Genomic DNA, 72089 nt, shown 5'->3' with positions numbered 1-72089 from the left:
GAAGCATATTAGTGCCTAGGCTTGGTAATACATGGCTTTCCTTGGTTGAATACTTGGTCATTTTAATACAACCACTAGAAGCCTTCGTCGTGGGGGAAGACAACGACATGGCTACAGCGGAACGCCGATTAACCCCGAGACGCGCGTTGGGTGAGCGCCTGGATTGCCACGGAAGCCGCGTCTGCCTGCCCGGTGGAGCGAGCGTTTCACCTACACCGAGTGTGAACGCGCGTTCGAAATGCGCGGGAATGCGCGGGTGTGACGGCTAGGGGTCCCACGGCGACGGCGCGAGGTGGAGGCCGGCTCTCTCATCCGATGTCACGTGGTGTTACGTCACGGTGTCACGTGGCGTGACGGCTAGGGGTCCCACGGTGACGGCGCGAGGTGGAGGCCGGCTCTCTCATCCGATGTCACGTGGTGTGACGTCACGGTGTCACGTGGTGTGACGTCACGGTGTCACGTGGGGGTCCCACGGCGACGGCGTGAGTGGTAGCTCTAGCAATATGCTTCGCATAAAAGTTTCTCCTGGCCGAAGTTGAAGCGCTCTTACTTACTATCACTGAATGGTGCCATTACGTTTGCATCAAAACCATGCATCCAAGCGTCAAAGACACGACACTGCAACACTGCAAGCTGAAGTTGTAGTTGCGCTTATTACAGCGTTTGGAACGAAATGAGGCTAGGTGCGCAAGCTTACTGCATTCTCGTACTGAAATTGCCTACTGGCCTGGGTAGGCAAAGTGTCCAGCTTAACGAGCGCATCTGAAAAGCCGCTGAGCCGCATGTTAGCTCAAAAGAAGTTTAACGTCTTTACACGCTGAGAAAAAGGAACATTAAAGTGCATGTGGCTTAAAAGCAGAAAACAGGAAACTAGTCATAGTTAAAAACCAGTTGTAATAAAGAAGTGGTCACAGCTTTATCAGAAACTTATAATTAAAGAAAGATTCCTCCTGGTCCGGGGTTCTAAACCCGCACTACCGCTTTACCGGAGCAGCCACGCTACCAACTGAGCTAAGCGGGACGGCAAGCTTCTTAGAGGGCGAGAGCGAATTGATCAATAACTTAAAGTGGGAACTAAGTTTTCTTTTTCTTTAACTATCTTTATTGCAATTAAAGAATACCGATAGACTGTAAAATAAAGCGAAAAGTCAAATTGAAGAGAATTTGAAAACGAGTATGCGATGACCGGGGACGCAGTGACAGTTCATTCACTATGACGAAGCTGTTCTCGAAGGCGGTGGTTCGTCCAGAACAGCAAGCAGATTGTCAAGCGAGTTGTGGTGTCATCAAGGGCTTGGAGTCTCGGGAAGTGCTCTGCGGCGGTTTTACCCCCGAGCAGCGGACTGAAGCTGGTAACGAACGGGCTTGTTTTTATAGGCTTTGCGGCGGACGACGGATATATTCGTAGACACTGCACTTTGTTCCCAGTACCATAGCCATCAGTTCTCGCGCATGTTCACTCACCACTTTGTCACTGCTTGCCTTCCTGTTAGAGTGTGATGAAAGTCACTCTGGTTGGGGACCCTGGTTGGGGTCACCACGGCGCAGAAAAAGGTACATCACAAACGAAAAAAAAAATGTAACCAAACACGTACTCGCTTGCTTCTGCAGTGCTAGGGGTCACGTTGAAAACCAGAAAAGAAAACTACAAGCAGAAAAAACTTCGCGTACACCCTCCCCTGTCTTCGCTGATTGACCAGAGTAACCATGTAGCGTTAACACCTCGTGTTCGCACGCGTACACGACGAATAGAACGATATACCCACAAAAGTAGAATATTTTTAACCGCATGGGCCGCCTACATATGTTTAATTAAGCAAGACATTGAAAGGCTTAAGTACTGCCACTTTCGTGACATTCACACAGGAGAACCCGCGATCAGCGTCAGCATCAGAAACTGGTAAAAGTGTGTAAAAGTGCATTCGCCGAAAGGATCTTTGCGTAATCCCGCTGCGTGCCATAAACTCAGCCGTGATGTGTTCAAGTTCACGATATTTTTTTGCGGTTTCCGTATTTCTAACTTCAGGTCCATGGACGCACATCCAAAAATATGCAGTGGCAGCGTAAGTAAGATTTCACCGCTCTTCGCACTTTGTGTGCCATCAGGATTGATGGCGGGCAGCCTCCGAAGTGCAGACGCGCCATTTGGAAGCAGCTATAGGAACTGCATCGGCACTCGCCTCAAAACCAGAAGCAGCGCTCTCTCATGGCCCCTTGGTCTAGCGAAATCTTATCTTTGAAGATGTCGCCTTCTTTGGAGTCGCGCCGCGCTCAAAAAGGCTCCCTAGCTACTCAAGCCGCGCGTAAGAGTGCCTCTCGGTGCGCAGCATCCCCACCGGCGGGTATTATGCGATTAGGAGAAATGACTAATGCGCAAACCTAAAGTTCAAAGTAGCCAGAAAGCAGCCGGGTAGCCAACCTGAATTTTTAATATCCATGTGGGGTCGTGGAGTGACAAATTTCGCACAAAGTATCCACCAGCGGCAATCCTGCTCCGGAGGACATCTCCCCATTGACACGGTCTCTCATGCAGGCGGTGTGCCGTGACACTGTTCGTCCGCCAACCGGGCAGCTGTTGCACCACCGGTCTGACTCATCCTCTCAGAGCGCGGCTCTTCACCGCTTACCCTTCCCCCACAGAGCGGTTGAGGTCTCGACCGAGTACTGAGACAGCTACTGCGTTGATTCCTCAAGTTCAATTTCCGTTGTTTTTTCTTCGCCGCTGGCGGACGAGAAAAATGAATTAGCCAGATCACAGCGCGCGCTGCTGCACGGCCAGGAGTCCGTCCTCCTTTCCGTCCTCGGGATGACTCGCCTTAGACGCCCTTGTGACACATCACGCTGTTTTCTGGGCCGACGAGCTTCTTACGATTCGCATAAAAAGAATCACTAGAATCACTAGAGCGCTTTCCCACGCCTACCAGCCTTTTGTATATAGCAAAGAAGATAAAGCAAATTTCGCAAAGTGCGTACAGATGACTGTTTCAGAGTGGGCTGCTTTACATTCACGTGTTGTTTCCAGGCCTACGCAGCACGTCCAACAGGTAAATAACACACTTAACAGACGGTCATAATACTCAAAAAAAGAAAACGATGGAAAAAATGTGGACAAATTGACGGAATATGAGCCGAAAGAAAAGGTGTCTGTTATGTTTGTTATGTTATGTTAGGAACGATGCGCTAATGGCGAGCTTGATTTGCTCCATTCAAGCTACATGCTATGTATCATGCTCTTCTCCAGAATAGTGTACCTATGCTTCAGCTGAGGAAACTAAGAGGTGTAATGGAGAAACGGGTTAAAAGAACGCGGCACTTGGGATACCTCTTTATTCGCGATAGTCAACAAATCTGAAGAAAAAAAAATGTTTTATTGTGTGGACTGTGGCAAGCGTGTGTGTAGAGTGGTCTTTTGCACGTTCTGATGAACCAGAAAGGGAAAACCCTTTCCTTCATCGACTCACAAGCACTTGGACAACTTTTGGACTAGCTTAAACTGCAGGCGCCTACGGTGTGGAAATGTAGCTGCACGAAATGACAAGGCAAGCATAAGCGACATAGACTGAAACTGAGGTGTAGAGGGTACACTGAGGAGGAAAGATGCCCGGAGTAAGGAGCTGGTCATCTGAGAGTGAGAGAAAAGAGAGAGGAATGTTGCCGGTTAGTACTTTGCCGCGCGTTGACACAGCACCGACGCAGGATTATTCGCACGCATTGAAGTACATTTCATTGCTATATCCAGTGCTTAACGCAGTCAAAACGGATAGGCTTAAACTTTTTCGATGTTTACAGGCCAAATTGCGCACGTGTATGACGTGCTTAGCGCGATAATTGAAACACAAACGCCAAGATCTGCAGTTTCAGCAACTTCGCGTACGCCGCTGAAGTGTAGACGGGTGTACTAGGCCGCCAGTATGCAAATAAGGGCTTTGTGCACGCACTTAAGCACCTGAAAAAACACGGCCGCCAGCACGCGGGCGAGTTCTTTATGAGACACTCGGGACAGCACTGTGATGGTAAGGAGCACATGTAAGTGTTTTCTTTTCTTCAAATTTAAACAGCGCTAATTTTTCAGACGAATACACAGAAAGACATGACAGGAGAGGACAGGCCCGTCCTGTCATGTCTATCTGTGTATTCGTCTGAAAAGTTAGAGCTGTTTAAATTTGAAGAAAAGAAAATGCATCACGAACTAGCCCCGCAACGTCTAAGTAAGTAAGTGTAAGCGAACATCTAAGTGTTTTCGCAGAGAAGAGAGTAAGGATGCACTACAGCAGCGACCTTAGGAGTGCGTGAAAAAGTAATTGTGACGTTAAAGTTTTTCATTACTGCCCGCTTTTTAACTCAGTCATGTAGGTCAAGATGAACCCTTGCTGTTGGGCGAGTCGGTCATTCATTGTTAAGCAAGAATACACGCGCAAAAAGACGCAGACGAGAAGACGACAAAAAAGGCGACTCGTCCTTGCTTAACTACGTCAAGGAAGATGTCCTAACAAGTTTCTAATAGAGCCCAATGACAGAAGTCAAGAGAATGTAGGTGGCCGCATACATGAAACGACCCAGTTGTACAGAAGAAGCATGCTATCACAGTTACGTTCTTTCATGATCAGAGTGCGTTAGGAGTATTAAAGATTTCTGCGCTGATAGATATCCGCATTTGGCAGGGCTAAATACAGCGCATTAGCTATGAGACTGCCATTCATCACATGCTGCTAGGAACAGCGGCAGCAAGTCTCACCTGGGAGCAGGCAGCCCACCTTTTTCTCGAGGGTGCAAGCACCTGGTTAAGTGCGGCCGCTATGTGTGCAGTGTTTCTCTAGGGTGGCGACGTCTTCCTCTCCCAGCGCGGTCTCTGCTTCGTCCTTGTCTTTCAGCGAGGCTCAGCTTAAGTAAACTTTTGCTTGGGCTAGTTGGTTCCTCTCGTGTGGGTCCCTCGTTCGTCGCATCGTCTTCATTACATCTTCGAGGCTCAACTTGTTGCAAAGTTTGATAGGCTAGCATAAGTGTTCACAAAAGGAGCGAATTCCGCCGTCCGATGCCCCGAAATTAGCTGATTGGTCGAAGCTGGTGACGTCACCTTCTGACGTCATTTCAACCTGCCCGGCCTCACTGACTGGCCGAGACAGGCAACGTTACGCCGTGAAATATACAAATTAGCGGTGGTTGGTGGCATGAAGGAATGGAGCCCAAAGCGACTCCCCTTAAACAGTCCCTTCAGGTTCTGTGTTTAACGACCCCCCCCCCCCCCTCCTTCTCGTATGCAAAATTTAGAGGGATGTTTCTTGTACAGAAAAGCGGGGAGTTACCACTGTCTATATCCCCTTCCATCGTCACTTTAATTCTCGAGTGACATACTGCGGCTGCGTCCACCCCTCTGGCTTTACAGTTTCAAGCGATCTACGATGCTCTTGCCTTTATCCACCATGCCCCCACATTTTGTACAGTCCTCCTATACCCAAACAACATCGCCTTCCTTAAACAGCTTGAGGCTGTTCGTCACACATTTCAGTTAACGCAATGAATCCCTTCATAAGCTTTGCTCACGATATCTCTGTCCTCTATGCATGCATTGGATTCGCGGACATGCCCATTATCCGCATAACATGCACTTGGATACTGGGACAGATCCAGCGGGTGGAATTTCGACATCGGGCATGTATGAAGATACAGAATAATAGTCAGAAAAACGAAATGTAGATGAATGCAGCTGTTGAGTTCAATAAAAGGTAAAAAAAAAAAATCGAAATGAGCAAAAACAAAGTGTGATAATATGCAAATATTGGCACTGTCACCCCATGGCGGACACCTGCTACTGCAGCAAGGAGTCCGAATATGGCGGCTCTTGGAGCGGCAGTTGCAAATAAACTGGCACAAACACACAGAAAAGTTTGAACACAAGCCGAGAGAAATATGAAATATAAAGCTATCGCATTTCACTCGTAAGGCGACCGAAGCATCTCCTAGCTTTTTTTTGACCACCTAAAATTGTTAGGTCTCAAAAATCTCGTTGCGAACGGTAAAGGCTCAGAGTTTGCTTTCAATTGCATTCAAAGCATTGACAATTAATTGCGCGAAAGCACTCTCTTTGCATCTCAACTGGTGGCAGGTGGCAGGCTAAATTAATGATTGGCAGCAAGAAGTTGTTCGAAGAGAGCAATACGAGTCTCACGCGCCCCACCGGGGGCAGCAACTGCCATCGCACGGCAGTGGCGCATCGCTTAATCGCTGCACCACTGCACCAAGGGTGCTATGAGGACTCCCATGGATCTGTTAATGTTAATTGCGTCAAGAATGGCCAGTTATGCGTTTATGGGCATTAACCCATTAAACCTATCGCGTTACACCCTTAAGGAAGAGGTTAAGTATCCGATCCATTTTATCCTTCTTCTGCAAAAGCATCTGGTCTCGAGCTTTTAATAACGCAGATGTTAATGTTTGGTATCCCGTTTTGCTTACAAACCGTTTGACTTGGGAGTGGTGAAGCGCGTTTATGTTCTACGCGGTTTTGAATCGGACTGGTTGGCAGACACGGCATCGGCCGTGAACGCCTAGACGTCAAAAAAAAAAAAAAGAAAACGAATAAAGAAGAAAGGAAAGAGCCAGAAGCAATCGCGTGTCGAAAGTGTTATGGAAGAGAAAAAAAACACCGTGGAACGTTTTTCTTGCAAAAGAACTCAGTCGCCACGTGCGCGAAAGCAAACATTGCTGGTTGGTACACACGCGCGAGCCCCTGCAATCAGGACAGAAAGAATATAACGCAAACAAGAAGCGCGCATAGAGCGTGGAGAATGCATGTTCATTCGTAAGAAAAGGTAGAATGAATGCAGCACGCGTGTCGATGAACGCAAGAGAGCGTTGGAGAAGATGTTTTCAGCGACATGCAGAAACGCTGGCTCCATTACGGGGCAGTGGCCAGCGAGATAAGCGTCCGCAGCACAGCCACTGACTGTACGTTCGCGCGAGGAAGCTGCTTCGCAGCGAATGCGAAAAGCAAGACAAGGCGGTGGATGAACCCAGGCCAGGCACTGAGTTGTGCAGCAGAAGTGCATCTGCTTTCCACGTCTCTCGAAACATAGAACAGCATATGAAAATTGGAAGTTATGAAATGCTGCCTCCTCGAAAATTCGATTAAAACATTTTTCTGCCTTCTGCCGCCAGATTTGAAACATTATAACTGCAAAACAATGGAATTAGGCATTTCAGCGATTTTGCATGCGTTCTCTGCACAAGGTTTTTTATTATGGTCTGTTTCAACCGCAGGATTTTCGCTTATCCTCGAGTCCGCGACACATTCGTAAATGTTAAGACAACTGAACTGTGAGAATGAACGCACAATCTTTTGAGCTGGAGGGAGCAGACTAAGGAAACAAGCAGCAAGTAGCCTGTGTCTTTGAGCTAGAGGAAACCGGTCTCGAATGAGATTAATAAACGGAGGCGAAATTAATCGAACTCGCCCAACGCTGGAGACAGTGAGACGGCATAAAGCAAAGAGAGCGTTGCAAACCTCTTGAGCAGTTAAACTAACGTCTGGGAATAAGAGCTTAATGAAAATTTATTCATAGTCGAACGCCCCAGCCGATCACACCTTCTTCTTAACTGCAACACACTGCAGCGCTTTGCATTGCACGTCGTCGTCTTCTTTAACTAATACTACTATGGAACTAATATCGTCGCGACAAGCACAGACGACCTTGGAAGTCAAAACAATGAGCCTACAAAGTCTGAGACACCGACAGAGCTGCGCCCGAATCTCGCAAAGGAGAATCATAATGTTTCTTAGAATTATTTTCTATGCGGCGCAAAATTTTCAATTTTTTTAATCTTTTGCTATTTATGTTAGCACCGCTTGTCATCAGACCCTTCCGTGTTTGCTGGCTTTTGTGTTACTAGGAAGGTCTTGCTTTTCAAACAATGGCATTTGTAGCCAAGCCCCGTCTGTTTTCCTGTCGCGTGTGGTTGCGTTTTACTGCCACAATTTTACAAGTTCGATTACGTAGCCAACCCCGCAACGCGTTCAATCTTCTTCATTTGGTTGCGCCAGCTGCACACTGTGTTTCGGAGCTGGCAGTTTGTGAGACAGAGTAGAAGCTGTTGGGTACTTCGAGTTACAAGCTAGACGGCTAGCTCGGGTTTCTCGCGTTCATCAACTGGACAACGAGGACCGTAATGGTCTACGGAGTAAACAATTTAGAACGTACACTTTGCATGGTTACGTGCCTTCTGCGGGTCCTGACGCGGGCGGTGTTATGCTTCTGCCGACGTATGGTGCGGTTGGTTGGTTGGTTTATGGGGTTTAACGTCCCAAAGCGACTAAGGCTAATAGAGACGCCGTAGTGGAGGGCTCCGGAAATTTCGACCACCTGGAGTTCTTTAACGTGCACTGACATCGCACAGTACATGGGCCTCTAGAATCTCTCCTCCAAAGAAATTCAACCGCCGTGGCCGGGATCGAACCCACGTCTTTCGGGTCAGCAGCCGAGCACCATAACCACTGAGCCACCGCGGCGGCGTATGGTGCGACTGCTGCTGTCTGTGTGCTGTTTCAGCAAGGAGGTAAGCACTCTTTTTTTTTTCAGGAGAGGCGGGGGGATGAAACTGATTCTTAATCTTATTTTAGACCTTTCGAATCTCTTCTATGAGCCTTACTTGCGTCGATTCACTTGGACGTGCAAAAGTAGTTTTCACACATACATAACCATGCATGTACAGCCAACGACGAAAATTTGGCGTGACCTTTCTTGAAGTGGAGTCACGACAATTGAAAGAAATTTACAGTTAGAATAGCACTAGATACGACGACCATGATTACTGGCGGAGACATGGAACCACTATATATGCTGATAGAGGACCTGGATCTCGGAGGATAATAAAACTCTTCGTAAGTTGAAGGGCTGTAGTCAACTGACGGGAGCAATTTGGAAGAAGCACATACATACGTAAGGGCGGCACTCTGAGACGGAAAAAAAAATCACATTTCAGGGAGGTACTCACACGTCCTTTTTCCCCTGATAATATCGTTTGATTAAAATTCGGTTATTGTCAGTGCTTCCTGTTCTTTCAGAGAAAGTGTACTCTTATTTCAGACTGGGTGATACAGAATTCCGCATTCACATATACATCTGGAAAGCTGCGAAAGTTAATAAAAATTTCAGAAGAGGGCAAATACGGGCTGAGTGGTACATTTTTGAAGAACTCGATGAGACAGCTCTGGTGTTTGTCCTTTTCTTCTCTCGTTTTCCTTTGTAACGCTGGTGTTTGTCCTTCTCTTGTCTCCTCTTCCGTTGCGCTGTTTTATCCAGTTTTTCAATAAAAATTTAGAGCTCAATTTTTCCGGATCTAGATTTGGCGGAAAAGGGAACGATTCTATAGGGTCGGTACCAGAAAGCAGGAATGAATGCTGCCGGCCTCTGGCTTTGGACTCATTCATTTGCGAACGTCACAAGGCGTGGCATAGGTGCTGTGGTCGTGGAACTGAGTGATGATATTAGTGGGCTTGAATCAGGATTCTCGCAATATATAAAGCCTATAAAGCCTATTCCGTCGTGGCTTATGCATGTCTTCTAGTTGTCTCGTCTAAGTAGGTATCGCTATTCTTGTGGTTGTGCTTCTTGTGTCGAATGTGGGATTCACATGAACGCTCTTGGTTTCGCCGTCAAAAGCAGAAGTCCTGTAGATGCCTACGAAATGGTGGAGTGTTGTCATATAATGAACAAACGTTATAATGGGAGACACATGATTTCGCGGATACTTCCATTATTTGCGTATTAAAGGACAGCAATGAAAAGGTGGTGGCAGATCTAAAATAGCAGGAATCTGAAATTCTTACGTATTAAAGATTCTCGATTGCGACATAGAAGGCGCACAGTTCCCATTATTTTTTTTCATTCAACTCAGATTTATAGAGACATGAAAGAAGCCACGTTCAGGTAATTGATTTCGTCCAATGACCTATCATAATCAAAACCATGAGGCCTTTCGGGAGGTAGATCTGGTGCCGTCAAAAGCATAGTGCAATTGCCAAAGCTTCTTGCGCGTGAATACGGTCCGCTTCCTTTAAAGGTGTGTATTTTAAAGAAGTCATGTGTATGGCTTCTCTATTTTACTAAGGTGGCCAAGGGTACATCCTCCAAGCAGCTGTCTACCTGCAAAGCCTTCGTTCCTCTGTCTAGCCGGGGGTCTAGCATTTACTGTCTGCCGGCTGCTCTGTCTTGAACAATGGGGCACTAAGCTGGGCTAGTCGGTTCGTAATTTCATAAAAATGTCATAGTAAGAACGGGGGCCGTATTCTACGCCGTATTGTACCCGGGGATAGAATGAAAAACATGGCACGGTTTTGGTCTGGCGAATTACAAAGCAGCGCTACAGTAGTGTTCTCTGAGGAAAGGAGTTAAAAAGTGGGCGTGGAAACCAATTACTGGCTGACTTTGAGATATTTGCTCAGAGCACTTCACAACTTCTGGTCCACACAAAAGTAACCCAAGTTCGTAAATAAAGCATCTCAGGAATAGAAAGAAAATAAATAAGGCAGGGCATGAAACGCCACTTGTGTTCAAGATGCAGAGCGGAGCGGCCCAAGAGTTTAGTCTTGTTTATATTTGGGGCGACTAAAGCGACACGAGATTTCATTTCAAAGGTGCATCGCATGGTGAGCCCTAACATGAATGTGTCTTGCAACGAAGATGCTTTGTTTTTAAAACCCGGTTTCTAGGATGTACCAAGCGTGGCTGCTTGGGTTGTGAACCAGGCCGGCAAGCATGGGACGAATGACTACGAATGCATGAGCCACGAATTCTTTCACGAAAGCCGAATCTTCCCCGGGTCGTCGCCTGTCGCCCGCTTGCGGCCGTAAATTTATGGCTGTTGAGCGCACAGTATTCAGCGCGTCCCCTCCGGGGACTGAATCGGGGATGATTAAAATTGACGACCGAATGAAGCCGGCGCTGGTTGGACATGTTTACAGGCCAGGAACTCAGCTGACAACATGCATAAATTACGACCCCAGTACATCAATTACGGACTCTCTAAGGCGGACCGTGGTTTATACAAGCTTTATTCAGAACGACCGAATAGTGTCAAGCGGGTATGAAGCATCTCTACTCGTGGGCTGGTGGGCTCTCTTTCCAGCCTGCCGCCTAATGGTGTATTTCGAGTGGAGATGTATTGAAGTAATGTGAAGCCGTTCTCAAGAGCTTTCTAAGCACTGGTTTTGCCGAGGACACAAACTTAGCTGGAAATGTTGTAGTACATTTTTCTACATCATAATGCAAAGTGGAAATTCTCTTCAACATGACCAGTCCGATAAACATAAGCTTTATCGGCTCAGTTTTGAGCTTCCGAATAGCCATTGTAGCATAAGATGAAACAAATGTTTGATTTCAGAGGACATCTTTGTGGTTTTTTAAGGTTCATAGAATGGCACTGTGCTTTTAAGCGCATACTAGAGATTTGCGATTCATACAATACACATAATTAGCTGGTGTGCAGCATAAGTTATTTGTGCTGTAATATAACTACAGTTCATAAGCCCTTCCAGATCATCTTTTTCCCGGGCTGTATGTTTTTATATATGTATGCCTAAATCTGACATATACTGACATAATATAAACTCACTACCCGGACACATTTGAAATTTTGATGAAACTGATATATATGGGCACTGAATTTTGAGAGGTTCCTGAGGAGAAATTCAAAATTACTCAAAAAAGCAGGATTGGATAGTACGGATGCGCGACAGCAGGATGAACTGATGCAGGATCCTCAGTCCTATTTCTTCGCAATTCATCTAAACTGCTTCGCTCGGTCTTCGGATATGTTGGAGTGGCGATGCGAAAAGAACTTCAATACAGCAATGTTGTTTCTGTTTTTTTCTCATCACTTCTTTTCGAGTGTTTCCTTTCGCACGGAGTGCGTACTTTATTTATTTTTTTTTTTCTATTAAAGGTCGTGAGGCGGCGACACTCGGCTGTAGAGCACAAGTTCGCGGATTCAGTGCGGGCCACGGCGTCAGCATTTTTGTGAAAGCGAAACGCAGAAACGCTGGTGACTAAGATTTTGATAATTTTAATATCATTCAGGAGTTCAGACTAATCTAGAGCTGCCCACGGTGGGCTTCTTATCTCACAATATTGCACGGATATTTAAAATTAACCATCAAGTCAACACAAGCTTGTGAACAAGGCTTTTTAACGCAGCGCACAAAATCCGCACAGGAAAATGCACACAGGCTAATGTGTATTTGTCTGAAGAACAGGGTTCAACTATATACAGTAGTAACGTTGGGTTTGTCTTTTGTTCGTTTGTATGGCTTTTGTGCCTCTGAAATCCGTACATTGTGTAGCGCGTTTTGGAACGATTATCTATCAGCTGCATTTGTCCGCTCTCTCGCCCGTGGTCAATACTGCATTTGATACCAAGCCTGATGGCCAACATTGCTTTCTTTAGGTTTCAATCCTTCAGTCTAAGGCGCTAGAAGAGAGAGGTTTTTGGACCAGAGAATGAACTGGAAATAAGGTCACAAGAAAATAAGGCTCGTGTTGTTATTTTTCAAGGGTGCCAAAAGGAGCGTCGTCTTGTGTGTATTTGAGAGTTTTTCCCACTCTGTCAACGGCCTTAAATGTGTACCCTGGGCTATGTGCCTCTCAATGCAAAGCGTTCCTAACTTTTTTCTTTCTTGTCGCCACGACAGTAGATTTTGCACTTGCATCCGAGCGGATATGCATCAGTGATGTATTTTTTAAGAATGTGTATTAGTACTGTACACATTTGTGTAATTGTTGGAGCCTGTAGTTTGATAATCCGTAGAAATATAGAAGTTAGTAGCAAGAATAGGTTATTTTTGAAGCCTTAAAACAAACGAAAATGTTCCAAAATATTCTGGTAGCATTGCGCACAGGTGCGCAGAGAAGAAAGATAAGGTGCATGCAGGGACCAGACTAATCTTACCAGCAGCGCTTTAGGTGTCCTTTCCGAATATTTTTTTACTGCAAGTGGGGTAGTGGCGATTGCACCCCGACATTTCGGGATTTTTGTTGAAACAGAAAAAAAAGCGTAAGAATCACGGCGACCTATGCAAGTCAACGTGTGAAGTGTTCGCCTTGCTTTCGCTTTCCAAAGCGAGTGCACCTCCTGCTTAACAAGTCTTGAATGTGTGCGTGGACACAGCACGTTCCGGCAGTTTATTTATTCTACAAGTGAGCGTTATTTAATTTTCTACGCGGCGGAGATTTGACATTCGCGGAGACCTTTCGTCGACCACTGCTTGGGCCAAAGGGCTGTCGTATGACTAAGAACGGGACCTGTTGCTGTTTACTTACCGAATTATCATAGAAATCATACTTCTTAAAGAATGCCCGAGAGAAATGCAGTTTTGGTTTGAACGGCGCTGTCCGTCTCGTTCGGCAAGGCGTGTACAAAGAAAAATTTTAATCTTGACAAATCTGATATTCCTGAACAAAGAAAAAATTACCATATCTTTGTTTCTTTGTGCTCAAAAGAAAAAAGAAAAGATGCCCCCCCCTCCCCCTCCCTTCCCCCCCCCCCCCCTATTCCTCACACAACTCCCATTTTAACTCCGAGCTTTTGTCAATGCTTCAAGTTTTGAATCCAAGGTTTGTAGGCATGGCTGACTCTAGTATGGACTTCCGTTATTATTGTGCTTGTGCTAACAACCCACGTCTTCATTTTAAAAGCGTTTCCTGCAAGATAGGAAATGCAAATAGGAAGCGTTATAACTGCGTCACTGCTCGAATGAATTTCGCTTGTTGCTTTTTCCTCTTCAGGGAATGTTTTACTACTGCTTCTTCAAACTGCTCTCATAACCTCTCGTATTCCTGAAATCATATCTCAATGTCAGCATGGCTTTAGCAACAAGTCTACATAACCAGGAGTAATGGCATTGTCACAATTATTCATGCCTGAATAATTATGAAATAGCTGTAGCTTTCTTTCTGGATTTGAAGAAAGCATTTCACGCTGTTAATCAACCTTAACATAAAAACTGGCTCACTGTGATTTTAGGAATGCCAATCTTGATTTCTTTGCAGGCTACTTTACTAACACACAGGAATTTGTCCACCTGTAAAACTACCAGTTATCCCAACAAACTGTTTGTTCCGTGGTGCCCCAAAGATCTGTTTTCAGCTCTATACTAATTTCCTTTTACGTTAACGATAACCCTCTTTGTTTGATGAATTCCAAAACGGTTAATGTACGCTGGCGACACTGCAATAGTTTTTGCCGGCAACACTCTGAGATTCAGGCTAAGATAAGCGTATTAGCCCACATCTCCACCGGGTTCAGAGTTAATAAATTGACAATAAATACTGCTAAACCCTACTACATGGTACCTAGGTGAATTCCCAAACGTAGCATAGATACGCAGCTACATATCTGTCTCGAGAACGTTTTGATTGAGGAAGTTGGCACTAATAATTACCTTGGTGTAACATTGAACATCAACTTTAAGTGGCAAGAACATATTGACACTTGTCACTAAACTTGGCTAAGCTTGTTACATCCTACTTAGATCACGAGGGCTGGTGGACATGTCTGCGCTGTGAATTATTCATTTTTTCTCTTTTTCTTTGTCATAGGACCTACTGACGTGACCGGGAGGCTAGCACTTACACGTCCTACATTGATCCAATTATTTATTTGCAGAAAAGAGTGCGTATAATAAAATAATTGAGAAAGTCTCAGTCCAGCGCCGCTTTGTTCAATACGTTACACAATTTGCCATTCCTCTTTCTACACGAAATGGGAATCGCAGTAATGATAATAACAGCGTCATGCAGAAAACTTACTCGCGTTCGATTAATGTTCTGTATTGCCTAACAGGAATACTGAAAATGCAAACAATACTGACTTTAATTGAGTTGTGATCTGAAACACGTCTGGACAGCCTTAATTCAATATTACGAGGCGTAAGAAAAACACAGTGCCACCTGAACTCAGAACTGCTAGCAATGTTTTGTTAGCTATTAAGCGTTTTTACTTTCTCACAATTTACGGTTATGGTAGTTGTTCTTTTAAATGTCGGCTGCTGAGTGTTGACCATCATTGTTTTATTGATTGATCATGAATAACCAAGCTTATGTGTATTCTTTTGTCGGAATAATGATTATATACAATGGGCGTATACTAGCTCCAGCTATCGACCGAGCAGATTTTGCAAATGTTCTCGTATTCAGCTTGGAAAAAAAAAGAAACAAAAAAAAACGAAACATTATTCAATGGTTATGGCTCAGTGGTTAAGGTACTCGTCTACCGAGCTGGAATACCGGCGTCGGAACCCAACCGCGGCGGCCGCGTTTCGATGGAGGCGAAACGCAAAAGGCGCCCGTGTTCTGTGCGATGTCAGAGCACGTTAAAAATGCCCAGGAGGTCGAAATTATTCCGGAGCCCTCCCCTACGGCACCGCTTTCTCTCAGTCTTCTTTCACTCCCAACTTCCTTCCTTCCCTTACGGCGTGGTTCAGGTGTACACCGACATGTGAGACAGGTACTGCGCCATTTCCTTGCCTAAAAAAAGACAATTAAAAAAAAACAATTAAGAATGGCTCTGGCAGGTGGTCCCGAGAGAGCAACCTAGGATGCAGGTGGTCCACCTAGGTCATGTGACCTTGGGGCATCATCACAACCTAGCCATTGCATTGCGAGAAAACTGCCCACCATGGCAGATGGCAGTATTGGTCGCTCGGGGAGAGGAACCTGGGCCGCAAATGGCCCACTGCTGGAGGCACCTGCCATCGCATGGTAGTGGCGCATCGCTTAACTGCTGCACCATTTCGCAAGATGTGGTATGAGGACTACCAGGGACATACGAATATAAAGCTGAGAATGACTATTTCCGCATATATGGACATTAACTTTTTAACGCTATCGCTTCACATTCTTAAGGCGGAGTTTAACTTCCCCCTCAAGTTTTTCCTGTCCGATCTCAATACTAACGTGCAATGTGTGTAATAGCTGCCTGCATCACTATGCATTACCTGCTAGCAGAAAAATGAAGCACCTTCACTGTTAAGACAGAGTCTATATCGATGAATGCGGCATGTACTACACTTTTTACGCGCCTATGAGTGATACCCCTAGGTTTAAGAACGTGCTAATCCTTAGACTGTTTCCAGAAGACACGTCACACTGCAGTAGAAAAATCAACAACTCTTACTAGTTGTGCTTTGCTGGTTTAGTTGCGTATATAAATCTACGCCAAGCCCAAGGTATACGTTTCGTGCTAGTGATTCTGTGTTATACTACGCTACTCTCCTTAATGCTATGTAAATAAATAAAATCTTTTGATGCTTGTTATGATTTATTGAAACAATGAATCAATAGCAAATCAATAACGAAAACAAGGGAAGTTATATATAAATTTTAGAAAGCATAGTCAGGCATTGTAAACAAAAAAAGTGCTTCTTTTGTAAGTTTTATTTATACCGGTCAGGATATACAGAACGCCGGAGCGCACGCAGGCTAAAGAAGCCAAGTGTTGGGTTGCATTAGATACATACGCTCCTGCGGGTTCTACTGTCGGGACGCCAAGAAAGACTCTATCGATATCTTCCCCTTTTCGCCACTGTATGAAGGGCTTTACGAAATTTCATATTCACGAACCTCTATACTTGAAAGGACGCGAGGATGGAGTGAAAGGGCTGAGGAAAATTGTAGGGGAGACATAAGCTCCGCCTTAAGGATATGACGCGATGATGTTAATGAGCTGATGCCTATACCTGTTGAATTGGTCATTTTAAACTTTACATTTATAGGTTTTTGGGAGTCATCACACCACACCTTCCGTAATGATGACGGGGTTAAGAGATGCTCCACTGCCCTGCGATACGAGGCGCTGCGACCGATGGAGCTTGTGCGAGCCAAGGAGGAAAAACTTTAAAAGAAAGGTTTTGGTATGCATCAGAAGATTACCCCATCCTCACAAATATGTTCACAACAGTATCTTACAATATTCCACAGTTGTCTCAAAACGAAAAGTAATTCCCCAAAACACTGGACTTGAATAAACGTGTATGAATGCAGGTCCCTTTCTGCGCTTCGCTCTGACACTACGAAGGCATATGCATTGGACAACACTAGCCCCAGAAGCACGCAAAGCGCGCATCTGGTCTCCCCTGAAGATCCAGTTGATTAGTCTCCATATGCTTCTTTTGACCTCCATATTCTCTAATTTCCATTGCACTTTCATATCGCTCAGAGTTCGATTTTTTTTTGTTTGTAGCCTGTAATCATGTGGGTGCTCTTTGCATAGTTTTGCTTTCTTTAATAATATACAGCCCTCAGAAACTTAGTTTTTGTTCTCTTTGTCAGAAATATTGCTACTTTTTTTTTCCAATAGTGGAAGAGTGGTGGAGGGGTGAAGGGTATTTTTGAAAAAGGTTACAGAAGTCGATCTCATTGCAAAGGAGCTGCGCCATACCGTTTTCTGCGACCAGCATTCCTTGCGTTAAAGACGGCACTGGCAAAATAGCCTAATCTTGAGGCATCCAAAATAAGCACGAAAGCAGTGGAGCAAATTCAATTTCGGGCTATCGCGCTAACTCCTGTTACTAGAATTTAAACCGAGGAAACAGAAGCAAATAGGCAATAGTAATACCTAAGCACCAGACAAGCTGAAAGGGTTGGCTTGAAAGTTATCCTTGCTCTTTTCGAAATATATTGGGGGAGAAGAAAATTTGTTTCAATTAAAGTTGCTTAGCACGTAAAAATCAGCATGAATCGCGTTTTTAAACAGCCGGTTCTTTTTCATTCCCTAAGGCATAAACCATATTCTTATCACGGCTTACCCTTTCTTGACGGGTTACAACCTGCACCTACAATTGTGTAGCTGCATGGCTTATATTTTATTTATTTGTTTGTTTCAAATACTGCAGAGCCTCCGAAGAGGCTGCAAATGATTTTAAGTAAGGATTTAAGAGAGTTCTTGGAAGAGAAATTATATTTTTATTGAGCTCAGTAGCGACAGCTATGTCAAAAGAAAAGTGAAACGGCAATTGATAATCTGGAAACGTAAATTGGTAGTGCTGCCACATTAGGAACCAGTGTACTTTTAAAGTACAGTTACATCTTGAAAGATTTCTGAAACAGCATTCAAAGTCTTTTTAAAGTGTTTCATGCTTTCGTCACCAGGGCGTTGGCTGACGCCCCTAAACTAAAATCCGCGTTTTCTGTACTCAGTACGTCACCTTTCGAAGGAGAAAGTTCAGCATGGTTTTCTCCGTCCAACTGCACCAGTAGGCGCTTGTTGATAATATTCTTGAAGTGGCGTTTTATAACATATTATGCTAGTTTCAAATATACAGAAACAGCTGATCCTTACCGCATAGTTTACTTTTCTGGCGCTGTGATGAAGTATTTGGTGATGTACTTTTTATAGTATGCTGGGTCTTCCTGTGTGCACTATGGCGCCTATGTATTCCTGGTCACCGGTCTTATCGCCTTGCACTTTCTCGGAAAGAAGGCACGTGCAACTTAAAGAAAGATTCCTATAAAGTGCCTCGTCCACCTTGCGCTGATTTTCCCCTGTCCTCCTCATTGCTGTTGCAGAGTCCTTGGTAAAGAGCTTATGCCCAAACATACCGGTTCACGCGACAGATAACCGCCAGCGGCTGAAGTGTAAAGTTGTTCCCCGTATACACAAGGTCTCGCATGGTCTGAGGACGGTGGGCGACAAATCCGGTTTGGACATTTTCTTTTCGGCGTCCTCCTATAGTTGTCCCGCATTTGCTTACTAATAAAAGTACTCGAAAGGAAGGTGACAGTGACATCAAACAAAACCAGGTATGTACCCTGCAAAACGGCAGTGGTTTGTGAAATACCGCTTAGCGACGGCTTGGTTTATGAAGGACACACGGGAAGATGTAGAGTTTACAATAGCACAGCAACTCTCTGTGCTCGCACTCCGGGCAGCATTCGCCTAAGCACTGCCAATACTGCGAAAAAAATTGTTCGCTGCTTTTCAAGAAAACTTGCAGAATCGACGGCGCCGAAGGGAAGAAGACCTTGAAATTTGAAAAACCTTTTGCATGCAGAGATATGGCCCCGATAAGAAAAACAAATTTACCTTCGTTGGCTTGACAAAGTGATTATGTTTCGAGTGCATGGTTGAGTGCTTGGGGCGCATACGTATTGTTGTTGAGCAAAGTATGGGCCGTTGCTTCAATAAACTAGTTGAAGTCTGTGCTCTTCCCGTCTTTGTGTCCTGATTCCTGTCCTTGGTGCAGTTTTATGCATCATTACGAAACGAGATGCATACAAAACTCTACCATACAATTGAGTTGCCAAACTTGTCGGAGTGTTGATCATTCAAAAGCAAATTGATTTTAAACTTCAAGTAAAGCCTTCAGTATGGTAGTTCTCTATTTGCTATCGAAAGGCAACTGGCAGCGAGCGATAATTTGTTATTCTAAGATGCAAAATGAAAATCGAAAATGTTTGTTTCCACTATTAAGCGTGCAGTCAGGCTATTATTTAATCTTATGGCAGTCTCTTGGAGTTTGACCATACGCTTTGTCTTCGGAGACCGGTCACAAGGGGCTAAAATTATTTTTATTTGAAAAGTCTAGTTGTTGTCGTGAAAACGGGCGAATTGCTTTAGGGTAGTTTAAAAGCATCGCTCTAATTTCTTTGTTGTCTCTTCTCTGGACTGATGATGAACAAAATCTGTCGAATAAAGTAGAAAAAATTCGGAACATTTCGTAACCGCTTACAATTCCAGACTTCCAGGCTGCTTTCAAAACTAGGCGAACTTTTAAAACTGAAGAAAAATTGTGCCGAAGCTGTGCGGCACTTTTCTCTTTTCAAACAGGTCAGATCCCTTCCGCTAGCTCTCAGTATTTCACTCCAGTAGGCCCGGAACTATTTCAGGCCTGAGCTGGAAGGGTTCCGAGTCAACCGACGTGCAGCGATGGCGTCATACGGCAGCATGCAGTGATGAATCATGTGGAACAATTGGTTGCGACACTGTCATTACTTGCGCAACATCAGCGTCTTGAAATAGGAACAACTGCCACCATTACTTTGCTGCTGTCTCTTTCGTAGATGCAGCAGCGCCCATTTGTTGCCTTTGCAAAGCATACTTTTCTTTGAGATTTGATTTCGTTTTTCTGCCGTGATTATTCCTTTCATCCAGTTTGAAGACCTGAGACGCAGAATTTCTATCCAAAGTGACAAGTTAATTGTGATCTGCAGGTATTTTGGTAAGGCTAGAAAATATCAATGTTCTGGGCGGCTTTGTTTCTTGAAATTTTAGAGTTTGCACCTAAAAAAAAAAAAGAAACGTCTTCACGAACTTAAAGCAGCAGCCATACCCAACCATCAAAAATTGTTGGTGATTGAGGAACTTCCTTCCACAATGTTTTATCACTTTGTCAACGGCCTTTTTCTGCACAAAGCTGATTTTCAACAGTTTGTTCCGGCGTAATCAGCGTTTAATTTTAGTACAGTTGATAGCGGGGTCCTCACTATTTGCTTAATCACGTATGTTGTGTTCATGCCGTCTAGATTTCTGTACGTTTTGACCTTGTTTAAAATTTGAAAGCAAACACTGAGCACAATTTACTCCTCAAATTTCCGCATGGAGCACTTTTTTTCAAACAGCTCGGGAGCTGCTCAGTCCCATGCAAGTGAACCGAGAGTCTAAGCAGAGATATACTAAGGTCATAATTACGCCACGCAGCCAGAATCTGCCGCTGCGTATTTGTGAAAATGCTTCCCAACCTGACCAGTTTATTAGATCTGTGTTTCAAAGGAAAGATAGCAGGAGAAATTTTTTCGAATTATGTTTACTTTGACTGGATTTCAAATACTCTGTAGGCAGGCTCAATATTTCCCAAGATATTTAGAAAAGAAAAGCAGGAGCAACTCACCGTAGTTGTGGATTGAGCCCTTGATCAAAATTGCTAAATTGGTTTTTGAGGAAAGGAAATGGCGAAGCATCTGTCTCGCATATCTCGGCGGACACCTGAACCATGCCGTAAGGGAAGACAGGAAGGTGGGAGTGAAAGAAGAAAGAGAGAAAAAGGTGCCGTAGTCCGCTCGAGAATTGGTCTCCAAAGAAACTACGACCGGATAAGCATCTGAGTACGTTTTTAGAAAATTGTGAATGCGTTTTAGAGGATAGTGGTTTTCTTCCTCTGCTTAAATGTTAGCAAGAAATATTATGCTTTTTACTCCGTTTATTGCTTGTTCCAAAAAAGGTAAAAAGAAGCAATCGTGTACAAGGCATGCTTCAGAACACGTTCCTTTGAACAACAAGGCTTATCGATTTGCTTTTTTTTGTGATAGCATCACAAGAAAAAGATGACTGTACTGTAATTCTGGCATTTCATGATTGATCCAAGTATCCGTCCAAGCGCGTAGGAACGCAAGCGCACCCGCACACACACACGCACAGGCACCCACACGTACGCACGTGCTCACTCACGGATGCAAACGTATACAGACACATACACAGACGCAGATGTGGGCACACGACCACACGGGCACACGCGCATGCACACACAGGTACGCATGTACAGGCACACGCACGCAAATGCTCACACAGACGAGTGCGCATGCACACATAGACACAAACGCACGCAAACGCGCACACACGTGCAGAAAGTCATGAATGCAAAACACAGCTCATACACTCACAAACGAAGGCGCACGCTAGCGCGTGCGAACGCACAGACCAACACAGAAACAGCGACCGGCAGACAGGCACCAGACACACACATAGACAGCGACAGACAGACGCACAGATGCAGAAAGACACGCCGACAGAGAGACAGAGACAGGCAGCAGACAGACAACGGACGAGAGGCACACAAAAATGCATGCAGCAAAGGGCCGCGCCATAATAGTGGAAAACCATGGTCATGCAGGCCTTCCGACAGAAATCAGGTGGCGTGAGTATTTGTGGTGCGTGACACGGAAATGTTGACTAATGTGTGCTGCAAGCTCGAAGGATGGCGGCTCAGGATCAATTCGCGTGAGGGTGCTTCAGCAGTTGTTCTTGGTGCAAAGAAATTAATGTCAGCTAGGTGTCCTGAACCACGTTCTGTACTTAGTTGAATATAACTTACTATGAGGAGGAGGAGGAAGAAGAAAAGTTTTGTTGAAGAAAAGGAGTTCAGCTTGAGCTTGTGACTGGAGTTCTTATTTCAGGGCTGCACTGGCTTGAGCTGCCCTGCAGACCTGCTGGACGATGGCCCGTTGGTCATCTAGATTATCGCTGGTCAGTAACGCGTCCCACTTCTCAAGAGGAGTGTTTGTTCAGTTCAGTTCAGTGTTCAGTGCATTTATTTCAGTCATGTACAATGGCTGAGGAGAAAGGAAAAAAAGCCGCGCACGCGGCTTGACAAAGCTCCCATCTCCCGTAGCGGCTTGGCACGGCGATGACAGGCAGCAGTAAAACAATAACAAGAGAATGCATGAAATAACAAATATGTACAATATCTTCATAACAGATCACCAGAATAGTCTCGGTACTGTTACACACACGCAAATGATAGTTTAATCACAACACATGGATACTTAGTTTATTTTACAGTTGGATATGATTCATTGTTTTGTAAGAACATATTTCTGACAGCGTTATATGAAACGGAAAGAATGGATTGATTAGTGAAAGCATTTCTATTAAGGAAAGATGGCAACACATACCTGAGAGTTTGAAAACCGTAATTTGTGCGTGGACAAGGTACATACCAATATTCGTAGTGTCTTGTGTTGTGAACAGCGGTATTTTCCCGTAGATTCGCAAGGTCAGCAAAAAATGTGGTGTCACTATGTACCTGAGATTTGTACTGCTGAATTACACGGTACTGATGAATAACCCTTGCATCCATAATGCGGTATTTTGCAAATAGAGCACTCGTATGTGCTAAGTATGTGGCACCCGCAATTGCTCTGACTGCATTTTTTTGTAATGTCAAAACCTTGTGAATATTAGTTTGCGTCGTTGTACCCCAAACCAAATGACAATATTTAACATGAGAGTCAAAGAGGGCATGGTAAATAACAAGTTTTGTCCTAGTAGGTATCATGCACTTTAACCTTCTGAGTATGCCGACAACGCGAGCTAGCTTACTCTCCATTTGCTCGATGTGGTAGTCCCATAACATAAATTCATTGAAGTGAACGCCAAGTGTTTTTACAACATTAGTTATTTCGATTATATTACCACCCAATACTAAATCTGTATCTACAGCCCATTTGACATTTTTAGCTCTAAAAAATATCGCCTTTGTTTTCCGTGTGTTTATTAGTAGGGAATTTTTTTCAGACCATGAGTAAAGTTTGCCCAACACGCTATTAGCCTTTTCTACTATATCATTCGCGTTGGTGCCGGACAGAAATAAAGTACTGTCGTCAGCGTAAATTACGTATTCTGTTTCGGAGTCAATGTGTACTAAATCATTAATATATACATTAAATAATAAGGGACCAAGGATACTACCTTGAGGTACACCATGCTTTATTTTATTGTAAGTAGAGCGATGATTATCTATAGAAACGTACTGATATCGGTCAGTTAAATAGCTGGTGATAAGAGATAGTGCTCTGTTCCGGACACCGTATGCAGAAAGTTTAAGAAGAAGAGTTTCGTGATGAATCCTATCGAAGGCTTTCGAGAAGTCTATGTATATTCCAAGGGTTATTTGTTTACATTCAATATTATTTAAGATTATTTGTTTTTGCTTCAGGAGAGCCATTTCAGTAGAGGACGTAGGTCTAAATCCAAACTGTCTTGGAGTTATCACGTTGTATTTTTCAAGAAAATTGGAAAGTCGTAAATGTATTGTTTTTTCCAAGCCCTTAGAAAAAATAGGCAATATAGACACTGGTCTATAATTACCAAGATCGTTTTTCGAACCACCTTTATAAAGAACAACTACTTTTGCTATTTCCATGTCCGAAGGGAAAATGCCGGTACTCAAAGACAAGTTATAAATATAAGTTAAAATTGGGCAGATAATGTCCAAGACGTACATAACAGGCTTCATTTTCAGTCCACAAGCATCTTCACTGTTTGTATTGTTCATGCCTTTATATATATTAAGCACCTCATTTTCGTCATAACATGTTATAAAAATACTGTTACTTGTACGATTCGTAATGTAATCCAATGCCATATTGTTGTGTTCACTATCAACAAGTCCACTGAAATAGCTATTAAACTTATTTGCGAGTGCGAGTCCACTATAACTAATGCCTTCCATTGTAATACTGTCAATTGTATTTGTAGAGTTAGGGTTCAAGACTCGATTCAACCTATTCCAAACTTTCTTTTGATCGGTCAAACCAGCGAACATGTTAAGGTGATATGCATTCCTCGCTTTTCTTAAAGTTAAGTTCAGTTTGTTTCGGTACCTCTTGAACGTTGCCCACGATTCTGGACTGCGACTTTGTAAGAATTTCTGATAGAGGGAATTTTTCCTAGCAATCATTCGAAGAATATGCGATGTAATCCAGGGTTTACGAGCTCGTTTTGGTTTCTTTACATCTTTGTACGGAAAACTGTTACGATATATACAAGCGAATATCTTCAGAAAACAACTAAACGCTATGTCAGCAGTCAATGCAACAAAAACTGGTTCCCAGCTGACGTTCATTATTTTGCGTCGAAATGTTTCTAACGTGGTTGGGGTGATCTGCTGTATTTTTATATTTGTTTGTTTACAGTTTGTTTTTAATACAGGCACACTATTACATACGATGTAAACAGGCAGGTGGTCACTAATAGCATAATTAATAACCCCGGTTGAGAGCACATTTGTTGCGTTATTTGTAATCAGCAAATCAAGAATGTTCGTAGAATGTTTTGTTTTGTCCCGCGTCCTCATGAAATGTGGAATAGTGTGGGCTGCTCCTCGCGCCAGAGTCATGTGTCGACGTATAATGTTGGGTCTATGAGAATTAGACTGTGGAGGTTTGGAAAAGTGTACCTCTGTATCTACCACCAAGTGACGGTTTCTAGGTTATCTTACTCCCCATGAGGTTGGAGAAGGGGGAGTGTTTGAACTGTAGACGCTGAAACTCGAGACGTTTGTTATACGTAGAGGGCAGAGGGGTAAAAATGGGCACGGTTGGTGGCTCTGCTTGGTGGATGATGTCTTGCGCTAGAACGTGTTTCCTCTCGGTTCTCTTCAGTCTCTCGCAGGCCTGGGGTGCAGTTCACTTGATGGAGCAAGACTCTTACTGACTTCTATTGTTGCTGCTCGTGACCTTTGTTACAACAGTAGCTCATAACACAGTTCTCTACTCTGTGTCCAATACGTCGGCACTGGGTGCACCGAGGCGTACGACACTGACGTCGTACATGAACAATCTGACTGTTAGGAATTGTGTGAGGAGCTGTACTTGCTGTCACTCTTGTCTTTAAGCGTGAGCTAGATTTTGCGATTCACCGTTTCCGTGTGCTCCATACCGGGGCGCAGCCACTTCTCACATTCAAAAGCCCCCAAAATGCTCCAAGGCTTCTAAAATTCTCCTGTGCTCTCCATAGTGCGGAAGCCAAAGAAGCTTAACCTTCACCTTTTTGGCAGCCAAGTCAAGAACGGCGCAATTTGTACCTTTGACGAGTAGTTGCTTTGCCAACAAGTTTTTGCTTGGAGGACCTACTATAACAGGTAACTATCCAAACCTGGCTCATTTGGTACTGGACAATACACTAAATGTCACGGAGGCCCAAAATCTGCGCTAGTGCGTCTCAGAACTCGGAAGAATGAACGGCCGACCCTCGAGGTTACCATGCAGAAAGATAACGTTGAGGACAACAGTACCGATAGGAAGTCGAGGGAGGAGAACTTTGTACGGGTCCGTGGTGCTCAGGGTGTCGGAAGACCTCGGCCAGCGACCGATGCGCTGTTTTCAGCGATGGACTCCAGCGTTTTTAGCAGGATATCGCCGCAGTCGAATACGGCTTGTGTTGAACTGCGCCGGACTCTCACGACGATGATGATGATGATGTCCTCAGGCTTACGCTGGGAATCGCAGGGAGTCTTCTTCATCAGCTTCCATCTGATCCGCCCGCAGCACTGCACCGTTCGTCGCCATCTTCTACGTGGCACAAATCCGTGCTTTCGCACTGATTCGAATTTAGTAAACATTCTCTGCAGTTTTTTCCTGGCTTTCTATCCTTTAAAGTTGGCAGTTGTGCTACCAGTATGCCCTCTAATAACCGAATATTAACATTATAATATATTGTTACAGAAAACCTATTACTGCAAGCAAAGACTATATTTTGCTGCTTAGAAAGAGAATGTTTCGGCCCGTGGCTTCCGGTCCATTGCCAGAAAAAGTTGTCCAGGAGAGCAGACAAAACACTAAGCCGACCCTCTGCCGTTCGAGATAATCATTCGTTAATGGCTGCGATGGCCGAGGAGCCAGCAGGAAAAGAGGTTAAAATTGAGGCATGTACTTCTTGTTTTTATTATATTTATTTATTTGAGCTGCTCTTCACACCTTTGGCTGTAAGGACTGAAAAAAAGGCCAAGGTCTTGAGTTGTACCTGAGAGCTAAAAGAGACTCAGACGAAATCAAGAGAAACTAGTTCTGTATTTCTAGTCAGAGCTCTCACCTGTTGAAAAACAGATGCGAAAACTGCACCTCACACTAAACGTTGGCCGGAAAACTAGACGTCACCCTGTTTGCAGGTAAGCATATGCAGCCAACCACGCATTAAAAAGAAGGCAAAGTTCTCTAGAAAAAGAGTAAGGTTAACCCACAGCTTTTGAAATGCATGTCTATTTGTTGTTCTGCGTCGGACTTACAGTTCCACATTTTATCTCCAGTTTTGCAGTTTTGCTGACCAAACAGCCAAATTTAAAACTCCGCATGTTTCTTGTAGTGAAGGTCATGGGTACTGGCTATATGTGAAATTAGCCACACTGCACGGGGAACTAGATATTGTTGTTGGCCTGGACATCCTGAAGAAAAAAGTCAATCAAGATAAATAATGCGATTATCGAGCTAAGCGTTGCGTCGCAGAATATTGCAACGTATGCTGTGGATGAAGACGAAGTGAACGAAGTGTCTCGGTGCTCTGGGCTTGTGTGCTCTGTGTCCTGTGCGGGCTCCGTGCTCTCGGCCTGTGCGCCGTGCCTCGGTCGTCCTTGTATTATCTTCGCCTCCAGTCACGTAACAATATTTTGGGATGCTCATTCCGTGCACACCCACATAATTTAGTCGGCCAACTTCCAATATATAATATTTAAGTACTGACAGTAATATAAGCACGCAACCTACACATATTGTACTTGTTAATTTGAACTGGCCTGCATAAAAACAGAAGCAGCATTTGCATAAGAAACAAGGCTATGTGCGTTCGTGGCTATTTCGCTTGCTCAGTGTGCTACGAATTAAGATGTGAGTTTGGACGGAGCCCTATAGCTGACTATGCAGTGGCAGAAGGAGCATTCATGTCAGGGCAAAAATGAATGAAATATCATAGCCACGGCGAGAGGCAAACACGAGGGAAAAATTATGTGGCATTCAGCGCAGCTGGTGTCGGCGTCTCCAGTCCTTGCATAACGATGTCTTGGCTCTTACGCGCACCAGCGCGGACTTACGACGTTGCCTTCGGTTGAACGTGCCTCGGTTTACTTATTACCTTCGGTCGCCCCACAACCAACGCGCTGCTAGTGCATGGCTAAGCGTGCACATTCTCGGGTCGCTGCGTCTTGAAGCTTTTTAGTTTACAATAACGCTTACAGCTTCGGAAACTCGGTAAGTGCGTGTGAGACGCGTGAAACATCGTAGCTTCTTCCCGACAAGCACGCTAGAAAATCCCATGTCACGTTTCCTTCCAAGAACGTGGAGTGTGCCTCCGCACGCATATGAGGCGGTGCTTGGGTTGAGATGTTGAACGGGGTTGATGTTTTTCCATCGGGCGTAACGCATTCTTCAGATTATGTTAGCGCATGTGAGATACAACCCTCTCTCGTCCTCCCGTCGCAAGAAAAAGTATCCTGATTTCGTTGATGGGTAATAAAACTTCATCGAGAAGGAAAACATTCTCTACCAAGAGGGTGGGCCACCTCTGGAGTTTGCATATTCATGGTGATATAATGATCTTTTGCGTGTAACCTATGTACTCCATGTCCACTTCTCTGCAAATGCACAAAACACGGTATTCAACCACGACGAGAACCAGGGGTAAGAACGGAGAACTCTAATGCCTGTAATGAAATCTCGCTGATCAGTCTAATGCACCCTATGTACATATATATGCTGTTGCGATTTTCCATTTTTCGTCTTTATCTTGCATTGTCTGACCTGCTGTCACAAAGTGAATTGTGTAATAACACTGTGATCTTAACAATAAATGCAACTTTGAGTTCCGTACTTTTTGCTTCACATTATTAATTTCCAATCGAGCAAGGTAAAACCAAAACAGCAAAATAAGCCTCCACAAATATCGCGTTAACGACTTCGTCCCAGAAAATGGGAAAAGGCCTGCACGTCTGTTCAATATAGACAGAAAGCCAAGAATGGCGAGGTGTTCACACTGACTCTAGGAGATTAGACGAGGACCCCCCTTAAGGAAAGACCAGAGGCAAGCAACCACTGCGGCAGTGCCGCTGGTGGGCGCTCGGCTACTTTCCCAGGGCATAGGATAATAGCAAAGCAGGTATGATTCTTGATGGCGCAGTGTATGTCAGTAGGTTTCCTTCAGTGGGAATGCAGATTGCGAGAGCGTAACTCAATGAGTGAGGTTCTAATGTGCGGACCAAACGCGTGTGTAATACACACGTAGTGCTACACCTGAAAACTGGATAGTGAGCGTGAACTTCAGCCATGGAGGAAGGGGAAAAACTGAAGAAAATGACACGAGCAGAAATCTACATCAACGCATGCACACCTATCCTTGCACCCAGTTCCGGTTATCTGAGCTCAGAAGAATCATGCTTTTCAAGTACTAAAAATTGATGTGGCAGTTACCAACGGTCAGCCTGGGGCCTGTGTGAATGAATTAATTATTAAATAATTCAATCATTCATTCGTTTCATTGCATTAAAGTGACACGTAGGGAGTATTTTATGAGGGATGGAAGAATATAAAGTGAAATCCAGGATCGTTTGTATGTCAGACCAGAGGCGGCACTTTCTCAGTATTGAGAACCACAGGGGACGGATGGCTGCAGTATGAAGGCGAAGACATTACCATTCGGCTGTCGTCGTGGAATCGAATGACATTGCTTTGATTTTGAAGGGTGTGCGCGGTTAGGTGAGGCAGTAGGGAAGCAGTTGTGCATGGTGGTAGCTGTAAAATAGCTTATCATGTTTAGAATAGAAAAATTATGACAAAGACAGCGACTAGCAATGGGATGACAGAGTAGCAGATGCTGTAGGTCAGAAGGTGAGCAGACTGAGTAACAAGAATGCATAAATAAAGTTTCCCTGCTGTGCACTGGCTGTAGTGTATAAGTGAGATGAGCTTGCCGTGGATGCGACATCCCTGATGAGTACCTCAATTTTTGCCGGACAGGCATCTTCGAAACGAGTAGCCGACCTCTTAGACTTTTCATAGCCAGCTTCTTGTCAACACGATTTCGATTTACCTGTTTTCTAACGTCCAGCGCCGTTCATGTTGTTGGAGCTTTAACTGTACCTCAAAGTACATTTATTAAATATTGCGGTTGTTCTTCATTCACCCCTTTGCCGGCCCTGTATACTCTTTAGGGCGACATAGTTGGTAGATTAGTCTAAATAATCGCTCAGTTGAGGATGAATGATGAATTTACCAGTGAAAAATGAATCCTACTGCGTGTTTATGTCCCTCAGATGATCCAGGTTCAAAAATAAGAGGGCATTAACCGTAACAGCTCAAGCATGTGCTGTTTACGGCAGAGTAGATTAGGCTTTTCATGAACGAACCCATGTAGACGCGTGCATGCCAGTGGAGTTAACAGGTCGCTAGGGTTACTCTCTATAACATATGTGGCGCATTATGTTCTTTTAAAATTTAAAAGAAAGACTTATAGTCTTATGAGAATCCCAGTACGCACAAATTGAAGTGGCATATAGTTCACAAAAAACCTGGACTCCGTAGACTTTATTTTTTCGCAGATATGTGGCGTGCTGCGCGTTGTACACAAGCCGCAGAGCTCAGAGGCAAATGCGTTATGTATTTAAAAAAATTCTAAACCCCAACAAAGTACACCTATTTCATCTCAAAGCATGCCGTTGACATCCATTTCCTTGTGCACCCCCATATGATGCACCTGCCCGGCCGACTGGCTCAGGTGGAGGGCATAAAACACGCACTCTACGCAGACGATATTACAATCTGGACCACCGAGGGGAGCCTTGGGGAGATGGAGGACCGCCTTCAGCAGGCCGCCTCCATAGTCGATGTATATGCTGCCGACTGTGGTCTCCAATGTGCCCCCGCCAAATCAGAGCTTCTACACGTCAGGACAAACCACAAGGACAACACATCTCTACACATATCTCTGTCGGGAGGTCCCATCAGAGAAGTGGCAGAGCTCCGGATCCTGGGTCTGTTCATCAATAACAAACTTAAGCCGGACTCTACTATAGCGAAACTCAAGAGCATAGGTGAACAGGTAGGGCGCATGATCCACCGCGTTTCCAACAAGCGGGGTGGTCTGCGGGGCAGGGACGCGCTACGGCTCGCCCATGCCTTCGTGATCAGCCGGATCCTCTACGCCGTGCCGTACCTACGCACCACCAAACAACAAGACGAGCGCATTGACGCCATCATCAGGAAGGCAACAAAGCGAGCATTGGACCTCCCGGTGACTACCTCCAACGCCAAACCGAAGGCGTTGGGAGTGGTAAACTCCTATCAGGAGTTGCGGGAGGCCCACCTCGTGAACCAATATACGCGGCTATCGCAGACGGTTCCTGGGCGCCGCCTGCTAAACCGCTTACACATCCAACACACATGCATACCAGAGGGGACGGAGAACATCCCGGTGCTGTGGCGCCACATGCTCTTGGTCGCTCAGCTCTCTCGCAACATGGACATGGCTTCACATGAAGGCAGACGACAAGCGCGGGTTCGCACGCTTGAGAGGCAGTATGGATATAAAGAGGGCGTCTACTACGTGGACGCCACAGGGTCGTCGCCCACGGGATTCTTCACGGCTGCCGTAGTCCACCGGGGGATGAATGTCGATGGGCTATCTTTTCGGGCCCCAAATTCAACACGAGCGGAGGAAGTCGCCATAGCTCTCGCTGCCGCCGATCCAAAATCGACAACAGTTATCACAGACTCTCGCCGGGCCTGTGAACATTATCTTGAAGGCGAAATATCTCCTCTTGCCTCCCAAATTATAAGACGCGCTCCCGCCGATCCAACTCGCACAAAAGTGATCTGGGCTCCTGGCCACCAGGGTCTACGAGGCAATGAGGCCGCTGATGCGGCCGCCCGAGCGCTCACACACCGGGCTCCTCATCCTAGCTCTCCTGGCTCAGAAGCTCATAAACCGCTTCTGCGGTTCCGCGAAATCCTAATTCATTATTGCGACAGCCACCGTCTCTACCCAGTACCTGCCAAGGGGCTGAGTAAGGCGGAGAAGCGAACTCTGCGGCGCCTGCAGACAGGAACTCTTCTCTGTCCTGCCATAGCAAAACACTTCGATCCGAACACAGATGGGTGGTGGTGGTGAAAAACATTTATAATACAATAAATATTTACAGAGAGGTGATTGGGGTAGGCCCTATTGGCCCTTTCCCCTAACAATACTAGGTGGAGCCCCTATTCCGGGGCCCCATTGGCAAGCAACGCCGCCCGCGTCCGGTGAACCAAGGCCTTTTGGGTCTTTAGGTCCTGACAGCCGAGCAGGGCCGCCTCCCAGTCCTCTCTGGTGGGGTTGGGGTTGGGGGGGATAGATGGGTTTGACTGACACGCCCAAACCATGTGGAAGGTGTCAGCCACCTCCCCACAGAACTGGCACGCGCCATCAAAGGATGTATTGAAATGTTTAAGCACCGCCGGGCACAGTACAGTGTTAGTAAGAATTTTGATGAGGAGGCGCTCGTCAGCGCGATCCAGACCCTTACAAGGGGCTGGGTAGCGCCGGTGCTCCTCCTTGTAGTAATCGGTGATTTGTTTGAATGTAATGGCCAGATTGTCTGATTGGGAGTACCCTTCCAAGGACAGGGAGATAGCCCGGGGAGAGAGTGCGCGGGCGGCCTGATCGGCCTGTTCGTTTCCCTGGAGTCCCTGGTGACCGGGGGCCCAAATCAGGTTGCGTGGAGTTGGATCTTCAGATCGACAGCTATATTCCAGTATGCGCCAGGCAAGCGGGGGAGCCCAATCTAACTCGTAGTTCCGACAGGCCCCTCGCGAGTCGGTGATGATGTGTTTCGACTTGGGAGTAGTGAGAGCAAGAGCAATGGCAATCTCCTCCGCGTGTGTTGCGCTGTAGGCTTTGAAAGTGAGCCCGTTGACTGTGTTTGTGTTGTGTACGACTGCGGCCGTGTACCACACCCCGTGGTGTGGGCCGGCAACGTCCACGTAATACACATGTTGTTGGTTACCATAGTATCGCGCCAACGCTTCCGCGCGCGCCTGGCGACGACCGCTATGGTCTTCTCTGGACATGTTGCGGGGAAGGGGTCGGACCCGGAGGGCGCGTCTCCAGGGTGCTGGCACTCTCTCCCTTTCCTCAATATGGTAGTCATGATTGATGTGTAGCCGGTCCAAGAGGCGGCGACCGGACGTGGTCTGTGCAAGACGCGTGTATTGGTTGACTAAGTGGGCCTCTCGAAGCTCCCGAAATGTGTTCACCACGCCCAAGGCCAGAAGTCGCTGGTTGGACGTGGTGACCGGGAGGTCGAGAGCCCGCTTGATGACTTTCCGGTGGATGACCTCCAGTTGGTCATCATCATGTTTGCGCAGGTGCAAGTAGGGGGTTGAGTAGAGGATTCTACTCGTTACGAAAGCATGGGCAAGCCGCAGTGCATCCTTGCTTCTTAATCCGCCCCGCTTGTTGGAGACCCGGCGGACCATGCGGCCCACCTGGTCTCCCACCGTGCGAAGTTTGGCTAGGGTGGTGTCGACTCTGCGTTGGTGGTGTATGAAGAGACCAAGGACGCGGATCTCCTTGGACTCCCGGATCGGTCCCGAGGGGAGACTGATGCAAAGCGGAGTTGTGTCCCGAGGGGAGGGACGTATGTGCACAAATTCTGATTTAGACGGGGCGCACTGGAGTCCGCAGTAGGCCGCGTAGTCGTCGACTAGGGTCGCCGCTGCTTGCAGGCAGGATTCCATGTGGCCCAGGTTACCTTGCGTGGCCCAGATTGTAATGTCATCCGCATAAAGAGCGTGATGTATCCCGGGCAAAGAGGACAATTTGGAGGGAAGATGAAGCATTGCCAAATTGAAGAGGAGAGGAGACAGGACCGCGCCTTGAGGTGTTCCCCTCGAGCCGATGGTGTATGGCCCGTGTTCCGCATCTTGTATGCGTATGTAGGCTTGACGGTCTGTAAGAAATTGTTTTATGTAGTTGAATGTTTTGTGGCCACAGTTGGTGTTACTGAGGTGGTCCAGGATTACTTCGTGTTTGACGTTGTCGAATGCGCCTTTAAGATCCAAGGCCAGGACCACCTTGTCGTTGTGGGGACATTCGACAGGATCTAAGATGTCGTGGTGAAGCTGCAGAAGTATATCCTGCGCAGACTTGTGAGGGCGAAAACCGAACATGGTGTCCGCGCTGCCCGCACTGTGGAGAGATCTGCGATATCTTTCACATGGTGTGGGCATGTACTCAGAATCCTCACCTTCCCCCTTCCCCCTTCCCCCACCCGAGAGGCATGGGAGACTGCCCTCCTCAACTGCTCCACACTGGAGTCTCAAAGGGCTCTAGTAAAGCGGGCGCGAGACGGGGCCTCGTCGTGCGGTGTCCCGGACTAAGGATACCGACCATGTAGCAGGGTTTTTTGACCCTCAAACTCTCTTTGCATATTAAAGTTTATCACCACCACCACCCACTAGTCGCGTTTTACTTTATTTTTTATCGATTATGGCTGCTTTAGGCACGCGCTGCGCGGCAGACAAGCACAGAGGCATTGTTCGAAGCTACACGGCGTGGTCGAAGATTCTCATGACGAGCTACAAGCATGAAAGCAGAAAGATTCGAATTTGGAGTGGATGGCAGTGGCTTGCACTAGATGAAATTCATTAGAGACGTAAATCGAAAGGAGGCGGAAAAACCTGTCAACGGTTAGCATTGTGAAGCATGGAATATTGGGAGAAAGCAGGTTTTTGCAGGTGGACACCAACGCCATGCACAAGAAAGCGCAATGGAGTTTTGCACTGACCGAGGCAGCAAGTCGTGCGCCTTTCCTTTCGTCAAAATCAAAGGACTCTACAACATTGTCAACGCCAATGACAATGAACGTAATAAGCACCAGCGGTCCACTGGTTTTGTTTAGTTTGGTTTTTGAGGAAGGAAATGGCGCAGTAACTGTCACATCTTGGTGGACACATGAAGTGCGCCATGAGGGAAGGGTTAAAGGAGGAGTGAAAGAATAAAGAAAGAAAGAAGAATATGAAAATTGGTTTTTGAAGAAAGGGAATGGCGCAGTATCTGTCTCACATCGCGGTGTACACCTGAATCGCGCGCCTTAAAGGAAAGGATAAAGGAGGGATTAGAGACGATATGTCATGTGGCTGCCACACCACCACCGCTCCTCCACTTGAAGGTAAAATTGCGGCGCCGATGGCATGACTACGCCAGTAAAAGTTTCGCTTTAAAAATTACAGCCCATTCAGGTTAATTGGCCAAATGCAAATATATGCGCTAGCACTTTGCGTTTTATTGCAATTTCGGTTTGAGGCTAGGGCTTCAAAGTGAGGCTTCAGGGAAAGATCGGCGAAATCGGTGATTTAGGACCTTTTTTGTAGCGCACTATAAATTTTTGGGACCGCTTAGCGCACCTTTCGACGGCACTGCGACACCGGTGAGTTCTGGATCCACTGCGCACAGATGACAGTTGATGAAAACGATGACATGCAGTGCACAACTCGCGAGATTGGCAGTTAAACACGACTGCTGATCGGTTTTGGCGATAGCACACGTGGTCTCGAGCAGTGCCGCTGCGGGTTGAAAACCCAGGCGGGGCGTAGTCAGGGCCATATCTATTAATGCGAAAGCATAAAATGGCACTGTCGCGTCATCAAGCTTTGCCCGCACGGTTGTGTCATTCAATAAAGATGTGTGTGTAAAAGTTTGATTGTGTTAGATTGTACGTGACGAGGTCTTGATGTGGCAAAAATTTGGTTTATGAGTTTTAATAAGTTAATAAATTACGAGCGAAAATTACACTTTGACGTCAAAGTAGACATGACATCAATGTAGTACGTGGACATCAGATTAGTCACGGAGGACGATATAGTAAGCACGCGTTTTGCTTTCATATACGGGTCGCCGCAGTGATATCAAAGTTTCTTTTTTTATTTCTACCGGACCAGCTGGCTTCAGAAAAAACAGACAATGGGTGTTATCGAGATTGAAAGCTAACCGCTAGTGCACTATAAGGAAGAAAAGTATTTTATGACAAGGGCGCATGCACCAGATAAAGTGTATTTCAACATGCCTGCAGTATCAATCCTCGATCCAGTGTCATCCCTCTTCATTCTCTTCAGGTGGGCCATCAAGACGCGTTGCAGCATATCCTTAGGATACCTAGAGCGTCACCGAAGCACGCTAACTTGAAGGCATAAAATGCACGGGATGGAGGGAAGCGGGAGAGCAACTGGGAGAGAAGAAAACGGTGCCAATTCACTTCGCAGGAGTATCTATTAAAGAACTTCTTTGGAGACTGAAAAACAAGTAAATAAATCCGGTATGATTCACACTTGTAAACCGAGATACAAATACGCTGCCGTGAAAAACACCGCAATCAACGAGATGAAAATGCCAAGAATTCTTAGCGAGGCTCCTGAGCCTCTTGTGAGCCGAAATGGCGCAATCCGATGGATGAAAAGGCTTCAAGGGTGCACCTATCATTCAAGTATGGGGGGAAAAGTATGAAGGCCGGTCTGAAAATTGAGAGTGTAGTGTGGCTAACCCCGGTTTCCTTTCTTATACTCCCACTATGCAATGTGTCGAAGCTGCAAGCTCGAAAAAATGTTTGATGTTAATTTTGTGCATTAGCTCCGCTTTTAGAACGCCTAGGGGTCGTTTCTGAACGCTTGTGAAAAAATACCTGTACTCCCATTACAAAGATTTCAACTTCGCTTGCACTGCAAAAAAATAAATAAAAAACCTCAGGCAAGCTTCTAATAACCTCCAGATGAGCACCATGCATGCTTCACTGATTGATTTAAAACATCTTTATTCACTGAATATTTGTAAAACATGTAGGTGGGCCGCCTAGTCCGGTAGTCCACTGGTTATTGCTGCTGCGCTGGCCCTCCCCACCAGCCAGTGCTGAGGGTCAGGGTCATCGCTGAGAAGAATAGCCTCCCACTGCTCCTCTGAGTGGTTTGGAATAGGGCACGGAGATAGAAGCATTTAGGAGGCGAAAGTCGCCTCTCTCCCGCGACCGCAGAGAGTCACAGGCGCTGTCTGCTTCCTTCGACCGCCGCCGGATGCCGCCCTCGTCAGGTTCCCGAGGACGACGCGCGCTCGCGCCGTCGCGCGCATTTCAGTGCTTCCGCGGGAGAGCATTTGCGCGGCCAACATTTTCTTCACAATAATGTCATGCTGCCCTGAGTTATCGTGCGGTAAAACGTGGCTTTGTAGTACGGGAGGCAATCGACATTCGAATTCTAACCGTTGATGTTTCCTGCGGCTTGGCGCTCTTCCGCCTATTGGTGGGCACTGCCGCGCGCGATAGCTGCCCTTTTTTACTTGATGGTCCTGAAAGAAACTCGTTGGATACACATCGCTGCTGGTCACTGGGAGCCTTGAAGGAGATGACACTTTCTTTCCAGGACTTGTATCCGCTATTACAGTTCGGAACAAAGCACTTACGTCCCATCGTATGCTATAATGAGGCAGTAAGACGTACCAGGTCCACGGAGATATATATAGACCAGGACTCGAGCGCGAGCACTCTACCACGCCGGTCACACAGCTTCTGGAGACTAAACACACGACCCCACTCGCTGTTTCGAGGGTGTTACGTGTTACAGTGTATTCCTTATTTTTTATTTTTTCTTGGTTTTCTTGTCTTCCGCCAGTTTGTGTCCGAAGCTGCTAAAAGATTTGGCGGAGCTCCTCTGCAGGGAGTGAGGGGGGGGGGGGGGGGGGGCGTTTCCCAGCCGTCACTGTGCACAAGCAGGGCTGTCTTGCTCGCCATTCTCAAGACAGTCTGTCCGGGGCAGCGACGCATTGTGTTAGCCCATTTTGACCCGAATACCCAAATAGAAGAGCTCAAGCATGACTAGCTACAATGGACCGCTCCACAACAAGATGAAAGAGGCCGTTCGGTGACACGAAGCCGTATCGATGCGTGCAGTGCCCAATTAGCAGTGACAGCGTTGTGATGCCCTTGCAGCTAAAGAGGCAGGGGAGATAAGGAGCCAGCTGGGCTCGTTCATCGTGGGATTCGACCCGCCTTACAGGGAAAGTACAGCGTTTGGAAGCCCACTTCGGCGTCCCTCTGACCGCAGGGGATGAAAAGGGAGCGGTGCAATGTTAAAAAAAAATGTGAGCCCGTCCGTGAGCTGGCTAGTTTAGCCACAGCTACAAGCACGGCGTCTACAACTACTTAGCCGCCGTTCTCCGTGCAAGCCGGCTGGAATGGTAAAATTCTTGATACCCCATCAGCGGCCCCAGACCACAAACGGAGGGGTTCCCTGTAACACCCCGCCAATATATTCCCGCACTGCTTTTTTTTTTTTTGCACGCTCCGCCGTCCCCACGGAGATAGAATCGTCCCGAAACCGCGCCATGCACCGCGCAGCGCGGTACCTCGCGCTGCCCAAGCGGGCACAGCGGGCACCGCGCGTGAGCGCCATCTACCGCGCGCCACGGAAACCGACCTCCCTTCCTGTCCTCCACGTGACGTTTTCTGGCCGCCCGCGCCGGCCGCGGGGGCCTGGAGTTGCGCCTCCTAAAAGCCTTCTATCTCCGTGGAATAGGGTCAACTATGGGATTAAATTGGCATGCCCACGCCATGTGGTAGAGGTTAGCTGCCTCTCCACAGTGTGGGCACTGCGGAGAGTATAGCGCAAGGTACGACTGAGTGATTACTATTGTAGTCTCAACTCCTTTAGGATCGATGGTGAACTGCGCCTCGATGAAAGCATCCAAACGCACTCACGCAGAGGAGGCAGCTGTAGCATTAGCTGTACCATCTAACCCCATGCATGCTTGAAAGTGCCTACTTCATTTTCCGGCACAACTCTCCCAAATTGATCAATTCGCGCTAAAAGGCACAGACACACGAAAACACAATTGATCAGTATGAAGCACCAGCCAGCCCCTGCTCTTGCATTGTTAACAACTCTCCCCTTTATATATATTCATGTTCCTCAAACAAATCTGTGACGTGTCATGGGGCGCTTCTCTCAGTGGACGTTTTCAATATTGTCTGCAGGGGAACCATCATATTTTTCTCCCACACAGACACGGTGCCAGCAGGCTTGTGGTCTGATGGCTCGCATAAATCGCTCCACGGGCGGTGAGTTTCTGGCAATAAATTTGGCGCTCCTTATTGTCCAGGGCAACGAAAAAGTAGAGGATCACAGAGGAGATAGGAAGCTTGTAAGGCGCCGTGAAGTCAAGCAAGGGCACAAGAAAGAATATGGGTCACGGGGCGCAGGCTTACTTCAGAAGTAGTCTCCACTGCTTTGTGAAGAATGCCTGCATAGGAGAAGCGTAAATAACTTTCTATCACGCGGCCAAGCTGGACAGCCAGAAATTAAAATAGAGGAAAATGGTTATCCAAAGCGGACATCAGCCATTTCAAACAAAGCCAAATGACTGCTCATCGGCACTTTATTTCGCGAGGTACAGTTTAACGGAAAGGTAATAAAGGCAGCTTATTCAGAATTGAAACAAACTTCTACTTTTGCTTGTGAAACCCTTCAGACATGATATTATCTAAGGCTATGGCTATAAAAATAGCCCGACCGCCAAAAGAAAATGTACTTTTTAAAACAGAACATTCATCAAGAATTATGACCTTGGAACTGAATTCTGATAGCCCATGAACCGTAAATAAATGTAAATTGGTTTTTGAGGAAAGGAAATGGCGCAGTAACTGTCTCACATATCTACGCGGACACCTGAACCGCGCCGTAAGGGAAGGGAGGAAGGTGGGAGTGAAAGAAGAAAGAGAGAAAGAGGTGCCGCAGTGGAGGTCTCAGATAACGTTTTCTGCAGGATACCTTCGTACAGAGGGCAAAACACGTCTAGAACGACCGAAGTGTGTTCCGCAGCTCCCAAAGTCGCTGCGACGAAGAAGGCAAAAAATGGCAATGAAATCGTATGCCCTCCAGTGCACATTCTTACATTCAGACCATTTTTTAACTAAACGCTATCGACAGATATCGCGTTCTTAGCCCCGAAGCACGCCTATAACAACCGTTTTGAACCCTGTACCAAGAAAGTGAGGAAGAACACACCCTGAACGTGAGCCATAGCATAAGGCCTGGTTGGCTCAACTTTTGTTACTTTGTAATTCTAGTGAAGCTTCTAGACATCCGAATCTTCCAAAGTTCCAAGATCGTGGCGCATTTTAAAATTGGCTGCTTCCCGAGTATTGTATTCAATGACGGCAGTGTTTTTGTTGATATGAAATTGCGAAAGAACAGTGATGTGAACAAGATGAGCTGTGTCGTTTGGACTCGGTAACTCCCGTAACAGAGAAACATGGCAGCTTTGAAAATACTAGTGAAGGCAGTGAAAAAATTTACGTCCTACTAATATACACCGAAACGCTATTTTGCACTTTCCACTAATCCAATGGTTTGCGGGAAAGGAGAAAGAGGATGAAACATCTAAGCGATCAGTTCGTGAGGTCGCTCTTTAGAAAGCTCCTCAAGGCTGCACCTACTACAACGACCAGACATCTTAGAGGCCAGGCACTAGAGTTACGGGATTGGCGCTTTGCAAAAGTGTTGGGCCTGTGCCAAGAACGCTGCGTTTACGGCAGCGTTTTGTTTTCTCAAGTCGTCTTATAAAGTTAATTCGCAACCATCTTGATGGCGGAAACAGAAAATAAACATACATTATGATCTTTTATTATTTATTTATTTAGGAACACTGTGAGCCTTTGCAAGCCCATACAAGGAGTGGATTACAGGGGTATTTACAATGTATATCGCTTTGTACAGCACATTACCACGTGAGTGTAATACTCAAATGCATCATTTCGCCCAGGTTTGAAAAAAACAAACACAAAATTCGGCGTTACGGAACAGAATGGAAGAAAGATTCTAGTTTAGTGAAAAACCTAGACACAGAATCACTGTCAACATCATCTAGTGGTAAAGAATTATAAATTTCAATGCACGAACAAAGAAAAAAAAGCAGACTGAAATGTATTGCAACGAGGGACATATGACATGACGTGCTTATAATTTTTTTTCTTTCAGTGTGACTGTGTGGTGGCTGCAGGTACCGACTGTTTCTGGTATTAACAGACCCAAGATAAAGCAAGAAAAAGGACTTCATGGCAGCAACGCGACGTCGACTTGCAAGTGTGGAAATACCAGCTTGTGTTCTAAGGGCATCGACGCTGTCATACCGAGAATACTTTGTGTAGATAAATCTAAGCGCTTTGATTCCTATAATTTCTCGATTTTCTATGATGTACTGTTGATGAGAGTTCCAGGCTATGCTGCCATACTCCAAAAATGTGTCGGTCTAGGGTTTTGTAGGCTTGTCATTTTGCATCATGATGTGCCCTGTCTAATTTTCTTCGTAAAATTCCTTCTGTTTTTAACGCTCTTGCATCCGTGTTAATATGAATGGCCCATTTGTAAGGACGCGTTAGTGTTACTCTAAATACTTAAAGGTGTCTGCTATCTGTCTTCGTGCTGGAAGTCGATTTTTTTTTTTGCTTGTCAGCAGCTGTTTCCTTTCCAAATAGACCCTCCCGGCCAAACAGGATTCCGTCATGGTCCCAATTTGATATTCAGTCTCAGTTGATCCTCTAGTCCACGCACAGCTATGTAAATCATGCAATAGTCGCTTAAAGTCGGATTTTATCCAATCCCGAACACAGCCACTAACGTTATTAATGTGTACCAAGTGTTTCAGGGAGGACTTTAGGTGATTTTGAAAAGAGGCTTTTTGAGGTAAAAATATGGCTTTTAAGGCATAGTATTAGCAGTGCTGACGGACGCCGGAAAGTTGGTGAAATTGTCTTAAGTTTTAAGCTGGCTAACTGATTTCAGATAATTTACTTTTTATGTATTGCAGTTACGGAACTGGTTGAAATTAGAGAGTAGTAGCCGGTCGCTAGTAACAGCGATATCTGGTCTTAGAATTTAGAAAACGCGATTTTCCTCGGCGCTGTCGCTCGACAAAATTCGGCTACATTGTGCCAAAACAGATGCGCTGTCAACATTTCCAGTGCATATAACTAGTCAAAAACGCCAAATTTTGTCGAGCCACTGCGCCAAGAGCAATTGCGTTTGAGAAATTCTAGAAACTGGTATGGCTATTACTCTAATTGCAACCCAAAAAAGGCACAGCAACTCTTTTGAGCACAACAGACAGCTTTGTAACTTTCGGTAGCCCTAGTTAATTTTTCTGCGCAAAAAGTGTGCCTTGTGTTTGACATAATGCATTAGACACGTCTAAAGCTTTGGAAAATGGCGATGCTTGGTAGTGAGTTATTGAAGCGAAGTTGTTGTGGGGAATTCCTGCGGTTGTATGTAGGAGTTTTTGTAATATTTTAATTTGAAGTGCTTTAAACAATGCAACCGTACATGTCGTATATTTTTAGGTACTTTTTAAAATTATTTTTGAATTCATTTATTGAATCATACCTTCAACAAGGCACGCCTTGTTGTCTGCGAGATAAATGCTTTTGCATTACGCTGTTATGCGAGAATCTATTCGAAGCCTGGAAATTTAAACTAGATTTGCAATGCGTGGCCATCGCTGCGTTATCATGCTATCTCATATTATCTAATACGTCACATGGGGGGAGGGGTGGGTAAGTAAGCACTCAGTCATATCCGCATTCTTTGTAAGCTTGGTAAATTGGTAAACTGGTTTTTGAGGAAAGGAAATGGCGCAGTATCTGCCTGACATATATCGGTGGACACCTGAACCGCGCCGTAAGGGAAGGGAGGAAGGTAGGAGTGAAAGAAGGAAGAAAGAAAGAGGTGCCGTAGTGGAGGTCTCCGGAATAATTTCGACCACCTGGCGATATTTAACGTGCACTGACATCGCACAGCACACGGGCGCCTCTTGCGTCCATCATCCACCTAAACACGGCCGCCGGCGGTCGGGTACGAACCCGGGTACTCCGGCTCGGTAGACGAGCGCCTTACCACTGAGCCACCGCGGCGAGTAGTGTAAGCTTGCAACAGGTTGATTAGTGCTCCGCGCGGCCTCTCCTTTGAAAATGAAAGGCGCGGAAGCGCCCGCGGGCGCCTGAGGAACGCTCGGGCTGCGCTGTGAGTTTTGCAGACGTCTTACAGGGATGTTCAGTTCTAGATTTGCTTCGCATTAGGGATTTCGCTGTAAAAATGAAAGAATCACTAGTTGGTAGGTTTCTGGACTGTCACTGTAGCTTATTCGTTGTTGTGAGCTCAGACTTTCAGCGTATGGGTTTTGAGGAGTGTCATACCATCGTATTAAACAGAAACTGTTGCGTCTGAAAGAACACTGAGGGTTACGATCCGGTTTTCATTCGAGTGCTCGGATTCATTGTCCTTCACCCAGGTTTCTTTACCATTTTATTTATTCACAATACCTTACAGGTCCCAGAAGGGCATTGAGTAAGGGGGGCAAAGAACGACAAATGTGCAAAGGAAACTAATTAATACAACATGAGATACAAGAGATTAAATAAAAAGAAACTAATGCACAAAGCAAAACTTAAAGGCGAAATTATACATAGGATACAAGGTACTTATTAGTAGCATGAATGCTGGACATACGGCCAAAATAAAACGCAATGGCAACGAAGGAACAAAAGTTTACTGCGACAAAGAAAATCAAAAATAGGAGAAAAAGCGATGTCATGTGCAATATCTACATAGCTGATCGTGGAATGGTTGATGGTTGACGAGGGGAAGGAAGGAAGGAAGGAAAAACTTTATTTTACTCTAGTCCTTTTTCCTGCGGTTTGGGAGCATGTGCGATATTGTCAGGAAGATCATTCCAAAGAGCGATGACACGTGGAAGTGCAGATGAATTAAAAGCGAGGGTTCTACCGTGAACGCGTTTTATGCTCTTCTGGTTATGTAGGCGGCGTGAAATGCGTGTAGGCGTTTCAAGAGGTAATGGAGATGGCCTTGTGCTGAAAAGAAAATCATTATTGGACGTTTTTTTTTTGTATTTTCGCGATCATGAAAACGTGCCTATCAACGCTGGGCTCGAACTCGTGGCCTTGTGTCGTGTACCCGATAGCCCCATTCTCCGGGTGTGATATACAAACTAGACGCTGATAAAGCAGCATTATCGGCAGGGTTGGGCACGGTACCTCAAAAAAGTGTCGTCGGTGCTGATGCCCGAAACCCTGAAAAATTGCACTTTCGGTACCGATATAAGGTACATTTAGTGAATTGATTTTTGGTACAAATATTCTAGATAGTTTATTTTCAATGCTTCATTAGATTATGCTTTGATGAGCCAAGTTAATTTTTCTATTGTTTCTAGAATCGTTTCCACTAGGTTTTCGGTGCAGGTGACGGTAGATCCTGAGAGTAAAGCCATTCATAATTGCCTCCAAAAGTGTCCGTCACTAGACGTGGCCTGCTTTAGCTTCTTTGTCAACCTTTCCTTTTACTCTTCGTAGAATTGGCAGCAGTTCGCCATGAGAGGAGTCAGCTCAATTCAGCTAAACAATGTACAGTCTTTTTCTTTCTTTAGTCGAGTAGTGTGCCATGAGCCATAAGTTGATTAAGGGCAGTGGAATGTAGGAGTTGCACAGTTTTTGACAAAAATATACAGCCGGAGGGGTTTGCTTCTAAGCCATGTAGCGGTGCTCGTTAGCACATTTGAGAGGCCTAAGCTTCGAAGAGTCGAGGACTTAAATTCCTCCTGCCTTGGTGAGAGTAAGGTACCCTGAGTATGCAGGAGGAGCCACACTGCAGCGCTCAGAAGCAGCCCCCTTGGGCTGTATACTTTTGACAAAGACTGCACATGCTATCGGCTACACGATGCCGCAGTATAGGAAATACAAATTCTCTTTCCCAGAACACATGCAGCCTCAGTGCAGTGCATAGGTCCCGTAGTTTGTCTTTCGAACGAGGATGGTCTAGTAGCCTATCAAATAAAGAATTCCAGCGCGTCACGTAATTGTGCGTGAAAAGAATGTGCTAGAATCGACTCAATTGTTTTCGACGACTTGGGTCTTCGCAGGCAGTTCCAAACAGCGGAACATTTTCACACGGTGTGTGTATGAGCGCTCTCTAAGGACGCTGTCGACAAAGGCACCTTGGCATCCGAAACTACTGGAATATTTGAAGTGAAGTGTGGCAAGCAGATCGGATGTAACGAGGCAAGCTGAGTTCAGTATCTTCACGGTCATAAAGTACTGCCACCGACTCGAGCGACAAGTCTTACGTGACATCACCTGGGAAAAATGAGAAAACGCTCATTAAAATACTCCTCAGAACATGCGCAAGTTTTGAACTCTTTTTTTTTCTGAATAAATGATAATAGGCACTGTATTGCAATACTAGACGCAGTAGCGAATAACGCAGAGCTCATTTTCTGGTGTCTTCTCGCCGTAAATCAAGAACATATTATGAAAAAAATCAACAATATTTGCGCGACAATTAATAAATAAATTCATAACAAAGGGAAAGAATATGCAGGTGCTGCATACACATGAACCACCTTTTGAACCTATGTTATATAAAATTAAATGAACATGTCAGAAGGCTTTGTTAAAAATGCAACGATTCGTATTTCTCTTTCTAGCCGTCAGACGACATGGTTCTTCCGCTGCTTCTTCGTTAAAATTTCTACTAATGTATAAAACTACAGTAAATATTCAACTCAGTTTCAGTACCCTGCCACAGTTTGGAATTGTAGCTCTGACATTCTCAATAAATCGCTTGAAAGCCTTCATGAAAATGATTATTTTATTTACGTCATTATAACCACATCACTGGTATAACACAAATTCAATATTCATTACATAATTACCCTTTCAGCTCGTCACCAGCTGTCTCGCCTTTCCTTATTTCATAAAATATTATTCCTGCAACCACATTGTACTTCTTTAAATAATTCTTCCGCCATAATGCATTTCCTCGCGCACCGTTTATCGCCATGAAATAGGCATGCTTTCCCGTCGTTCAGAAGCTTGATTTCAGCCATTAACGCCAATCACCTCGCTAAAATGGAATCGCCTTCCTCGAATTATCAGAGGGCAGCGCAAAAACGACGCGTAAACAGAAGTAACACTGAAGACAGGACGTGAGCTGGACACTTCTGAGTTCCCTGTCGTTTTTGTTTTGCAGCCCTCTAATGATTCAAGTATGAACCAATTAGCTCAAACGCAAATCTTACGCGCCTTCCTGGGCCTAGAGCAGATATTGAGCCTCACTACCAGTTCTGCTAGGCGCTATCTAACCCTGTATAACCAGCATCTTGTTTTAACAAATATAGTTTTGTATCATATCACAGCTCATTTCAATACTCCAACACTTTCTTTATTGCCTAATGATACCTGATACAGACACACAAAATGTACCGAAAGGTGCCATCGGATACATGTATCTTCGATGCTGCTCATGCCTGGTGGTCGGTGAGGCTTCGTGAGATGCATTGTCATCTCCAGTGAAGGTCGACCCTTTATATCGAGCACATAAAATATTCGTTGCAGCCCCCTTTGCTACCTTTCCACTTTCAGGACATGGAACGCCGTTTTTAATGGTTTCTTTCCTTTCATGCGCCTCTTCAGTTCACTTCTTAAGAACACCTGCAGGGCCCTACAGCTGATGTTTACAGCATCTCATCTACGCCCATCTTTGCTTCCGCAATCCTTACGGCGTGCATGCGTACCTTTTGGATGTTGATGTCACTCCTGCCCGCCCTCTTCAAACTATAGATATATTAGAGGGCGCCGGTTTTAATCTTTTTGGGCGACTGGTTCCATTGAGCTACTTGCAACCAACATGTGTCGCTGGCTGAAGTTCATCCCAGCCAATCTATTTGTTAAGAAAAAGTAATGAACCCAGCAAAGAAAGAAAATCAGTCGGTGGAGAAAATCGCAAAGAATATGGCCGCAATAAAATTGGGATAAAAAGCTGCAAAAAAAGTGAAAGCAAAGCAGAAACGAGACTGCCACTGGCGATTCCCTGGCGCCTGGTGAGAAAAATCCCGACTGTGTGGCTTCCTTGGTCCGTCTTGGACAGCCACGGATCGATGCTGCTGGTAATGGCATCACTCATTAGGCTATGCTCGCACAGAGCACCGCCGCCGCCACTGATGCCTCCTTCAGGGATTTGAACGAGTTTTTCCCGGGGCGTCAACCCACGCAAGACGCGGTCGCAGTCTAACATTTACCCGCCACGAGGCGATGATCCTAGGTCGCGGCTGTAATTACGCTCCGCACAATTTCCTGGCTGCAGCATTCGAGTTTCGCCTTTGCCCTGCTGCGCCACCAGCTTCACGGAGGCTCTGCTTCCATTCGATGGTGCTTGTGTGTATTCCTTTGCACACATTGGCCTCATTTCTCATTCGGGGTCGGCAAAGCGTGCACGCGTGGCTAATCACTGATCAAGGACAAGGGAGCAAATTGTGACTTGTCAGGCGACAGCCCCATCAGTAATAGCGTTTCATTTGTGGCTTACAGGCGCGAAGGGAAAATTACAGCATTATCGTGACTACGGGATATGAAAAAAAGAAACAGAATGCACAAAAAAGAGCACACAAAAAATGGAATGAGACTACTCTCAAATCTTTGAATTGCATTCATTGCGTTGGTTCAAAACGCTCTATATCCCAAAGCAAACTCCATAATTCTATCATTACAACGGAATGATTCATTGGTTCCACAATGCTCTAAGCAAAAACTGTAAAGAGTGATGTACGGTTTTATTTTTATTGGTTGTAACTAAGTTAAAAATCCTTGCCTTGAAATATTCCATGACTGTGTAACTGTTCGCTACTAAAAAAATTCACAGTGCCTGCCCTCTTTTTTCTTAATAGATTCCTATTTTGTTGCTTCAGATGGCTGCTAATTAGTGCTTATTTAGGTATTTATAGCTTTTCGCCTCTCTATTATAAGAGTACGTTCAACAATGGCCTCACTTTCTATATTTTGATAGGGTCTTTAATATCGCTTCCATCAAAGTTTTATTAGTCGTTTGTAGCGAAGGAAAGCGTAAATACTTAGGAATCTTCTCACAAAAACTGAGACGAAAACTTTCGTAAATTTAGAAGCACTCTTAGGAACACTATTTCGAACGCGTTCGTCACAATGCTTTTAGCCCTGGTTCAATATCAAAACGAGCTATTTCACATGAATATGGCGGTAATCCATGATGCCTAAAGAGTGCATTGGTCCAGCCGGTGTTTCTCAGTGGTTATGGCGCTTTGTTACTAAGTCCAAGTTCTCTCGATCGTATCGTAGTCGCCATGGCCAAGTTTCAATAGCAGTGAAATACAAACTTGCCAATGCGACGCGCGATGCAATCGCCGCACACCTTAAGGAACGTTCCGTTGTGGTCGAAATTTATGCGGAGAATTCCACTACGGCATCTCTTATTTCCTGCGTGCAGCTTCCATACCATGCCATGCCATGCCATTCATGCCATACCATACCCTACGGTACCCTACGGTACCCTACGGTACCCTAAGGTACCCTAAGGTACCCTACCGTACCCTACCGTACCCTACCGTACCCTACCGTACCCTACCGTACCATACCGTACCATACCGTAAAATGCCATACCATACCATACCATACCATACCATACCATACCATACCATACCATACCATACCATGCCATGCCATGCCATGCCATGCCATACTATTCATACCAATGACAACAATAACGGTGGTCTTCTTGCTAGTAGCCCTATATGTGAGTTCTTGCAGTGTCATTTAAATTGCTGACTATCTCAATGGAGATATTATTTCTTATCGCATCTGGGTGTCCATTTTGACATTAATCTAAAGGTTCATGAATTAACTCATATAAAAATTAACATTGCCTCTGGACCAACTCCGATCTGGGACAAAAGCAAGATGTGGTGGTGAGACTTTCGCCGGCTGGAACGACCGGTGAAAAACTTGGGGCTGAAAAGCAGGCGCAGCGCCCATAGGAATACATGGAAGCAAAGGATTTCAAAGCAGTTTTTTAATTTCGCAGTGCACCTCTGACGTTGTCCCTTCGTGCAGAACAACCAAATTCATCCTAGAACAGGTTCTGAAAGTACGAAGCGTCATTTCGAAGACGATGTATGTTTAAAACACCTGTGCACGGGAGTGACTCCCTGCTCGGCGTACGGGAAAGGAGCGCGGCCCATAAAAAAAAGTAAGAAAAACAACAAATACTTTTCTTGTTTAACAGAGTACTGATGGAGACGGCTGCTTATTAACAGGTGGCAAGTGCTTTGAAAAAGAACTGGACAAAGTACGCTTCGTCATTTCGAAGCTATCTTTGTAAAACATCCCGATAAATCTCTGCTGGGAAGCCAGACATACCCCAAAAGGCGCTCTATCGGCTGCGTGCTTCCCAGCATTGCGCAAGCTTCTTGTTCCAACGTGGTGCCGCGTGCGCTGCATTTGCTCACTAATACAGTCGCTCAAACTAGACAGCGTAGACAGCATTACCTAAAAAAGCAGCTCTCAAACGGCGTGAAGGGCGTTTAAGAGAACCACGAGCTGTAGCAGACGGCGGGGCAAACAATGCCCGCGGCCGCCTCCGCTGCTCCGGCGTCCTCCAGCGCCGCCTGTTTATTTAAACACGGTGTACTCGTATGCTATATTACAAGGTACGTTTATCGTGCTGTCTGAGAACTGTCTTCAAAGTAAATCCACCTTGGATGCCTAATTTGAACCGCAGTACTTGCGAGGAAATGTATCCCACGAGGCAGCTTGTAGGACTATGCGAGAAGTTTGCGCCATTCGGGGAAACAACCAGCGGATAGTGCGTCTTTTGGGGTATGTGTCCCAACGTTACTAGAACCAACTCTTGGTTCTAGTAACGTTGATGTGTCCGGCTTCACAAAACACATTTATCGTGGTGTTTTACAAAGATCGCTTCGAAATGACATAGCATACTTTATTGCATTCATCTTTAATGCACTCGGAAACTTTTAACAAACAGCCGCCTCCATGAGTACTCTGTGAAGCGAGAAAAATATTTCTGGAAGCCTTGTTTACATGCGTTTCTACGGGCCGCGCTGCCGTTCCGTACCCGCAGCCGGAAGTCACTCCCATGCGAAGGTTTTTTAATTATACATCGCATCGCCCTCTAAATGACTCTACCTAGTTTCAGAGCCTGTTCTAGGATGAATTTGGTTGTTCTGAACGAAGGGACGACATCACAGGTGCACTGCAAAATCAGAAAACTGCTTTGGAACTTTTGCTTCCAAGTATTTCTATAGGAACTAAGCCTACTTTTCACCCCCAGTTGGCACTGCCTGCCAAAAACCTCCGGTTTCTTTGTAATCATGGTGTTGGTCTCTAGTTTAACAATGCCTATCAAAGCGCATCCTTTGCTTTTTATTAGAACAATATTATTCCTCTGTAATGGACAGTATTTTGTACTATGAATTATATAGACGAATCGTAGCCTTAGTTCATTTTGCGTCACAAAACTCAATATAACAATCTGCATTATGGGCAGTAACTGCACACTAGCATATGAGTTACTACACATTTACGGGGGAAGTACGTATAGTAATCGTCTGAGATCATTAAACAATACAAGATTAAGCCATTTTATTACTTAATTTTATTCACACCATTCCTGCATTCCTTCTTGACTCGGAACACCATCTCCGTAGCAGAACTTGTTTGGCATTCTCGGGGGATTCTAACGTACACGTTCGTCCCCACTTAGCGCGAACACGAGAACTTGTGGCCGCACACTTTAGAGGGCCACTAAGTAAAGTGACGCATCAGTAGATTCACTTGGGCGTTGTGCTACACGTCATCTGCCTCTTCGCTTCGATGCGGCGCAGTGTCGGACGCAGCGGCCCTCCATTGAGCGAGGCCTTGCGCTCGCACGTTAGCACCAAGAGCGGACGACCCTGTAGAGACTAGTCAAAAATCACATTTACGTTCATAGTTTATTTTTATGCCGTGAATGCGGATATAACCGTGTTTGCGCTTATCGAATATTCTTTACCGGATGAACTAAAAAATTCTGCCTTTTTTGTGTAACTTAGCAGCAAACTTGAAAGGATTCATTATCAGCGAAGAACTCTCAAGGGGCTTTGTTTTATTACCCTATTTTGCTTTTTATTTCTCGTGGTGACATGCACAGAATTCATCTCCTAAGCATATTTACGAAATTTTTATACCATTTTTCTACTAACGGTGCAAAACAGTAGATGATCTTTGTATTCTTTAATAGTTTTGTGTTTATTTCATTCTGTCTACAATACTATAGACAATCTGTATATAATTAAATAGAAGGTCTAAGAACAGTCGCTGACTTCTCGGACGCTTTGTGTATAACGTGCTGTACGGAAGTATTTCAGATATAAAAAAATTATTATTGATTCTGCGACTGCACAAATCTCTTCTTCATTGCACATGGTTCAATTGATGTGTGTATCAGAAATTCACATACTCTTTGCATTTTCCAAACCGATGGAGAATGCAAAAAAATGACGTAAGGGCCGCTCTCTTTTGACATGCCACATTTGCAAAGATTGCGTAAAGATGACATGCCTCAATTGAAGTAATAACTTAAAGACTTTCTCAAAGCAAATGGTGAACCTTCCAAGCATTAGTTTCGCTTTGAAGAGTTCTCAATGCCAACAATTTTTCTAATGATCACTAGTTTCTATAAATATGACATCGTTCCGGTACGATGTTCCAGAAAACTCTAAATTCAGTAAGCTCTGCGGCAATACTTGTTGCTGAAACTAAAATGAATACGAAATATGAAATGCGAGAAATTGGCCGTCATAGATGACACGCGTCAGCACGAACTTCAGCGGCGTCAGCGCTGGCACTTCTCTAAAACAGCCTGCCTGAAACAGTTCTGAGTGCAAGCCTTTTGCCCACAGGATGTGTTAGTGGTCTGCAAGGTATTCGCAGTAAAGTATACTAATGATATACGCCTTTCATTCTCAGGGTTCTAATCTAGGTGATCAATACTCCCTGCGTTTCTTGTGGTATGCAAGTAACATAAGCCTATATACTCCACCACAAATACTGAAGCGTGCACGTGGCCGCCGCGGTGGCTCAGTGGTTATGGTGCTCGGCTGCTGACCCGAAAGACGCGGGTTCGATCCCGGCCGCGGCGGTTGAATTTCTTTGGAGGAGAAATTCTAGAGGCCCGTGTACTGTGCGATGTCAGTGCACGTTAAAGAACCCCAGGTGGTCGAAATTTCCGGAGCCCTCCACTACGGCGTCTCTCATAGCCTTAGTCGGTTTGGGACATTAACCCCCCTCCCCCCCCCCCCCCCCCCCCCCAAAAAAAAAAGCGTGCACGTATTGGGGAAATAAATATTAAATGATATTTTGTGTTGGCGAGCACCGCTTACTAACACTACATGTATGACCAAAACATAGAGATTTCGAAAGAGTGGGCAGGCTGCTTCTGCTGCTGCTGCTGCTGCTGCTGCTGCTGATGATGATGATTTTGTCCTGTATGCAAATTTTTCTTCAAATATTCACTTGATATTTCCACTAGACACAACCTCCCCTCCTCTTCTCCCCCTCTCCTCTCCATACTATCTAAAACCCCAATTGGCGCTGAGCGTAAAGAAATAAATGTTCGAGACCAGTTACGGGATAATACTTTGCTAAATTTAGATGGCCTAAGAAAAACTGCAGTATCTAGATAATCGTACTTTGTGCCTGGTCAGGTACTGCGCGCTACACCTTCCTTGTTGTCTATCCTTTCAAAGAGAGCAGATGATTGCTACGATGCTCGAGCTTGCATAATGTTCAAGACCGTGACGAAAGCTGCATTACCTTGGGTTGGTTTACACGCAGTCTCTTTCGGTTGTAATATAAATTACTATCGGAGTTTTCAAAGTCACTTACGTTTCTACGAACTTCTCAAATAAAACAGCGACATGTCGTACTCTCCAGCAGGGTTTCATTTCAAGCTGAGCAGCATATTTCACTGAATAATAGCCTATGTAAAAAAAAGTAAAAAATAAAATGAAGACAGATTACCAAACGGCACTAACCATGAAAAGCATGCTTCTACTTTTCCATTCCCTTCGAAACAACTGTAGCTTGGCGCCCAATTGCAGCCTCATTTAGCACTTAAATTCAATAACCATTATGTGGTGGAAATGCTAACCTTTAGAAATTATTTCTAACAGAACGAAGTAAAAATATTCATTGTTTCACAAAGCAAGGGCCAGCATTTTCGCTTCACTTTCCGCAGGGCACACCATTTCTTTTTAAAACCTTGGTTAATATGCACAGGCTATGTGCTGTAATATGTGGATGTATAACCAATCCAGAATCTCGCCACGGCATACACATTAGGTTTTCGAATTTTAGGTTTGGTTTATGGGGTTTAACGTCCCAAAGCGACTAAGGCTATGAGAGACACCGTAGTGGAGGGCTCCGGAAATTTCGACCACCTGGGGTTCTGTAACGTGCACTGACATCGCACAGTACACGGGCCTCGAATTTCTCCTCCAAAGAAATTCAACCGCCGCGGCCGGGATCGAACCCGCGTCTTTCGGGACAGCAGCCGAGCACCATAGCCACTGAGGCACCGCGGCGGCTCCATTATTAACTAAAGTATCAACTAAAGTAAACAACAACTGGTGTGCGTCACTCACAAAATGATTGCGCTGCAGCAGGGACACACGCTCGTAAGGAAGATCGAAGAGGGAAAAAAAAAGGCTGCCTTCTCTAGAGGACGTGCTGAAAAAAAAAAACAGCAAGCTGTCGACAGGGTGGCTGCTTTGTAACGAGCAACGGTCACTTCGCCAGGAGTCGCTGCATTCGTGTTAGTGCCTCCTCACCTTCAGCGCAATTAAGCCCGCTTACAGCATGTTATATGTTTGAAGCACTGTAAGCGCCTGCTGCAGACTAGAACTGTCTCGCAACGAAATGCAGCAGCAAAGAAGGAAATGCTGCCCCTAAATCGAGGCAGACTATAAAAAAAATCCGTAACTCATTGACGAGGTAACCCGTACACGCCGGTTCCCTTTCTTGCGCCACGAGCAGCAGCGACGAGGTTCTAATTGCCCACACTGCTTTCAGCACGAGACAAGGCGGCGACACTGGTCGATACGGCCTGCCGCTACGACGGGAATCATTGCTGCCGTTGGAAGGATCGCAAACACAGACAGACAGGCGTCATCGACAGCAGCCCGATGCTCACTTTTTTGTGCGAAGGCACCTTTTATGTAGCAATCCTGAAAAAGCGGGTGGGTCTCTCAAGCCTCAACCTTTGACTGTTGACCCTTGAGATGAAATGGCTTGCATACGGTGAAGCTAGGAGAAGGGCACGTGGTGTGAGATTAAATGAAATTAGTTTGGGAGACAATGTAAGGCAATGTCTAGGCACGGGTCAAGCGAATTCGAAGGAAAACTGCAGATTGGGCTAGCTGGTGCTGATTCATAATGTACGTGCGCTTGTTTGTGTGTCTTGTCTATCTCTTGTTCCGTGTGTGTTTGCGCTCAAGAACCACCATCGAATGACAAGTTAAGGAAATGTTTAGGCAGAGTTCATGCTAACTAGAAACCAAGCGCTTTTGCAAGTCATACTAGGTTTAATGGCTTTAAAACTCTGCCATGCTTTTTAACGCTAGTGGATTTGCCCATAAAGTTAGTCCCCATTATTGTATATGCACAAACGCCAATGACCGCAAAATAGAAAGCATGTCGTAAATATTTTAGAGAAACCGTTGGGCACGGAGCCGAGTGGAGCTGATGCCTCTTCGCCCAAGGTTGGAAACTGTTTTTCATTTTGCGCTTGCTGCAAAAAATTTTGAAGATCGCTAGCATGTTTTTGCGTGATTTTGAACAAAAGTTGCTTTGTTCCTGGTGTAGACATGAAAAATGATAGTAATGCTATATAAGAAAACTAACAAATTATCTTAATTTGTTTCGCTTCGAAAGAAAGCAAAACCGCGAAATATTGAAAAGAACGAGGAGTCAGATGACGCCCCAATACAGTCAATTAGGTTTTCCTCTTGTTTTTGTTTTGAAGCACAATAACGGATCTGAGAACAAAGTGGCTTTTCAGGCAAGCAATGAGATAAGCGTTACTTTAATAACATTACTAAAGGCGGATCTACGCAAACATGCATGCTTTATCGTTTACAGCCTACTCGTGGCCGATGCTGAGCGTAAGAAATAGCTTTTGTTTCGCTAAGTTCGCTACCATGCGATAACGTCGCCATTCCAGCGCATGCAGGCCGGTCGCTTGTCGGCTTTGAAGCCAGGTTCCTTCTATCTTACCCATGGTATCTTCTGGAGCACTTTACACAGAAGCTTTATTTTCTGCACATGTTATTTGCCGTTCTTAAAAGAAACAACTTCAAAACAAAATCCTGGCAGTCTCTTGCACGTAGTCTATTGATTTTGCCATCGCTGTAAAGTGCTTGCGCAATAGCGGCACAAGAAGGTCAGGCAGTGCTTTCGCGCCATTGCGATAAAGGAGTGTCAGGGGAAGAACTGACGGCTGAACTTTGAAGCAGCGAAAGTGCATTAATAAAAAAAAAACAGCTCTTTTCCAGGCCGTGCTCTTAGTGTAAAAGCTTGCCTGACTTTTATTCTTACCTTGTACTACGTCAGAGCAGAAAAATAGAATACGCTATGTTGTTTGCCAACATAATTAGTCTTCTCTATTGATTAAAGCTCACTAAGGAGCTTGTGGTGACGATAGGCTAAAATTTGTGCTTTCTTGTTTCGGCTTTTCAGACTTTTTTTTTTTTTTGACGCCGATAGCAGTGGCTGCATAGTGAGCCCAGCGAGAACATGTATATTGTTTTTCCTTATTTAAGCAGCCCTGTCCTGCAGTTCGGTTGAAACACTCCGTATTTTTTGAAGCGTTCTCAAGATAATCTGCACCCAGGTGAGTTAGTTAGTTAGTTATATTGATTTTTATGGCGCAAAAGCAACTGAGGCTATGCTGCGCCAAACACAAGGTTAGAGTTTTTGTTAATGGTGAAGCTTTTTTAAAAATACTTAGAGTTTGTTTAAAACGTTGGCTTCCTTGAGAAACCTAAAAATACATGAAATGTCAACCAGTGCTCGATCACCTAAGAGTAGCATGGGGTGTAATGGGATGCTTTCCCTGTAAAATGTTGTGAAATATTTCTTTCTTAGTTCTTCTAATTTTATGCATGAAATTAAAATGTGGTTCACTGTGAGTTCAGCACCACACATTTCACAGAGAGGTTTGTTTTGTTTGGCTAGCAGAAAGTTGTGCGTGAGGGGGGTGTGTCCAATGCGGAGCCGACATAAAATAACTTCGGTAAAACGTTCTTGATGCCTACATGATTGCCATTCCCCTAAAATTGGTTTCACAGAATGTATTTGTTGTTTACGTGATCTTTCCATGCGGCCTGCCACTTATTTCTGAGTTTACTGTTGATAAACTTTAAGCAATCCCTATGCGGTATGCTCACTTGTTTTATTTGGCCATTCCGGGCTTGTGCAGCGCATACATCTGCTTTTTCATTACCTACGATTCCAACATGGCTAGGAACCCAGCAGAATTTAATGTTATGTTTTTGTTTTGTGATTTTAACGATGTTATGTATGATGTTACCTATTATGGGTTCAGCAGCATTTCTGGAGTGCAGTGCTTTGAGCATACTCAGGGAATCGGTGTAAATGATGCTATTTTTGATATTCTCTCTTACTATTTTTTCCACAGCTACAAAGATGGCATAACACTCAGCAGTAAAAACCGATGCGAATTCTGGTAGTCGCATTATCTGTTTGTTTTTTCCTTGGATTACAGCACTTCCAACGTGACTTTCTGTTTTTGAGCCATCGGTATAAAATTCAATGTAAGTGTCATACTTTTCTTGTAGTGCAAAGAATTCCTGTAATATGTACTCATTTGGCGTTTGCTTTTTATCTAAATGTGTCATTGTGAGGTCACATACTGAAGGCAGGCTGTACCATGGTGGTAAATATTCATTCCTTTGTGCAATATTCCGTAGGGCATCTAGTACTGTTAGCTCTTCACATTTATCTTCAAAGCGCAGCAGTAATGGTCTGATAGAATGTGGTTTGTTGATGAATAATCTTTTAGATGGGCACTTGGTGACAACTGGATGGCAGAGATGTTTCGTAAGAGAACGGATTTTTAAGACATATGAGCATGTAAGGGCGATTCTTCGATCCTCAAGAGCGGCTTCATTAGTTTCAACGTAAAGGCTAACTACTGGTGATGTTCTGTATGCTCCAGATGATAGGCGCAGACCAAGATTATGAATGGGGTCTAATCTTTTTAAGTAGGATGCTCTTGCCGAACCATATACTATGCACCCGTAGTCCAGCTTGGAGCGCACCAGAGAGCGATATATTTGTAAAAGGCTTGCTCTATCGGACCCCCACCGCTTCCGTGAGAGAACTTTTAAGATATTGAGGGCTTGAGAAGCTTTCTTTTTAAGGTTGTTAATATGTGGTAGAAATGTGAGTTTCTTGTCGAAAGTTACGCCTAAAAATTTGTGTTCTAGTTTAATTGGTAGCGCAGTGTGATTCAAGTATAGATTGGGATCGACCTGTAGGCCTCGTCGCAATGAAAAAAGAACAGCTACTGTTTTTTGAGGAGAAAATTTAAACCCATTTATGTCTGCCCAAGCACCTAGTTTATTTAGTGTGATTTGTATTTGTCTCTCACAGGTTGATATGCTAGAGGACGTGCATGCTATTTGTAGGTCATCTACATAGACTGAATACATTATGGACTTGGGTATTACTTTAGCTAAGGAATTCATTTTTACTATGAAGAGTGTCGTGCTTAGAATGCACCCCTGGGGTACGCCGTTCTCTTGGGTGAAAGTCATGGAGAGAGTTGCTCCTAGGCGGACTCGGAATGTGCGGTTAGCCAGGAAGTCGTTCAAGCAGTTCAACATCCTGCCGCGGATACCTAGCTCTGCTAGGTCACGGAGGATGCCGAACTTCCACGTAGTATCGTAGGCCTTCTCCAAGTCGAAGAAGACCCCAATACAGTGCTGCTTGTGGATGAACGCCTCCCGGATGGTGTTTTCTAGACGGACAAGGTGATCTGTGGTGGAGCATGTTTTCTTAAACCCACATTGGTGTTTATCTAGTAGTTGCCGAGATTCAAGTACGAAGTTTAGTCTAATGTTTATTACACTTTCGAAAGATTTAGCAATGCAGCTGGTGAGGGCTATTGGTCTGTAACTGCTAGGACTTGTTGGTGGTTTTCCGGGTTTGAGAAAAGGTATTATGACTGCTTTTTTCCACTCGTCAGGTATATTTCCAGTTATCCAGATTTTATTAAAGAATTTTAACAGTGCCTCTACAGCAGCCTCGGAGAGATGTGCAAGCATAGCGTAATGCACGTTGTCTGGTCCTGGTGCTGTCTTTTTTCCAGAAGATAATACTTTATTTAATTCTTGTAGTGTGAGAGGCTGGTTATAATCCTCATGTACACCTGCTCCAGATGGAAATTTTTGTTTTTCAGCTATTGATTTGTGTTTCTGAAATTTGTTTGTGTAGTTGGATGAGCTTGAGATCTCAGCAAAATGCTCGCCCAGTATGTTGGCCTGTTCTTCTAAAGATGTTTGTGTCCCGGGTGCTGTCAAGAGAGGAAGTGTGAAAGGGGTATGGTCACCAGTAAATTTACGAACTTTTTCCCACATTTTCTTTGATGTTATTGAACTATTTATTGAGGAGACATATTTCTTCCAAGAGGTTTTCTCTGCATTTCTTCGCACATACCGCGCTCTGGCTTTTGCCTTCTTAAAGGTGAGTAGGTTCTCTGCAGTGGGATATCGACGCAGAGCGCTCCAGGCTTTCTTTTGTTGTTTTTTTGCTAATGTGCATTCTTTTGTCCACCACACTTTGTGTTTCTTTTGTGCAAGTCCTGTTGTTTGTGGTATAGCGAGTGTTGCGGCCGATATTATGCATTCAGTAAACTTCTCATTAATTTCATCTGTGCTAAGGTCGTCACAAAATTCCTTTTCCAGAGTGGCACTTTTTGTAAAAAGTGACCAGTCGGCGAGCTGAATTTTCCAGCGCCGTGGCCTTGTGGGGATGATTGGAGTGGACGATGAGAGCCTGATGACGGTAGGTAAGTGATCGCTGCCCATGGGGTCATTTAAAACATCCCATTTAAAATCGTTAAAAAGTAATGGTGATGCGAAAGCTAAATCGAGAGAGCTCATTTTGGCTGAGCTTGGACAGCAATATGTGGCTTTTCCCGTATTTAAAAGACAGACATTATTCGAAAGTATAAAATCTTCGATTGTTTGGCCTCTAGAGTCACAGCGTTCGCTTCCCCAAAACGGAGAGTGAGCGTTAAAATCGCCAACTACCAGAAATGGCTCCGGCAGTTCATCGATCAGGCCTTCTAGATCTTGGCATGTTAATGTGATGTGTGGGGGAAGATATACAGAACATATTGTAATGGTTTTGTAGCTGATGACGCTAACCGCAACCGCCTCAAGTTTTGTTTTCAGTTTGATTTCTTGAGCCGGGACGCCGCTTTGGATGATGATTGCGACGCCTCCCGAGAGTCTATTTGCATGTTCGCGATCACGCCTAAAAGTTGTATAATGTTTTAAGATATTTGAATGTTGTGGACCAAGATTGGTCTCCTGGAGACATAGGGCTAGAGGCATCACTGACCCTAGAATATGAGTTATATCACTGTAGTTCCTCAACATTCCTCTACAGTTCCATTGTATTATGAAAGCCATCTTAGTTTTGTGTTTGTACTGATTGAAAAGCTAGATCAAGTTGTTTATGGCCCCGTGACTCGGGGCCTGCCTTTTTTTGACCGATCCAGGGAGCTCCGCCGACCATCCGACGTGGACGGCGAGGGGCTGCCCGGGGTCGTGTCCATCGCCTCTGTAGAGGCACTGGACGACCGTGCAGGAGGCACATTGATTTTTGAGTTAGACCTCGACCTGTGGGAAGAGGTCTTTGGGCCCGCCGACCCGGGGGTCTGCGTCCCCTCCTTTGGGGTAGGCGGAGTAGCGTGAGCTACTCCACCAGACGGCGCGGATGGCCCCGCCACAGGCTCACTACGTGTGGCCTGGACAGGTGCCGAAGCCTGGTGTGGTGCGCCGCGCCCACGCACCACATCGGCGAAGTTTGTTTTTGCAGTGAAGGTGAATTTGTTTGTTTGAGAGTATTGCCTTCTTGCTTCTTTGAAAGAAATGTTTTGCGTAGTCTTGAGAGTAATGATTTCTTTTTCTTTTTTCCAGGACGGACAAGCCCTGGAGTAGGCAGCATGGTCGCCTTCACAGTTTGCACACCGTGGGTTAGCAACACATTCTTCGGATTGGTGGTCCTTCGAAGAGCATTTTGCGCAAGTTTTGCGGCCGCGACAACTCTGCGAGCCGTGGCCAAATCTCTGGCAGTTGAAACATCTGCGTGGGTTGGGAATATACGGTCTTACATTTATTTTCAGGTAGCCTACTTCAATGGATTCGGGTAATGTGCTCATGTTGAATGTCAAGATCAGGTGTTTGGTGTCCACTTCTTTGCCATCCTTCCGGATCTTGATCCGGTGGACATCTGTAACTTCTTGGTCAGTAAGTCCTTCGAGCATTTCCTTTTCAGAAAGGTGGACAAAATCTATTTCAGAGATGACGCCTCGTACAGTATTCAGAGACCGATGTGGGGTCACAGAGACAGGGATGTCCCCAATGGATACAATTGTTGCTACTTTTGAGTGTTGTGTGCTGTCGCGCAGTTCAAGAAGTAAGTCGCCACTGGCCATTTTTGACACCTTGTAGCCAAGGCCTAAGGCATCCGTCAAGCGTTTTGAGACTTGGAATGGGGATATTATCCTTGCTTGTGTTTCTTCTGCTTTACTGTGAATTACATGAAATTTTGGAAAGGATACTTTTCTTTTCTGGAAAAATTCATCTGCTTCGGTCCGCCCTCTCTTGAGAGAGCGATCAAGTTTTGAAAGGGGGGGAGCCATAAAAAATGTAGTTTTTCGGTCATGGTGCCAGCCACCCACCATGGAGTCCAACAAGGGGACGCGACAGGTACTTGAAAGAAAGTCCTGCCCACGCCAGCTGTACACCTTAACTATAACCTAATATGACTCAACTCAGGGTAGTTGGTCACACACGGTTAACCCTCGCCGCCAGGAAAAAGGAAAAAAAACAAAGAAGAGAGGAGGATACAGGAAAGTTGTAAGAAAGGTAATAGGAAAGTGAAAGGTAGAGGGGAGGACAGGAAAAGGCGACTGCCGATTTCCCCCGGTCGGGTCAGGCCGGAGGTGCCGTCTACAGGAAGCTGGGGCCAAAGTGGTGTGTTGCCTCCGCCGAGGGGCCTTAAGGGTCCAAACGCTCGGCATCGGCTCAACCACCAGGATCCCCTTTTCCCCGGACACGGCGATGCCACGCACGGCTAAGCGCGGATGCTCGGGTCCGTGGTGACGCATTGTTCACCATCATCCCCCTGAGGGGATGTCCCTGCGGATGCTCGGGTTAACCCCGTGGTGTCGCCACTCACCAACGTCTGCATGCTGCAGACGCCTCCCTGCGGGGAGCACCCAGGTGAAACAAACTTCAAAAAAATTTGAAGAGCAGCAGACACTCAAGGCAGAAAGCTCAAAACAATAACGGCGAGATCTACCATGCACATTCGTGCAAGTTCCACACTTTTATTCTCGAGATTTTCAGGACGCGTGTCCATTCTTTTGTTGCAAGAAGGCTTTTGTTGCAAGAATAAAAAACGCAATTGAGTCTTGCGAGTTAGGGCCCGAACAAATTGCGACAGGAAACACGAACAAAAGTTCCCGTGCCCATTAACCTGCATAATTCGCCCAGCCTAGTCAAGCGGGTTCTAAGGGTTCACTTAGGCTAATTCTCTTTGCGCCATGCCGAGGCTTTCTAAGAGCTCTGCTGCTCTCTAACGCAAGTGCGAGATTTCAAGGTAGGAAGAAGGAAAACCGTAACGAACAGCTTTTCTCACCTTCGAAGAGAAGAAAAGAAGAGAGAGGGGAAAGATTTGAAAAGGCACTATCTCATTTCGAAATGTGTAGCTGGGAAATGTAGGGGCCCGAGCACTTTGTTAACAGCGTTCTGGCGCGATCTGGCGCGGGCAAAAATTAAGCAAGCCGCATCACCTGTTCCGTCGCACCCTCCTTGTCTGCCCCCTTATCGTAATGTTGCCGCCCTGCTCGGGCCTGGCTGTGGTGTCGACGAACACCCGGCTCTAATTAGGGCGAACAATGCGCTGGCGTGAGTCCAGTAACCGCATAAAGAGGTTGCCCGGAGCCCTCGAGTGCATTTCACCCAACGCTGTCTTCAGAGTCGCGCACGCCGCTCTCATCGCCAGACTAGATTAGCGCGGCACCCCAGTAGTGAGGTTCATCAACCTGGCCTCTGCGGCAGAAATTAGCGCCACTGTACACGACAATGGGCACCCAGCAACGAGGCAGATACACTCCGTTTAAGCCTCCATTGAGAAACGGCTCATCAGCGACTTTTCAGTAGTTCTTGTGCGAGGCCTTTAAACTGTCGTTCCCGCCCCCTTATTCCTCTGTTTTCCCTCTCACCAGTTTCAGTTGTTCTGTTACTCGGATGTGAGGCACCGCAGTTTAAAGGGGCTGATTGAGCTTTTATTAGATGAGCAGCAGTTCATGGCATGGAATGCAAGAGTAAAAGGAGTTGTGCTGATTGCCGAATAGTTTTGCGATAAAAAATGAATGCGTGGCAAAAACAAAACCAGATTTCAGGAGGAATAACGTAAAAAGTGTCTTCATTGATGAAAATTTTATCACTCTCTCTATATAATATGCAGCATCTGTACTGATGCGAAATGTTTCCACCACAGCGAGGAGATGGCGCGGTGGTCCTAAGGTATTTTTTGCTTGACGCCTAAATTCGATAATACGAAAGTGTTCCTGTTTTCACTTCTCTCTTCTTTTGCCAGCGTCCTCCTGCACGGTCGGTGATGTGTGGAAAAATGTATTTGTCGCTGCAGTCATTAAATTGGCATATGTTTGTGTCGTTTTGAGCGAGTTCGTTTCGCCGGCTTCTTTGAACGCGTAATTTGTATCGTTGTTTATTTTTATCTTTATCTGAATTGCACCTAGGAAAGATTAGGTAACATTGTTTTTTCTGCAATATGAGAAGATGTTACTGCTCACTCTTGTGTCCTGTCTCTCAGTATAAATTTTATCGACCATGTCGAGGCGCAGCTACTTTGTAACGCTAGCATCAGCGTGTTATAAAATTGAGCTACATGATTTTTACAGTCTTTCAGAAGGCTCGTAATCTTTGGCAATTTGAAGAACTGCTTCAAACAAGATAAGTACTATACACGTGCTCTAGACAGAATTATAGCTAACGGGACAGTGCCTTATACTGCGTCCGGCAAGGGTGTGCGCCGTTTGGGGCGTTCGGAATGCTTCATGAAATGCCGTGACTCGCGTTGAAACCGCATTAACGGGCGCAGCAGTCGAGAGTTCTAACCTCAAAACCAACGCGACCGTTCTTTAAAGAAAACCTGGCACCTACTTCCAAGCGACGGCTTAAGATCGGGTGATAAAAAGGTTATTCTATGTGGAGCAGTTTCCTTTTTTAGGTTATATTTTGATATCAATAATACCATTGCTTGTTGTCAAGCTGTTTCGGGCATGTTGGTGTGTGTTATCAGGAGCTTCGCTCTTTTCATGTTAGCATATTTCGAATAGCCTTCCATGCCTTTGAGTAGAGTGTTGTGTTGCTCTGCTACATTTTTACAAGTCCTTTATGTACCTAACCTCGGTACACGTTTAATCGGTTCCTGTTATTCTTGCGCCACCTCTAGCTTCTGCGCCTGCAGCTGTAGGTTTTGAGATAGAGCATACACCGACGGATGCTTTGAGCTTCCACTAAACGTCTGGCCCGGTCTTCTCGTATGCGCCAACTTGGAAATGGAGGCTCTTAAGGGGACGCGCAGTAAACGCGGTCGAAGATATACTTTGTGGTCATGTGATCTGTGATTGCCCTGTTGAGGCCGGTCTAACGGAGGATGAGAAGTATGGCAGGACTGTCACCGCTCTCGACGTGTGCTGTATCAGCAAGAGCGGGAGCAGTTGATTTAGAAGCGAGAGTTGTAATAGCTTTGCCACGTGATATGTCGTGAGGCTGACAATTTGCCTTCAGTGCTACTAGCCTCAGGAGCGTAGTCCTTAATCCTGCCCGGAGGCGAGGAGGGGCCTAGCTGAAGAAAAGGAGGGAGTGGTCACAGCAATACCACCTGGACGACGTAAGGCCTCAGCGCTCCATCAGTGACGTCACAGCTATGGTGCTTTAATGACGCTCTGAGCAGAATGTTTTTCTTGCTCTTATTACTCGTGGGTACGACTGAAAGACGCCAGCATCTTCAAGTTGATCTTGCTTTAATGTTGTAACTGTCACATCCGCTCGAGCCATAATAGCTAAAACAGCGATCCGCGAAGGATAAATCGCAAAAATAAAACGAAAGCCCTTCTTGCGCTCATCGTCCTCATTACAACTAATGTATGGTCGCCTTATATATAATTATATATAATTATATATAAGAATCAACCCTGCTTTTGCAACTAGGGATCTCTGCCATTAGTCCAACTTGCCTGACGACATTTGAACAAGCAAAAAAGGTGTTTTGCGCTTGCTTAGGTATGCAAACCACGCAGGACCAAATTTGGCAAAGCCCTCTGTGATGTGAAGCCATGAAAATGGACGATAGTTGGCCGCAAGTGTAGCGCCAAACACGGCGCGCGATTACTTTCGGAGATGCTGACCAACTGTGCATATTGATTGGGAGCCCAAGAAAGGCGGCTCAACGTTTAGTAGAACCTACCGAAAAGTGAACCATAGTAGTGAACATAGGAGAGTAATATACAGAAAATGCAAAGGGATGGGCGGTATTATGAAGCTTAGTTAAATTTTTACGATTTAAAACATGCTCGCAAATACTGCCCCGTCGCGATTTTAGCCGTGCTACAGTTCTGCTTTAATAAAATTTTGCGGTTGTAACTGCTCTTTACCCTGTGTCAGAAAGCACGTAATTCTAATGTGAGACTAATATGCTGGGTTACGAATTGTGACAAAGTGTGAATTGTCATAGAACATCACTTAAAGTTTTTGAGTAAAATTTTGAAGCCCAGCTCAAGCGCACGTTCTTGGGTTGAGCCGCGTCGCCGCAACCGATGTAACCGAGCCCAACCATGAATACATAAAGATAAACGTTGCCGATGCTGAGATTCAAACCCATTGCGCTGGAAGCAGGTCAGCTTCGCTTGCTACTGCATAGAGAACCATGTAGAATAAATACCATGATAGAAAAAGGCTGAGGCTTAACTTGGTTAAGCCTGGAGAATGCGAAGCATCATGGTGTCGCGTAATTTGGAGGCGCACAACCACAGCGACGGCGCGAGGTGGGCCCCCGTTTCTCCACTGTCGTGACGTCATCGTGTCACGTGGTGTGACGTCATGTATCACGTGATTTGGAGGCGCACAACCACAGCGACGGCGCGAGGTGGGCCCCCGTTTCTCCACTGTCGTGATGTCATCGTGTCACGTGGTGTGACGTCATGTATCACGTGATTTGGAGGCGCACAACCACAGCGACGGCGCAAGGTGGGCCCCCGTTTCTCTACTGTCGTGACGTCATCGTGTCACGTGGTTTGACGTCATGTATCACGTGCTTTGGAGGCGCATAACCACGGTGAAGGGCTGAAGTGGTAGCTAAAGTAGTATGCTTCGCATAAAAAGAAAGGCTATCACCGGTCGTGTCTCGTGTTAAACTGCAACACTCCCACGCTGGGCATGGCACATCGTCTTTGTCTTCTACTTATACTGCTATCAAACTAATGTATACATTCTCGCGCGCTGTGGATTGCCAATCGTCGTGTTCATCAACTAATATTACTATCGAACTAATATCGTCACCAGGCGTGCGGAAGATCCAGCAAAAGCAAAAAAAATAGAGGAGTGTAGCTCACCACAAGTAAGATCCATATCAGTTTTTTTAATTTCGAAAATACGATTACCCACGGTGCTGTGGCCCAACAAATTTTACCTACATAGCTCCAAATTGCATGTGCTTTGAAAAGTTTGCAGGTAAAGCAACCTCTCCAGTGTACGTAAATCGTCGAAATAGTCGAAACTTGGACCACAGCGCCGAGGGTAACCGCGTTTTCAAACTTCTAAGAACAGGTACAGATGGCGAAAAGAGAATTTCATTAGGCTTAAATAGTGCCCTCGAATTCCGTAAATATGAAGCTTTTCAAGAACTACAGAATCAATGATGCATTCAAATGCTATATTCAAACTAATATAAAGTCTTGTTTTCAGACTGTGATATAATGAATTATTTTTGTTGCGGTACTGTTAATATCGTTCCTTTCTTGTTTCGCTAGCACATGGACATGACATGGTTCTGTAAGCTTCCGAATGCACTGCTGAGCACAGGGTACAGTTCACAAACTCCCAAATTCTTCGCAATCACTAAGCCTCATTGGTTCAATGGAAAACAACCCGTGTACCTTTTAGCAATTTCAAAAAGCTTCCTATGTGTTATCGCTGATGTCCCTTTCTATATTCGTGATGCTTCAGTTGATGTGTTCCTGCCGAATCACAGTCAAAACTGAACTTTAGTCTTCAGTGCTTAGCAGACTTTCAGTGTGAGCGAACTACTTGCATTTATTAAGGTCTGCTGGTCACTAGTCATCCACCAACAAAATTTCAATTTCTCCGCCCTCAGTGCGCGGCAACTTCCCTTTTTCAGGCCCGCTCGACACAATCACATATCCTTGACTTTTACTAGCTTTCACTGTCGCGCACTACAGTTTCTTTGGTAGGAGGGCAGGAGCAGCACTACATCCCTCTCGACACGGGTGATTTCTTGGGAAACCTCGTGTGCGACAAGTCCATGCTATGAAAGGCAAGTCACCTCGGTACCTGATCCTCACCTCATTGCTAGCGCACAGATACTCAATGTGTTCTTATTCTATCGATGTTCTACTAACCAACAAATCTATAGGAAAAGAACTGTGATGGGCCACTGCCATAGTTATGATTCTCAAAAGGTCCGTTCTGTGTGTTGGCACGTAGAAGAAACTGTCCACGGAAGGATCAAGTTAGAGGTTGAAATTTAAAGGGACACTGAGGAGAAATTGAAGTTGGCTTGTATCGACAGATTACCAGCTCCTGATTACAAAAACGCCACTCATACTGACAACAAAGCTCTTGTAACGTAGAAAAGCGCAAGAACCAAAATACAGGTATCGCCGCCACAGGCCAAACTCGCAAGTACGAGCGTGATGACGTCATAGGACAAAACAGTGTTGCTAGGACCAATGGTTCTAGCAACACTAAGACTCGAGAAGGCACGAATCACTGAGGCGCAGCCAATGCATGCGCCAATCTCCTTTAGGTCGCCAGATGGCGCCACGCACCCGACAGTTACGAGCGCGCCTGCAGCATTGGGACCAATGAGCGCCTGATCACCGGCAGTAGGCGGGCTCCCTGTACTCCGCTAACGGTAACAAGGTACACGGTATGATAAATGTGTCTATTTGCTTCGTTGACGACTTCGACAACGCGATCCATCGTAACGCTGGCAAAACGTCGGTGCAAACGTAAACGAAGCGACGGTAGCGACGGCCGCAATAGCCGATAGATGCCTTCAACGTGCGGCCGGCGGTAGCTTTCTTTCAATCAAGGCGGTAGCTTTCTTTTCGGCTGCTGTTAGGCCGCACTGCTGGCTGCCAGAAATCACGGAGTCTGGGTTACGTCTTGTTTCACGTCATGTTTCACGTCACTTAGTCCTGTGTCGTCATAGGAGAATCCCAAGTTTGAATCAGAGTGGCGGGAAAAACTTTTTCAACTTCGAAACCAAATTTCTTAAAAATAAATGCATCTTTCGCTGCCGGCCAAGCGGCAACAAAGCCTTGAAATGCCGAACTATCGGATTTTGCTTTTAAAAAAATATCAATAGAGCTCTCCTCACTGTCCCTTTAATATTTGAAATATTTAATAGGTTGAATTTAAATCAAGCCAGATGTCCTTGCATGATCTTAACAGACCCTAGATTAAGTATTCTGTGATGACAAAGTAAGCCAAGCCCACCTATCGAGTTCGTGGTGCACGGCCTGGGAATGCCAACGACCGTCCACCCCCATGGTTCTTTCCGCAGCCGATGACAGCGAATTCCGACCCAGTGTGCACCCTTCCACTCACAACACAACTCACGGAGAGACGTTTGCCTGCACCGGTCAGCTGGACTCCTGGCAGCATTCCGATGTCCTCTGCCGACGACGCCGATTCCCCGCGGCCAACTCCAGTATTTGAAGGATTCGCCCCCTTTCTAATTTCTACTTTGGTGTCCTTGTCTCTGTTCCTTTTTTATATTACTTCCAGTACTTCTTTCAGCACTGCTGCTTAGTTGCTTTGTCCCAGCTTTTCTTGGCAAACTCAGTTTGTACCTAACTTGTCTCTGGGCGCAGCTCCCCATGACTATGACTTTCAGTTCTACTATCGCTATCTCCCCACACCCCGTATTGCGCTCTGCTGGGCTGGCGTTTTTCTTGATCACCGTTTTTCAGTTCAACCGGTCTAGTTTTGTTGAGCAGATATCTTGCCTGGACAAGATTTTCGTGTTCACGCTCCTCATCCGTACGCCCTTCCAGCACCACACTCTCCTCCCCCTTACCAGGGTTTCACCCTCGGAGTGAAGGCCGTATTAACAACCACCAATGATGAACGCTGTGTCCATAAGAAAGCAAGGCTGCTTGTCGAAACGTTGGCTAAGCACCTTGAGGATCATCGTTTTCTTGTTCACTTTGTGTTCAGCTGCATTTTGAATTGCAGAACCTCAGTTTTGTGAGTTTTTTTTCAGCTGGAAAACAGGAAAACAACTCTGATCATTAGTTTTGTCTGTTTGGTAACTGACTATGTACCTTTTCTTTGGGAGCAGTGCACCTAAAAGCTTGCAAATTAATTACAAAACATCGTAATAGGGTGTAGCCCGATATGTACTAGGAAGTCGTAGCCAGGAACCTGGCATGACGGGAAAAGCAAAAATTAAGGTATCGAGAATCTAATCACTTAAGAAGAACAACCACACAAGAAAATCACATACTCTTCTGCGCGCTAGCCATAGGATGCCCTTACGAAACGTTGTACGTAATAGCTGCTATTTGTCTTCGCCTGCGGCGAACTACTGAAACTGTATCATAACCGCATTCTGTAAGCTTTGCCGTCTTATACGCCGTTTTCCTTCTGTTCTGGCATTGGGCTCCTTCTGCTGTTCCGTATCAGTTTCAGTGCTGCTATCGCGTTAACGTTATAACCAAGAAATTAAATACGGTTAATGGAAAAAACTCTCTTTGGACGATGAGTTCACTCCACCAGAGACATTAATCATGGATTTCGAAAATGCTTATGCAAGCGAGCGTCATTTTCGTTTTGTACATTTTTTCCCCTGAAGACCATTCGTCTTTTTTTTTTTTTTACGAGCGCGCAAGTGGGGATCTTTTTTCCTGTGCGAGAGTCGGTGGCCGGCAGCTGTGGCGGGCCCATCGGGCCCCCAAGGAGTCCTCACGATTTGGAAGGAATGACCGAGGCTCGGACGTGGGACGGCTCCCTCCCCGACGCATCTTGGAAGCGAGGCTCTTGCAGGTGTTCGTCTCTTCTGTGTGTTTGGCTGTTTTCTGAGCCTATTTGTGTGTTTCTAACTGCGATATTGTCAACTGTTACACAAACCAGAACACCCCTTGTGCTGCCCAGAGCCGGTGCGTGTAGACAATGTGTATTCGAATGTGTGTCCGAGCGTGTGCGCAAGCAGAGCACCAAGTGGAACGATGTTACTAAGTTTCGTCTATTGAAGTCATTGTAAATTCTACATATATATTACTTCAATACTCTTAACTGTGACTTGTAGTCCGTCATTAAACCTTTATACATTCATTCCTTCTGTCACAGTTAAGCAATAAGATTAAACTTAGATGAAACTTATGCAAGGCAAGATAAATTTAAGAAGTTGACTATGCATTTGCACGCTGTAACAATGTTGGTGATGCACTGCGTGGAGAAAAAATGAAGATAAATTGGATCAAACAGCACCTTATAAAACAAACAAGCAGCAGCGAAGAACACGTCCTGCAGAGCCCTGTCTTTTACCTATACGCCACGTTACATGCAAATCCTCTCTTTTAAACAGGCGCTAGAAGCAGCACAGGCTTCTGAAATATTGCTGTTTCAAACTTCTTAAAGATTAGGCTACGCTTCCTTCCAGAAGACTGCACTTTGCCCTTATCACCACATTGTATATTGTCACGTAGTGGGGACTGCAGTCGGAGAGCAGAGAGACAGCGAAAATGGATTCTAAACAAAACTCTTTATTTGGGCTGACTTGTGCCCGCAAAGAACTTAATCACTCGGCGGCGGCGTAGCAACAAGCGTGCTCGGCGGTCGTCGAACCGAGTGGCGGCCGCTCTCGGTTGTGCTCATTTTAAAGCTGATTGCGAACTTTCGAGATAAACTTTGGAAAGTTAGTAGAAAATTCTGGAACGACATTGAATCGGCTCCGCCTGGATGCGATCAATCGATAAATCTAGGCGCGTCATGCGTCACAAAAAGAGCGATAAAGCGGCGTGCCGGCAGCCTTGAAGAATGAAAAAAATAATCACTTACAAAGATTCGCGACAATATTGTTGCGCAACTAGGTTTAGTCAACTGGCATTAGCACTATTTATCGTCGTCTAACTAGCACTAGATGGACGGAATAAATGCTATAGTAGGCGCAGGAGATAAAACTAAAAGGTGTCGCGATCAGTTTCCACGTAGCATGGGTGCATAGAGCTCAAAGCTTACGAGAAATGGCTTCGAGTAAAAAGAAAAATTGGTTTGTTAGAAAGAAGCGAAGGCTTTCCTTTTGGTCCATTAGTTACTGGCTTTTCTTACGTTCGGCTTCTGTTAGCACCGTTCTGTGAATGTGATTATCTCAAAGCTAAAGATATGATTTCATATCCTCCTGAAAGAAACCCGAATCCGCACCGCAGTCAGAGCACGCCAAGCGTCCAGCCGCAGTATTTAAAACTGCATGCTCCTCATGCTGCTTGTAGTCATTGCGAGTACTCCACAGCAGCGGTTTCCAGAGAGCCGCTTGGAATGCGACCGATCATAGTTCTACTTTCGCAGACCTGGTACTTACCGCTCGCCGCTATACATCGCCCAAGAACAACCAACGCGTCTGCCCACACTAAGAATTTCAGTAAAGAGCACGGGATGTCAATGCAAGCGCCAAAATTTTGCAAAAAAGATTTCAGGGCCACGATTGATGAGATTGAGATTTTCATTGATTCATTATCTCTGCTTAGATAGGCAGACATCAAAACTAAAAATTCTTAATTATTACTCTGTCAAATGGTCTACATGTCCAGCCTTCGTTCTTGTTGCATGTAACAGTGAGGCTCATGTACGTAGCAAGATTCGTAGGAAACTTACGGTCAACTAGCCCAGGCATTAAAAAAGAAACTCGGTAGACCAGCCTACGGTATGTGTATGTTCACAAAAAAGTAAAGTCCGAAGTTTTAATTAAACATGCATCTTTGTGCACGAAGGGCACAGTCAGGCAGCAGGAATGCGTGCTGCCCTTTGTGGCACGTAGAGTAGGACGGTGGAGCAGAAGACTACGCGCGTTGGTCGATCACTTCTCGGTCAGCTAGGTTGCCTGGTGACGATTGCAGAACAAGTCTGGGCCTCACATGCGTTGTTCCAGCAGAGCTTATTTTAATTGCAAACAATACAGTCATGCCCAGGAAACGATAAAATTTATCTGTATTTAAGTAGGAACAAAAAAGAGGCTAGTCGCAATGACTGACACCGATAGTCGGTGTGTTCTGCACGGCGATAATGAGGGCTGCGCGCAGAACATACTCACTGGTTCGGTCTTTTTTGTTGGCCGTTGGTTTTCGCGATAAGGCTTAGTGCTGGCTCTACTCACACAGGTACGAAGGGAGAGCAGACAACACAACCGGTAGTTACGTTTCGGACACTGCAGCACTTTTCCCCGAACAGTTCGGGTGAGAGTGTTGCAGTGACATGTTTCAAGATCAAGATTTTCTTGGCAGCCGAAAGCTTGAACATCTTGATACATACTACGTCCTGAAGACGTCTTACTGTCATGAGCGCACGGTTGAGATTACTAAGGAAAGAAGTACCAGGGGAGGAAAAACAAAATAAATACAACAGATGGGTCTTTTTCTTCTTCTAGATGGGTGTAGAGCAGAGATAAGGCTATTCGACAGTGCAGAAGCGTCAGCCGCCTGAGTAGGTGGGCCGCCAAGCTGTAGGACAGCTGAAAGTTTGTTTGCTTAATGGGTCCAGTGCCGTGGCAGCAGCGACTGGAGCCCGGATAAGGCGCTATCGGCGCACCCGTTGGTGCCGCGGATCAGGTCTTCCCTAAATTCGGAGATTAGCTTCGGTCGATTTCTTCTTGAGAAGGGGAAGGAGAGGGGGAAGGAAAGCCCCGTCTTACGGAAAAGCTGCACAAAGTAGCCTTGCTACCCTAGGCGGCGCATTTTGCTCCTCAGTATACTTTTAGCAGCAAGCGTGGCAGTGCGCCGAACGGGTGAAAAGAGCCTCCTCCAAATTAATCACTTGTTTGTAAGGGAGTACTAGACATCTAACTTGCATGGGGTGCATTGTTTCACCCAGAT

This window comes from Amblyomma mixtum, chromosome 6 (assembly GCF_055824585.1).
Source record: "Amblyomma mixtum isolate Tamu chromosome 6, ASM5582458v1, whole genome shotgun sequence".
Classification (NCBI taxonomy): Eukaryota; Metazoa; Arthropoda; class Arachnida; order Ixodida; family Ixodidae; genus Amblyomma; species Amblyomma mixtum.
Note: the sequence above shows the minus strand (reverse complement) of the source record.